This window comes from Hirundo rustica, chromosome 8 (genome assembly GCF_015227805.2).
Source record: "Hirundo rustica isolate bHirRus1 chromosome 8, bHirRus1.pri.v3, whole genome shotgun sequence".
Lineage (NCBI taxonomy): Eukaryota > Metazoa > Chordata > Aves > Passeriformes > Hirundinidae > Hirundo > Hirundo rustica.
The window spans coordinates 18,498,871-18,570,959 of NC_053457.1; the positions used below are offsets into that span (position 1 = coordinate 18,498,871).

General features: G+C 39.9%; 2 protein-coding genes across 3 annotated transcripts; both read right to left on the bottom strand.

Annotated features, from left to right (window-relative positions):
* Positions 1 to 7,360: 7,360 nt before the first annotated feature.
* LOC120755816 (bone morphogenetic protein 2-like) lies at positions 7,361 to 12,371 on the bottom strand. The gene is made up of 5 exons (XM_040071302.1): positions 11,882 to 12,371; positions 11,658 to 11,797; positions 10,818 to 10,934; positions 9,466 to 9,667; positions 7,361 to 7,809 (listed from the first exon to the last, which is right to left on the bottom strand). Exons 1-5 carry the CDS (start codon positions 12,369 to 12,371, stop codon positions 7,361 to 7,363), a joined length of 1,398 nt encoding a protein of 465 aa, XP_039927236.1.
* Positions 12,372 to 18,192: 5,821 nt separating this feature from the next.
* Positions 18,193 to 58,328, bottom strand: ERCC6 (ERCC excision repair 6, chromatin remodeling factor). Of its 2 annotated transcripts, none has more exons than XM_040071496.2 (21): positions 58,184 to 58,328; positions 56,978 to 57,411; positions 55,407 to 55,527; positions 53,363 to 53,471; positions 51,062 to 51,788; positions 43,837 to 43,962; positions 39,931 to 40,089; positions 35,875 to 36,010; positions 29,796 to 29,966; positions 29,186 to 29,362; positions 28,743 to 28,859; positions 27,245 to 27,340; positions 26,223 to 26,441; positions 25,457 to 25,567; positions 24,906 to 25,025; positions 24,305 to 24,399; positions 22,401 to 22,546; positions 21,627 to 22,316; positions 20,821 to 21,022; positions 20,413 to 20,491; positions 18,193 to 19,986 (listed from the first exon to the last, which is right to left on the bottom strand). In XM_040071496.2, the coding sequence occupies exons 2-21, from the start codon at positions 57,406 to 57,408 to the stop codon at positions 19,558 to 19,560; spliced, it is 4,461 nt and encodes a 1,486-aa protein (XP_039927430.1). In that variant the 5' UTR covers positions 57,409 to 57,411; positions 58,184 to 58,328; the 3' UTR covers positions 18,193 to 19,557. The 2 variants fall into 2 exon arrangements, with proteins under 2 accessions (XP_039927430.1, XP_039927429.1); XM_040071495.2 differs by having other exon boundaries at positions 56,978 to 57,490.
* Positions 58,329 to 72,089: the final 13,761 nt, after the last annotated feature.

The following is a 72,089-nucleotide window of genomic DNA, read 5'->3' on the forward strand; positions in this document are numbered from 1 at the left end:
TTTTACATGACCACGCAAGATCAAAGACCAATGCTCTGAATCTGACTGCACTCAATAAAATAGCAGCACAAGCTTTAGGTCAAGTAACCTTAAAAAGAAGGCCATAAGCCAGAGGTGCTGCCTGGGTCTTTCCTGTCAGTCTCTCCCTCTTGAGCTTTAAAATCCACACAGGGCCAGTACTGCAGGATGCCTTTTCACAGAGACAGATGTGCCTTTTCCTTTTTCTCTGACATCGGGAAGAGATGAGTGAGATAGTGTTTTATCATAAGAACTCCTAATAAAATAGTAATAACTTCATTATGGCGCTCTCAGGCCTTGCTCTAGTCAGGGGGCTGCATTGTTTTTTTTTGGCTCCAGGACTTACTTTCCCCAGCAGTTTGAAGCCTGCAAGTTCAGCGTATTACAGGAGGGGGAGAAGGCGGAATGGAGCGCGGGGAAGTGCTCCAAGTCGCTGCTTTTTAAATAGAAGCAGAAGAACCCTGAGCCGGTCGAGACTCAACTTTCTCCCAAGGACCGGCAGCTGCAAAACACGGAGATAACCAAGCAATATATAATCCCCCACCCCTCTCCAGCTCGATGTCTGTTTAATTTTAATGCTCGAAACGCGGGGCTGACGTAATTAAAAGTTGGCTCTGGGAGTCCTGGGCGCTGCTCTCGGGCGGACGGAGCCCCGGGGTTCAGCACCACGGAGAGCGCCCGCAGCTCCGCGCCCCGGCCCCGCTCGGCTCGGCCCCGCTCCGCCCGCCGCTCCCCGGGGAAACGCTGCCGAAAGCCGCTCCTGCGCCCGCCGGGGCCCCCTGCTGCAGAGATTCCTGCCAGTCTGGGACCGCAGTGGGAAAAACATGCAGTAAGTTGTTTGGGATCATGTCTAGTATTTCTCTGGTAGTTCCTCTGATCCAGCTACCAAAGGCAAGCACTGAAAACAAGAATGAAATAACGTAGAGAGCTACATTATTTCAGGAAAAAAAATTACCTTTTTATGTAAAGTCCTTAAAGCCACTGTCATAAGCTTAATTTTTATACTATTATTATTACCGTTATTATTACTATGACTATTGTGACATCAATATTAGTTACTAGGTGTGCAAGACAAAGTCCAAATAAGTATAATTCTGGATAGACTCTTTGCTGATGGTGTCTGTCTTAGAGCAGAACTGTTCCTGTGCTGCACACACAAACACACCTCTTCTTTCTCCCATGAAAACAAAACCTAGAACTGCTGAGCAAAATCACTGAATGCATGTTTTCCTTGGAAGCACTGAACTTTGAGGGGATCGTTTGTAAAAGCCAAGGAACAGCTCAGTTTGATAAAATGGCTCTCTTGCCTTTCCATGTCCAAATGCTTCCTTTCCCGTGATTCTCAATACCTGACCACAGAAAAAGGCTAGCAGCTAAAAGGTTATTTTACCCTAATTCATGTGCAGTAAAATGTATTTTCCAATTAACCAAATTTGCCGATTTGTCCCGCTTGGACACTCTTATAATTTATAATGTAAAAATGTTCTTTCTTTATCTAAAGACCAAGGTGACTGCTTTTAATTTTCTGTAACCTCTTTACACTTGATGTTCACCAGACTCATAATGTTAATTGGCTTCATATACGGATCATCAGTTTAATGAAGGAATAAATCCTATGTTGCTTTATGTCCCTCTGTTTTAACAATGATTGCTTTAATGAAGAATGTGACGTGTTTGAAATCAAAGCTGCAGGAGACATTAGAGGTTCTGGGTTTTTTTTAAATGGTGACTGAAATGCTTATTTAAAGCTAAAACCATGAGATTTTCGTATTTCAAAAGCTTTTCTTGAAATATTTTTCCATGGAAAATACCAACACATTCTTCACCAGAGAACTCTTTCTTTGCAATTATGGGTGAAGACTAAGAATAGCACGGTCCTGTAATATAAACACCCCAATTAGGTTATGAAATTATCTCTAAGCTGATTTTATATCACTGCAGTTTTCATTCAGAGTTTAAGTAAAACTCCCAGTGAGCTGTAAGTAGTTATACCTGCCTAATAAGGAGTATTTGGGGGTAACTAATAAACCTATTTGTCAACCTACTGTATTTTCACTGTTCATAGGCAGATGAGGAAATTTACAGGGGAGAAAGAATTGCCAGTTCATACACAAAAGCTCTAGATTGCTGTAGTCTATTTTTCCCCATGAGAATTTTAGGTTTTCAAAAGGAAGGGTAAAATGTAATGAAACATGGGCTCATAGAGGTAAGGTGACTGCAGATCAGAGCATCAATTAGATCAAGCTGGAAAGCAGCAATTAGACCCAACTGCATGTGCTGGTTACGGTAGCTACAACAGGTTTAAAATGTGCAAAGCAAATGCATTCTGGTAATTGAACTTTTATGTTCCTGGTCCCATTTATAATGAAAGTAAACCTTCCTTCTCTTTCTTCCCTCTGCCTTTAATGGAGACTTCATATACTGGTATGAACATACTGGTATATATTTTCTTCTCATTTGACAGCTGTTGTTGACAGAAATTACATGACCCTTAGATAAAGGAACATGCAACATTAGAGAAAAGTCTCTAATCAGAGCCTGGGGAAGGGCTAAGCAACAAATTGAATTGGATAGAAATTTCACAACATGGCAAAAAAAGTGCATGAGACAGAAAGTGATATTAACTTAAATTATATACCACTGAGAAGTCATTCAGTATGCCAGGCCTGATCCTATGATCTCTTGTCTCATTTATGTCCCTGTTAGCGTCATACTCATTCAATCCAGGTTGCAGAATCTTCATGTAGGTGCACACAGACCTTCACCACTGTCCTCCATATAGTTCTCTTAGACACAGTGTGCATGTTTTCTTTCAGAGCTGGCCCCAGGACCCTGTGAACACCCTATGAACAGCCCATAAATCACTCTTGCCTTCCCTCTCAACGGAAAACAAGAAGGTACCTTGTGGCACACAAGATTAGTCTGCCAGGAGCCTTCCTCAGTGTCTGCCGCTCTCTGCCAGGAGCTGTGCCTTTACCAAACCTGTGCTTAGCATTTCAAGTGACTCGGAGCCAGGATGAGGCAAAACAACACTGGCTTTCCGGGGGATTGTCGGAGTTTTTAGTGAAGATATCACACAAAGGTGCTTCTTCCCAGATAAAACAAGTCTGCTAACCAAAAGCTGTGAACAGGAATTTCCAAGCGAAGACCTTTCAGTCTATGGCTTTTGAGGACACTGTTGCTAAGCCACAAACATTGGCTCAGCACATTCAGCAGATTTGACACAGATGAAGAGTCGATTACCATGTGGATCACAGCAGAAAGTCTATACAGATTTTTAAATACATACACCAGTTTTGTGATGCCTGACAATTCCAGGTAATCTGATGGTTAACTAATCAAGGTTTCTGTGAGCAGATCTGAACCAGTGTACCGGGATTTATGCCGTAGTGCCGCTTTGTGTCACAAGGCCTGAATTTACAGCATCACCAAATCATGGTTTCAGTTAGTCGCTTCTCAGTATCAGGTCATTTTGTCAGGGAAAATCTGCAGCTTTTGTTTTCCACAATAAGGCAGGCCATGATCTAGCTCTGAATAATGTCAGTTAGTATATGCATGAATCTAAAGCTGCACACATCCTGTGCCAACAGAAAGTTAGCAGTCCTCCTTATTTCTGTGAATAGCTTCTAGCAATAAAACCCAATAGGAAGAAATGAAACATTTTATTATCTGCTTTAGTGCACAATTGTCTCATTCACCAAAGGCAAGGCAAATTCACACCTACTAACTACTCTCCGTGGAGGTGAACTGCACTCCAGGCTGGGAAAGAAGCGGACTAGGTGTGACATACTTTTGCACAAAGCCATTGAAATGCACCCTCTGGATGTGGCAATGTTCTCCCATTAGCCCGAGCACTCCATCTCAGTTGCCGGTAAGTTGCACCATCCTTTGGGATGAACCAGAGGGAAGCTGCCTCTGAACATGAATGCACGTACACATGGGTGCACATAAGAATGAACCCAAGTGTATACATGCATTTGCCTGTGCAATCTCAAAGGGGCTGGTGATAGTCTGGAGGGTTTGGTGTCTGTGGAAAAGCCCTGGAATTTACCATAGGCGCCCAGCCACTCCTCTTTCCCGGAAACAAGCTCCAGGACTATGAATAAATACTATCCTCCATGGGTTTTTCAAATAATAGACCCATTTCCTATGGGAAGAACAGGAACCATAATTAACCTTGGCAGTCTGGAAGAAACACCGAGCATTCCTAGATGATTGCCACATACCAGACAACATTTTCAAGCCTGCGGAGAGAAGAGTGCTTACAGCACTGCCGTGCTCCAGCTTCCTCAGAGCACACACAGAAGTTTTCTCTTCCTCCCCAGCACTTCCCCCCCCCCACTCCTCCACCCCACGCCCGAAAAAGGAAACCATCTCAGATCAATTTCCCCAAACCCATCCCTTCTGACTTACCTGTTCCAGGACACCCCCAGCAAATATTTTCCCCTGCTTCAGTGTCAAGAAGCATCTTCCCATCATCTATACCTTGTGTAAGGAGCACCACAGAAATCCCTTAAAACAAACATTTCTACAAAGAGGAGGCCACTCTTGTGAATTTGTGCTCTTTATCATTGGCACTCCCCAACAGCATGCTCAGACCCCACTGCCGTGTTGTCAGGACAAGGCTTAGTGCTGTCCCCACCTTAAGGAGCAGAGTGTGACTGCACATACCTCACATGCCCGGACCATTTTAGTTTCAAACTTGGACCAAATGTTTTGTCATGGGGCTGAACGTAACCCTTCAGTTTTACTGTGAGTAGGATTTTCTTCTTATTTTGGAATTGTTACATGTTTCAGTTAATGAATAAGAAGAAAATTCACCTTTATTCTAAAGCAAAGCAAAGCAAAACAAAACAAAAAAACCAAACCAACAAACAAAAAAAAAACAAACAAAAACACAAACAAACAAACAAACAAAATACCAGACAATAAAATAAAGAGCCTGCTTGTGCTTAATTGTTATTCTAATTACAAGTTGTGGTGTAGTGTAAATTTTTTCCCTTGGCATTATTATGAACCTCATTTCCTCACAAAGTCCAGGATAAACAATTCCAATATATTTTGTTTTAATTATCAGGGTTTAATGGGGCATAATAAGACTAAGTTGAGTGGTGCAGAAAAAAAAATAATTTAATGTGCACAAAACTACCTAGTGCTCCCAGCTTGCCTGTGCATATTTCACCTATTGTCGGGCAGCACTATGTTATCTAACAGTCACTGTGCCCATCATTCATTTATTAATCATACTTGCTTTTCAGTACAAAATTTCCTCTTTTTTTTTTTTATTTTTTTCCCCCTGGCATCTGAAACAAGAAGAAACACATTAAGATATCCTAGAAAAACAATGGGCAGTTCCCTGGGTTGAGCAGTCAAGGATGAAGCTGATAAAGAGCTGATGATGCTGGAAGCATTTGTCATGCATGGACAGAAGATGCGATGTTGGACACAGAACCTGCCTCTGCCAATCCACTCCAAATGCTGCCAGTAAAAACTTCTGGCTTCAGTTCTTAGGGCCTAAAGAAGCAGAGATACAACATCAGCTGGAGTCACCATTCGGAAACGACCTCGTCCGGACTCTCACTGTCGATGCATCCTGCCTCTCCCTAGGTGTGGTTCCTATAGAGTTAAAACACCACAGGTACTTCTGCAGTGAAAAGGGAAAAGTGCAAAAGAGCAGCCTGGGAAATAAAACAGTATAAGAAGATCCTTTATGGCCCTCTATGCTTCCCAAGGGCCCTTTGACAATGGAACTGAATCCCATGGCTGGGTGTGGCTGATGTAGCAGTTAGAACCACCCAGCTACCAGATTTACATTCCACTTTACCAGGGCAACCATACACAAAGATCAAAACACTTTCACCTGAGGAATAACTACTGGATCCTCTCTGAAGAGAAACATGTCTCTCCTCCTTATCTGTTATATACTCCTTTACACAGAGGACTTGATACAGCACCCACTGAAGCCATTGGCAATGTCCTCTCTTCTGGAAAATTATTTGACTCTAGGAAAGAGGTTCAAATACAACGTATGAGCCATACCAATGTTACATTACATTTATTTAAAAATCAGCATTTTATAGTACAGATTAATTTAATATACCCTAAGTGTTTGGGTTTAAAATAAAATAAATTTATTATAGACATCAGTATTTACAGCAAGAAAGACGCTACATATTTTTTTCTCTTTTTACATCTCATTGGAGTAAAAAAACTCTCCATGAAGATTCTGCCCATGGGAGATGCCACATTCTGTGAGAGGTCAGCCTCCTTCAAGGGCTAAATGGAGACAAGGAACCTACCCAGTCTTAAGATACAACTCAATGAATTGACTGAGGAACAGCAATGGACTGGTTGCCTGAATGAAATTGTAGCAAGACTGAAAGATCTCAAGGGGCCCCATCCAAGGCCATGTCCTCCTATTCTTCAAAGAAGGGAAGGGAATCAGCAAGTACATTCTACCAAACTTGCCTCAGACTCCAGACTGGGCCAGTATCTAGCATATTCACATGGACCTCCAGAGCTCCATGGTTCTTTCTTCTTGCTAAGCCATGAGCATTCTGAACCAAGCTTAGGATCCCACAGTAGAGCAAATACACAGAGGCAATCTCTGGTGCTACACACCTAAGCCATCACAGAGACAGGCACTGGCCTCTCCATACAGAGTTGCAGCTGTGAGTTAGAAGCTAAGTATGTTGATTCCCAGACAAATACTGACCTATGGGCTCCTTCAGACTGGCTAGCAAGTCCCATGGGGACTTATGAGGAGACCTCTGCATTTGGCAGAGCTGCATAAAGCTCAGGGGAAGAAGTCCATTTCCTGGTAATACAGAATCTGCAAGTGGTAGAGACCTCTGAAATTAGCTCTGGGCAAATACTTACCCTGAAAGCTCAAAGTAGGACTGCACATCCCCACTGGACAATGCAGCCAAAACTGATTAAGGCTGTGCAACTAACACACCTGCATCCCATCCTGGATTGAGACAGGATGCCATGCCTGTTAAATCACTGGAAATTCTGAGCTTTGGTGTACAGAACAAGACCTTAATTTGAACAGTCAGTTTCAGGTCTTTCAACTCCTCCACATAGCAAGTTCCTGATTTTAATAGTTTCCTTGGTGTACAGGCACTCAAAGAACTCTCCATGGAGGTCTTGCAGTCCACAGCTCTTCACAAGCCAGCCACCTTTCCACGCAGCCATGGTGAGAGGAGAAGGATTTAAAGCACAGATGAGTTTCTGTCTCTCCTGCCCTGTAAACTGAAGTGCCATCTCCTTTGGTATCTTCAGTGGCAAATGGGGAACCGCATCCAGGTACACATCAAATGCAGAGGAAAAAAATGTCTTGCTAATGACAGCCACACCTTGTTGCCACCATGTCTTTATAATTTTTAAGGACGACATTCTGTTTGTCATCAAAGTAGAGAAGATTGAGGGACTTCAATTCGTCTGGCACACAGCAGGGCATGCTGACTTCTTGAGACAGTTTCAGTGTATAAACAATGGACTGAACTGTAGCATGATTTGTTGCATTTAGACTTTCCCCTAAAGGGAAGATGCAGGATCCCCTGCAGTAAAATGCATTGTATCCACTTGGGTGAATAATCCATCCTGACCAGCCAATAGCATGGAAGTCTACATAGAGCTCCCTTCGGTGACATGCTGTTAATGGGCCTCTGGCAGCAGCGGCTGCGGCAGCTCGGGGTCTCCTGCTCCTGCTGGCACTGCTGCTTTCCACCACATCAGTGTCATGAGAAACATGTGGAGCATCAGATTTGGCAGGGTTTGTTTCTGATTCTGAAAGGAAGCCGTATGTTAATATTTCACAAACAAGTTCATTTACTAAGTACAGTATTCTGCAGGAAAGCCTATTAAATAAATCTACATCAAAGTCTTCAGAGCAGATTTTAAAACGGCACCTAACCTGTGAATGTGCCAGAAGGGGTGTGTATTCAACTGCCATTTCAGACATACTTCCAAATCTGTCAAATCTCTGTTTCACTTTGTGTCCTGGAAAAGCCACAGTTCAGCAGAAATAGAAAAGAAAAACACAATGATCTACCAAATATTCTGTGAACTCCACAGTCCCTCTTCAGGGCTGAATCTGGTCAGAATGGTATTAACTGTCTTCATACAGCCACTCCTACAACACACATTATTCTGGGCAGTGTTAACAGAGGGTGGAGATCACAGCCTTTTTCTCTCCAGTATTCTCCCAGGAACTCTACCTATACCAGGAATTCTACCCATACCCCATACATACATTCTGCCAAGCAGAATGTGCAGTAACCCCATAATGTGTAAAGTAACATTCTAAAAAATATATTTTTCAAATTTTTGATCCTACAAAAAGCCACCACCAGGTTTTCAGAACACTGCTAAAGAATGAAGTGTACTGACAATATGATGCTTTCCTAAAGTATCTTCTGAGAAGCCCTGAGGTCCATGGAGATCCATGTACACGAGCTGAAACTCACCGATAGGTAGAACAATCTGTGTCATCACTCTCCACTAACAACGGGCAGTTCTAGAGAGTTTCTTTGTTAAGAAATTTCTCAGCCCTGACATTATCCTGCAGTATCCCATGCAGAGCTTGATACTCATTTAAGTGGATCTAGCATTTCACTATTAATTTTTATTTGGAAAACAAAAATAAACAGGACATCCTCATGTTTTAAATTTATTTTAATCACTTTTATCACCTATTTCTTAATATTGTCCTACCTAGCTTCTTTCTGATATGCAAATACAACCGTTTACCAGAAAACCTGGAAAGTCAAAGCAGCATGGGTTTTGTCCCTCCTTCAAGCTTTTGCTCTTAGTGGTTATCAGGCCCTAAAATCCAGCCTTAGCTGATTTTACACCAAGGCCAGTAGGAGAGGTTTTGTATTTTGAGGCACGAGGGCGTTGTCTTTGATGAAAGCAGCCTTTAGTCACAATGCTAATTAGTCATTGAAGTTAAATAGGTGCTTAAAAACCAAGCCAAGAACAGAGAAGTCCAAAGTTCTTATTTAACAACCTCTTTCACTTTTAAAATCACACTTAATGACTCTACTTACAGATACTTTACCAGAATTTCGACAAAGTATTCCAGGTCAGTGAATTTTTTTCAGTCCAAACCTAACATACAATTTTCATGCAAATTTCACCGCATAAAAATAATATAAGCGGTACTTTAAAAATAGAACTCCCGCACCTTTACAAACTAAATAAACCAGATTTCCATTAAGATTAATGAATATTTCTGGCACACGCAGTTTTTATGAGGGGAGGGGCAACTTGGGACGCTGGTGACCTACTAGCAGGGACTATCAAATCAAATTTTGATCAGTGACAAAGCTGAACTTCAAACCTGTTCGATACTGCAAGGAAATAACTGAGGTTAGGTCTACATGAGGTAGCAGGAGGTAACAGAAAATGAACAGGCAATTCACATTCTAAAAGTGCACTTACTTGTAGCAGAGGGTACAAAGCTGTGAGACCTCCGTTTGTTACTGTTCGTGAAGAGGACAAGGAGAGCATTTCTACTCTCCTGCAAAGCGCCCTGGCTCTTGGCAAACTTAACCACGTCGTGTTCCATTCCATTGCTGGAAACATATGTCGTAGTTATCCAAAAGCCATGGTTGGAGCTGTTGTTTCCAACCCACTTGGAAACCTGGTGAAGACAGGGAAAAGAAAAAAATATTGTTTCGATATTCTAATTACAGCATTATTATTAAGCAATCTTTATATTAGGAAGAGAATAGGCAACAAGCTATGAGAGCATAAGGACATATAGCAGAAGTGAGATAACTGTATAGCTGAGACTCCATTGAGTTTAATATTTAAACCAGTAATTCAACACTTAAAAATACAAAATAGCATATGCATTCCCCAAAGCTACATTTACAGAAAGTTAATTAATTTCAGAGAATTTACCAGTGAACACTTGAGTGCAGAAGTTAATATTAAAATAAGCTCTCTCTGACTTTCAGCAGAAATTTATTTTTCATAGAAATCTCAACACTGTAATATGAACTCTCCTGACTTTTCATACCGTTAAGACCTATGTAAATCTAAAAGCCATGTCATTTGAAGAAATTCACAATCAAGCAAATTTATTTATCTAATTGTTCTAATTACACACTGATCGATCAGGCCAGGCCATTCTCTAGCAGGAATATAATACCTTAAGACAGAACTCAACTAATCATCCAAGCATGTTGTACAGTCTGATTATAAAGCTTAGGCAATAAAAAACACAGTCCCAGAGCACAGCTTTAAACCGCGTGTGTGTTCTTTTGCTAGGGAATAGCATTCACCTTCTGTTACTATTTATGGATATCTACAAAACAAATCTTGAAGCTCACAAATACACAACTCTGTGGGGGAAGTTGAATGACCGGCAATCCAACCATGATAAGCTCCAGAAACACAACGTTGAAGCACACTGCTCTACAGAAGTGCTACCAGAATAAAAAGGAGGAATGAAAATCTACTCTTAGTACACAACTAATGCCAAATGCTTTGGCAGTCTAAGGACTAACACAAGGTTTTAATCACAACGACATACTTGGCCTCCTGTCCCTCCCTCCACTATGTTTGGGTTGCTCAATTCTCACTGTGCTCGTGCTCCTAGCAGCTCATAAACACTTCTTTATTCAGGTAGCACCAGGCCTACTTTTAAGAGTAGAGAGAAAGCATCTCCCTCTGCTGCTGTCATTCTGTTTGAATTGACCTCAAAACCCAGCCTAATGGCAATACTGGAGTTATAAGGTGTCACCTTAAGAGTTTTAGAAATAAAATTGTCAGATTTCTCTGCTTACTGTTTGTGTGACATTGAAGACTTCCCAGCCTTCTGTGTAGAGGGACAATAATCTTGATGCAATGAGATGTTTCTTCTGTGGCTTGTTTTCACTCTCCAGGAGCTCATACACTTCCACCTAAATAACAGCAATATACGGAAAAAAAAATAATTTGATCGTTCTTACAGCAAAATAGGAGGATGAAGATTATGCAGGTTTCTGCTACATCACAGTTGTAAAACTGCACCGTCATTCAAAAAGAGGTAAAAAGCAGATTTTCATCAGTTTAACAGAAAAACAGTTATCACATCTTACATCTACTTCCAGATGTGTTCAGATGCAGGATACTAGACTACAGATACTATTAAAAATTATCCTGACCATCCCTATCCTGTTTAAACACCTGATGCCATCTATGTCTTCTGTTCCTCCACATATTTGTCTTCAGGTCTGCAAAAAGTCCAATCCTGTCCTTTGCCAGAGGAATAGATACACTCAATTTCCTTATCCGCCGTTTTCCCGTGGATCCCTGGCTGCTATTAGCTATTTTTCGGAGCAGCTCCAGCAGATAAATTTCAATTCGAATTTCAAAACTTCTCAAACCCCAGAAAAGTACAGCTTGATCTGGGTTACATCTGACATTGGTATCTTCAGGGAAAGCTCACTGCAATGGCACAGAGGTCAGCGTAAAGCCAAAATCAAAGCTTCACATTACTCCTTTGCATGCCGGAGGCAAAGAAAAAGTGAGGATGACAAAACAAAAATAACAATAAAGCAGGTTTGCGCGATACGTAGTTGCACTCGTTATTTTCAGCATTAGTAACAAAGATAGCAGAAGTCTTAACCCATTTCTCCACTTACTTTGCAGAAGTGTTGCACGTCGGACCTTCTGGACCGACGCGTCCTCTTAAGCTTGAAGACCCTGAACTCGGCTTTCAGCATCTGCTCGCCCTTCTCCATCGCGCTGATGTCGAAGTAGAAGTGGTGGTGGTCCAAGTGAACTGGAAAAGACCCTTCTTTAGGAACACCGCCAGAGCCCGCCGCGGGGCTCCACCGCGGGCTCGGCCCCTCCGCCCCGGGCCCACCTCGGTCCTCGAAGCCGCGCACCACGTCTCCCTGCAGCAGCCCCGGGGCGCGGGTGATGCCGTTGGCGTCGGCCACCTTGTTGAACAGATCCACCATGAACTGGGGCGGCTTCTTGCGGGGCAGCACGTCGGGCGGCAGCTCCTCGATGTCGAAGACCTCCCGCAGGCGCTGCAGGGCCGCCGCCAGCACCTCGTCCCACGGGTCGGGGCGCAGGGGCAGGGCGTTCGCCGCCCGCAGGCTCAGCAGCCCGGCCAGGCACAGCCACAGGCACGGCGGGCGGGCGGCCATGGAGGGCGGCGCGGGCTCGGCCGGGCCGCCTCGGGGGCCCCGCGGCCGTGACCGCGCTGCGTGAGGGGGCAGCGGCCCTTCCGCGGGCCCGGCGCGGCCCGGCTGGGCGCGGCCAGGCGAGGGCGAGGAGCGCCGGGCAGGGAGCGCAGCCCTGAGGGCCAAAGGCCGCGGGCAGGGGCGGCCGCGCCGCGCCGGGGCCATCAGCGGCGCTTAAGGGCTCAATGGGGCATCGCCGTGCGCTCGTTGGCATCAGAGCGGCCGCCGGGCCGGCTCGGGGGCTCGGGGGCTCGGGGGCTCGGGCTGCCGGGGGAAGGGCCAGGTGGCGGCGAAGAGCATCGCACTTGCGAAACCCCTATCCTTTAAATAATCGACCGGTTTGGTGGGTTGTGTTTTTTTTTTTTTTTTTTTTTTTTTTTTTTTTTTTTTTTTTTTGTTTGTTTTTTTTTTTTGTTTTTTTTTTTTTTTTTTTTTTTTTTTTTTTAGCCGAAAAAGGCTATGATTTAGAGATTGCTGAGCCCAGGTGATGTTTTCTGTCGTTGCCGCAGCAATACAAAGTGTACTGGGACCTGGGCGGGAGCTTCTGTACTTCTCTGTCTCCGAAATGCTCAGGACCCGCAATACCTTCCCGTCTCACAGCCTGCCGAATGCCCGGGATCCCCGGGACCTTCCCGTCTCACAGCCTGAGGAATGCCCGGGATCCCCGGGACCTTCCCGTCTCACAGCCTGAGGAATGCCCGGGATCCCCGGGACCTTCCCATCTCACAGCCTGCCGAATGCCCGGGATCCCCGGGACCTCCCCGTCTCACAGCCTGAGGAATGCCCGGGATCCCCGGGACCTCCCCGTCTCACAGCCTGAGGAATGCCCGGGATCCCCGGGACCTCCCCGTCTCACAGCTTGCGGAATCGCCGCTGGGGCGGCCCCGGAGCCGCGGGCTTGGCCGGGCTGCGGGACGGAGGCTGCAGATCCCCAGGCTCAAACTCCGGCCCGACAGCTACCCGGGGGAAGGAGGCTTTAAGGACAGGGTCCGCGGTTCTGCTAGTGCAATGCAGCCAGAACAGCCAGCCATCGAAACATTCAGGGATTGGGGCAGGAAGAAACATTCTGACGATCTATTTTAAGACTTAACTATTTTCCAGAGTCAACAGGCTTTCAATAATTTGCCTTTTCCCCCGGGTACCCATTGGTTGATGAAGGGGATTCCATTGCCCCCAGCCCCAAAGAAATACTAAAACAGAAAATCAACCCAAACTAACACAGCCCAGCCCTAAGGGTCCTGCATAGTCGTCCTTTTCAAGGCAATCTGGCAATTTACAGGGGGACAAACCGACCTAATGGTTCGGCTTGTGCCACACTGTGCTATGTTCTCTTTCCACGCAGGAAAGTATTGGGAGGTTTTTTTTTGTGCGGCAGATAATGTCTACCGGCTCCTCTGTTTTAGCAACACGATGTTAGATAGGAGAACTTGCAATGAGCAACCAGGTGGACCTATAGGCGAAGAAGGTGGGGACAAAGAGGCCACAGACCCACACAATCCCAAATTTTTGCCCCATGAAGTGCAAAAGACTAGTGGGTTAAGCAGACCAGTGTAAAGAGCACTGTTGCTGCACATAAAGCTTTGGTCAGTTTTAATCTTCAAAATTCTCCAGTTGTATTCTAAGGGATGCAGGTATTTCAGCTCATTTCTAATGACAGTGTTGGATAAAATAATATCCATTCAGCTACCTGCCTGAGAGCTTGGAAAGAAACTAGTAAGGCAGAAAAAATCGTTGCTAGACTGTTTTTCAGTCAACCTAAAAAGCTTTGCTTCCACTCCACTGCTTCTTCACATGCTTATCCTCACAAACCCTACCCTGCCCTTGGGTCTCTTCATTTACTCCCAGTATCCTCCCTAGGCATATACCTTCGTTTTTTACTCTCATGGTGCTGCTTCCAGACATTAATGTCTGGGAACACATAGCTAGGGTTCCCAAAGAACCTTAACTCTGCCCCAGAGGCAAAGATTTATGAAAAAAATCCTCTCTGTTTAATATAAGCTGGGACCACAAACAACGAAATGCCTCTATCGTAGTGCAACTGCAGAAATTTCAGCCTACAGTTAGCCAAACGTAACCCACTGAGTGCTGTGTTCTTTTATTTTCATATTTCTGATTAGACAAACAACATAATGAAAGCCTCTCTCCGTATTCTTTTGTAAGGCTGCATGACTCACCACTTATGTAAGCCTTATGCAGGAGTTGGTCATAGCTCCTCTGACGATTCTAAGTCCTGGTTTGCAATTAGTGTAAGGCTTCAACCTCCCTGTTTTGTACAATAAAAAATAGGTTCTCTCAACTCATGTGTTCTGAGCAGTGTGGCTTTGGGAGCCCAGGAAAAGCTGGGAATTTGTAGGGAACTATGATAGATAGTCAACTTAAAATTGTACGTGGATTCTCGAGAGTTCAGCATTGGCATTGCTGTCCCTTCTCTCTCCGGTGACTGTATAAACAGCTTGTTGGGTCTGAAGGGTTCACAAACATCTGGCTTTCAGGTACAGCATATGGGTAAGAATGGAGGTGTTTATTATATGGCCTGCCACATCATCTTTGGTGCCAGTGTGGTGAATACAGGTTAGCAATATTGAAAAAGCATGGTTATTGCACGGTATCATTAGTGGGCAGAGCAAACTTGGGAGCCTTCATTGTGCATTTCAGAACTTTATCAAGTTAGGACTGAAAGGCAAGTCCAACCCTGCCATTCAGAAAGGGAGAGCTCAGGTCAGAACACACCCTCCCTTCTCTCATTTGTGTCACATTAGCATGAATAAGAGCCCCTGGGTAAAGCAGGCTGGAAGCTTCTTTCTTAACGCTGCCTGAGACTTCCTATATTTTCTGAGCCGGTTGTGTAGTTCCTAATTTAATGACTCACAACAGGTCTATTCTTTCTGGAGAAATGACTTTTCTGCACAGTGAATGAAACGATGACGCCCTGCAGTCTTCCCCAGGTTTTTCAGGCAGGGAGCAAGAACACAAGGTGTTTCAATCTGTTCCATAGCAGCTTAGGCCCATTTAAAAAAGAAAAGAGGAATGGCCCTTGCATGAAAGATGTCAGACTCCCCTTTACTTTTAGTGGCAGGAGGGGTAGCAAAACCACAACTACCAGAGCAAGTTAAGAATTACTAAGGAAAGTTTCATCTACTAAGTCTCAGCTGAAGGCACAGGACTGCACCACATCAGCAATACTGCGTGTAGTAGGAACGGTGACATCACCCCAGAGCCTAGAATAGCAATCCCGTGAGGGCTGGGTAGATGGAGAGAGCCACTGAGTTAGTAAGCATTTAGTATATTCAGCATTTAGCCTGAATGTTGGAACATGGACATTATAAATGGCCCTAAGTAGCAAAGTGTTTTTTACCATGTGTCTAATATATAAATACCTCTCCCAGAGGAGATAAACTCCCGAGTGCAGACTCGCCAGAACATCCTGACCCCTAGACATGTGCCCAATGCAAGCCCTTCAAAAACTGCAGTCTCAGCATTTTTCTATGATAGTTTTGTGTAAATTAGAGTTGCTGAATTAATGATCTAGACAATAAAATGCCATATTACCCCTTTTTCCAACCAGGACTTCTTTGTACTGTGCTATCATTTCTTGAAGCATTTTTGAAGGACCTGAAACATGTATTGCTTCCCTCTAAAAACTGTATCCATCAGATGGAGGAACTAGAGTGTTGCATCCAAAGTTACCCAGAGGTTTATAGCAGGAAATTCTAGACACCCCTGCTCCTAAAGGACCAAGCAGGTAGATTACCCCACATTTTAAATCATCTCAGTGACCATGTTACCCCAGGTAAAATGAGAGAAAAAATCAGAAAGAAATTTAGTAATTTCTTAGCCCATACATTGGAAATAAGCCAGATTTGGATAAAGTTGCTACATGATCTCTTCATATTTAATTTTTTTACCACCTTTATATGTCTTTTGAGAAGGCACAGCCACCAGCAGCACAAGAGACATTGCAACATTCTTCCTTGCTGAGGAAGAATCACTGAGATACAGCTGTTCCACTGTAACCCCTTCTCCCTTCAAGAGAGAAAACTGCTTAAACTGTAATGACTAGATTTTAGATAGGAAACACAGCAGTATGCAAGAAGAATTCAAGCTAGATATTATCCCACCAGCTTAATTATTCATCTAGCCAGTCCCTTATTTTAAAAATAAAATTATTTTAGAATAGGAGAAAAAGAAAATAATCAAGTATGTCCCTTTTGTTATAGCCAATTGAAAGGCAGAGAATTGCAGTAGTAGGAAACAGTAAAATTTAGCCAAGTTTAGCAATCTTAGAATCAAAAGCAAAACTGACTTTACGACTTGAGTACAACTGTCTATAAGTAACAGTCACCTGAAGCCAAAACTTGCAGATGTAAAACCCCACTTTACAGCTTTATTTGGGAAGATCGTATTTATTATCTGCAACAGACTCAATTCTCCACATGGTGCAGCCCTTTGAGAAGAGGCTGAGCCACAGACAGAAGTTAGACATTTAAATTTTTTTAATTTCTAATCAATCTATCCATTCAGCATCTTACATTTCTTTTGTGGTGGGTCATTATAGTCCAGAAAAGTCAAAGGCCTACAACCTTTAGCTAAGTCTTTTTTCTCTATGTCAAGATTTAGTTCTATACCAGAGATGTTTTAGTCGGCTATACATATTCAGCAAAAGGTTGATCACAGATGAGTAAGCACCTGGAATAATGTAAAAGGAGGATGGGAGGACAAGGGAAAACATTGTTATGAACAAGTATTTTTACCTCCCTTTTTACAAATATAGTTTGAAATCAGAAGGAACAATTATGTTTTAACTTCTGCTGTTAAAGTATCAATTCAGCACGTTTTACCTAAGCAGAGTACACACTTCCCACAACTGCATTTGTCTATTCAGCTGTGTGGATGGTACGTGCACCACAGTAGCATGGTGCTCAGCTTTTAGCACCTTCACAGGAAAGAAATTTTCAGTAGTTCCCTCTGGCATGCTTTATTTAATTTAGAATTTATAATCACTGTTCCATGCTAACATGTCGTTCCTTAGTAAGATTTAATTTTTTTTTTTTTTCCCCCAGCGTGATTCCTAAATTAACATCTGTATTTTGAATTTTCTTTATCCCCTCTTTTTACTGAGGTAAGAACATAAAATATAAGAACACACACATTCCACATGAGTGATTTTTGGAATCACACACAAATAAAGCAGCAACTACCAAATACAGCACTGAGTATTTGGAAACTGAGACAGCTAAAATACAAGATTTGTTTGACTATGCAACACTTTAATCACATATGCTTTTGAGATTAAATTTTTTGAGGCATTTAAGATGCCTCCCTACCCACTCTTCCCACAGCCCAATGACTTCTAGAACACACTTTCATTTTTCCTTTTTTAATAAGTCCATAAAAGCTAAGAATTTATAAAAAGTACATGCAAATCTATTTACATTAACAAAACAAGAAGCTGCAAACTCGCCTTAGTATACAGGAACCAAGTCTTTAAAACTGGGAGTACAAATAAAACAGGACACCAAAACTAAGAGATAAGGTGACAACAGCAGCTTTGCTGACTGCTGAATTCCTGGTTTGTTGCTGGGATAAGCAGAGATGCATGGGCACATGACACCCAAACCAATTCATATTCCCTACAGCTTTCAAGAAGACAGAAAAATTGTGTTTGTTTTTACTCTTTCTGGTCCATTTCAAGTCATATCAACAGCAGCTGCAGCCCAAGTTCCTTGTTTCACCTTTTTTCAAAAGAGAGAATGTAAGTGAATATAAATGGGAACAGAGAAACAGATCTTAGGAGAAGTCCCATCTCCAAATGCTATTAGGAAAACAAACATTCTTGAATTGTCTGCCCTGTCCAATTCCAGCCTCTGAAAAGCCAAGAAACACCACTTCTTGCAAATCTCTACAGACCCTTTATCATAGAGTAAAAACAAGAGGAAAAGCCATTGGAAGTCTCTTAAAAGCTTTTTTTACAAAAAGCAAGTTTGTATTCTTGCTTCACCATTCATCTTTGAATACCCGTACTTCCACTTAAAGTAAACAAGGTAATTTCACAGTGAACAAAAAAAGCTAAAAGTAACTCAGCTTTCCATAGCTTAGGGATAGGAAGGACATCAGGCATATTTAACTATTCCTAGTTTAAGCCATATAGTAATTCACTGTCGCTGCAATAATGTGGTTTTCTTCTCAAAATCTGTCCACATTTTCCACCTTAAAATTTCCTTGTGTAGCACACGAGTACCTTGGAGACAGAACCAATGTTGTACTTGGATTTGCTAAAAATAACTGGTATTAAAGTTTCTTGACAGCTGGGCAAGTTCTAAGTTTTCTCTACCTATAGAAGATGAATGACATGTAACTTCCATATATGCTCCAACTATGCCCAAAAATTATTACGGTGAGTAAAATACAGTGACACCCTTCCCCACCTGACCATCTAACACCCCAGTCTATGTCCACGTAAAAAAATTAAGTGCTAGGAGGTAACTGGATATAAATCACAGTGAAACATATGAACATTTAATGAGATTTCAATTATAAGTCCACAACCTGTGACAAATGTTAACAGTTATGTTACCTCAGTTTTAAGAAATACTTTAGAGCAAACTCTTGCCAGTGGTGTATGGGACTGTAACTGGATTGCTGATTATGGTGTTAATAGGTGTTCCGGAATTTATCAAGTTTTCCATAACTATCAGTTGTCAGTTAACTACTCAATATCCTGCCACACTTTTCTATTTTTGTGATTAAGCCTCCATGGCACTAGAATTATTTGCCAAGTTAGTTTAACATTACAACAAAATTCTCACTACTGATGGAAGTTACGTGAAATGATTCTGCTGCACTTGTGCAGTACAAGTGAATCTCTCATGCTAACTACTATCATCTGCCCCCAACCCCATTTTTTTTTCATCTTATTTTTTTTTTTTTTTTTTGATGGCACACTGTGTGCCCTATGATCATTCAAGTAATAAACAAGGAATCAAGGAAGCAGGTTTCTGGAATTTCACAGAAATCAAAGTCTTACAACCCACGGCAACATCCATGGTTCTTATTGTAATAAAAGGTCAGTATATGCTCTTTATCCCATTTATATTAAAATTTCTTTTGAAGGAAAGGTGCTGATATTTTGTAATGTTTCATCTGTGAGGTAGATGGCACTTTTATATAAATAATGTAAATCAGAAATTAAGTTAGCTTTAAGCCTGCAACAAGTCCTGCACCACTGACTGTTCAAGGCATTAATTAATTCAGGAATACAAAATACTCCAAAAATTTCAAAGTCACACAGTGTTCCTCCTTTGAGAGAAGAGCGGTGGTCAGCTGCACAGAGAGGCACCTTCACTGACAAGGGTCATCGGAATTCTGGCTTTAGCCTCCAGACCCCTTCCCCGTTTGGGCTCCTGTGGAAGGTGCAGATATTGCGCAGCAGTTCTCTAAAGACACAGGAGTGCTCTGCAGGCAGTTTGGACTCAAATTCCTGCAGCAGTTCCCGAGTGCTGGCCTCGCCGTCCACGCGGGCCTGGAACGCCAGGAAGTTCCGCAGATCCACAAGCAGCTCATCGTATTCTGTCGAACCCTGCACTGGGGCTGGTGCTGGCTGATGATTCTCATCACCCTCAGTGCTTGTCTGCTGTGGTAAAACAAGCTGATTTCTCGCCCTCATACGAGCTAATAAAGATGAAGAGTCCAGAGCACTGGATGATGATTCTCCAGATTTTCCACTGAAGTGCTCACTGGAACTACACTTCTTTATATTTTGTTTCTTTATTGTATCTCCATCCTGCAAATAAACATACAGACTATGGGGAAAGTTGCATTTTGAGACCCACAGAACCTACTAAACAAAATCTGCCTTTTGTTTAGACTTAAATAACAAAAAATACCACTCAGAATTTGGTCATCTGAAGTACACAATAAAGAGGTGATGTATTCTGGTCTCAACTTTAAAACTTAGGAAGCGAAAGAAAAGCACTGCTGGTCTTGAGACAATTAAGCAAACCATGGTGCACTTTGTGACTGCTGTATCTAACTAGACCTCATCAAAACAAAAAATCAAATTCACAGGTAACAAAAAATTCTAGAATTCTACATAATCATGCAAAAAATGTGTATGACGTCTACAGTGTAAGTCAGACTTATTGCATAAATCATCAATACTTCACATATATCAGCTATTAAACCAGAAATATTAGCTTGTGTTTCTTACCTTGTGCTTCTTTGCAGGTGATGCACAAGTGGCATGTGAAGAAAGCAGCATGGAGTTCCTTTTTTGACCAAACCGATTCCTAAAAACCCATGAAAGAATTAACTCCATGAAACATCCTTCTCAAAATGACTAGGACAGCTTTTCAAAGCCAGGCTGGGTTTGTGTTTTAGGATTCTCAAGAGCCCTCTGCTAAGCTCCCTCTTCTACTTGTGCAACAATAATGCTTTCTTTGTACTTCAGAACAGACTACCCACACTTGTAATATGCTTTCATGTCTATTATTACATATAAAACATGTGGCACACGACTTTGATGCATACTACTGCAAATACCAAGACAAAAAATGTAAATCCTTAACATTCTAAGCAACTCTTGTTTTTGGGAAAGCAGAGTGAGAAGTGAACTCACTTTACTCCTGATGGTGCACCTGAAAGACCACTCGTGCCTGTCCAGGTTGGCACACCAGAAGCAGCTCCTAAACATTGCTGACGAGAAAGTCTTAAGGCTCTCAAGGCGTCCTGGGCCACTCTGCTCGCTTCTGCTTCCTCCAGCACATGATCGGCACTGGAAGCGTCCATAATGGCATCGTGCTTCATAACACTGTGTACCCCTAAAATCAGAGGATACAAAAGGTGAAGGAGGACATCTCAACTTATGTGAAAATCAAACATTCACTTTTAAAGTGAATACCACAATTGCATTTTTCCTTCTTCAGGGTGATTATATTAAGCACATCAGTACAGCAATTTCTAATGAGAGAACCCCCTTCTTTATCAGTCAAGTAATCAATCTGACAGCAAATCACTTGTGGTGTGCTGATGAGGTCATTATTCACAACAGACCTGGCAATTATGTGGGCAAATTGATCATTTCCATTGTTATGGACAGGACAGACAGAAGTGAAACCCTTGTGTAAATGAAGGTTGATTACACCCTGGAAATATCCAGGAGAAACACTGCATATACTTCTATATCCAGAAGTGTGGATGTTTCTGAACAGTTTGTGCCGAGGTAATTAGCAAATTTGTAGCTGGAATTAAAGTTCACTGGAATTAAATTTAAATTAAATTAATTTTTAATTTTCACTAAAGTAACTGAACAAACATATTCTGTATTGTAGCTCTAATCGTCAGAATAACAGATCTGCACTTTCCGTCATTTGCACAGGTTTTATGTAACCTCTGTTTAGTCAGCAGCCAAACAACAATTGATACCTGATTTTTTGAAAAGTTTCTGCAAGACATAGTCATCATTCTTCTTTGAGTCTTGCTCTTCACTGTTCTCCCTTCTGTATTGCTTTTGTTTCACTAGATGAGGAATGCGCTTTCCTTCAAATTTAGCATCTTTGTGATGTTTCTTCTTAGACTTATCTTTGCGGCTCTCATGTGACAGCATATCCACTCTGTGCTTTGTTTTTGAGATACACTTATAATGATTATTATCAAATTGCCCATCTTCAGTTATAGCATCCTGCCTTTCCCCAGAGCCAGCTGCATCACAGGTAAGGCTGAGATCTGTCCTGACATCTGCATTATGTCCTTCACCAGCCACCATGGCAGTCAGACACTCGGCATTCTCTGAAGGCTCTGCACTGCATGGCATCGACTGGGACGTGCATTTGTCATCACTTTCTGAGCACTCCTCCTGGCTTTTATTGAATGAATTTATATCAGCAGCAGCTTGTGCATTATATTTTGTGTAGCTACTTTGGTCAAAGGCTTCCAAATTTCCCTTGGTTTCCTCACTTGTCTCTATTTCTTTAGAAGAAGAATCTTTCACGTGTGTGGTGGAATAGGAATTGGAGGACTTGATCTTCTTGTGTGAGCTGCTTTCTGCAAGATGGACATCACGTTTAGAAGTGCCATTATCAGATGGCTTTGGGACTTGAACATCTGAACCAGTTCCTGAGGGATGAATGAAATTAGTATCAATTTAACAAACAATTAAGACATTTCTTCTTCCAAACAAATAGAAAAAAAAGCATGTACCTGCAAAAATTGCACTTGTTTCTGTCCCCTGAGATACATCGGGGCTGTTCAGAGTAAATAGTTCATAAAGGTCATTAGATTTGAAGAAGCGATTCTGCTTAGGGTCTTTCAGCACTCTATTTGTTAAAAACTGTTTGAAGATTTGTCTAGAAAAGAAAAAAAAAAGTACTTTGTGTATGAAACAATGTCTAGCTATGTTTAAGTACTGAGTACAGTACTAAAACAAAACTATAAGCACAAACATTACTCTGCAGAACAATTAAGCAGTGGGAAGATGATGTTAGTTTCCAAAAGACTATCTTGAGTTAGTAACTTTCAAACAACCAAGCAGATTGTTAAACACAGGGATTTATTATTTTGCAACAAATCCATAACACAACAGGTAACCACCATCCTGAGATGTCCTATGAGGCATTCCTTAACTAAGCAATAAATAACTTCACAGCTAGAACTTTTTTGTCCATTAAAATTGAAAAGCTTGCATATGTAACAATAAAAACAATCAGAAAGCTCGTGAAAGAAAAACAAGAGCTTGTTAAAATGACAACATTTTATGGGTTCAATTGATTGGAGGAATCAAAAGCATCAGAGTAGCTCACTCTGATGGTGATCACTGGATGACAGCTACTGAAAAGGGAAATCAGACTTGTGGCTGAGAAGAGTCTACTTGCAGAGGAACCAAAAGGAACAAATCTGTAGGAGAACAAAGCTGCAAGGTATTTCTAGTATTGGTAAAACTGCTTCTTTGCCATATTTGTACTACATAGTGCCTAAGTGAAAGCTATTTTATTCTTCACAAAAAATACATCTCTAAATGAAACTGGCAATCAGTTCTCTTGGACAGTTTTTATCACACTTTTGGCTCTGCTGACATTAAGCAGGGGAACTGTTTTTAAATCCAGTGGTCAAAAAACTAAGTTTTCATTCGCACGCAAAAAACCACAGGAAAACAGAAAAGACAACTTTTTAAAGCACAAGGTCCACTGCACTGCTCTGGAAAGAAATGAATTTCTGATGGCTGTTCTGACTGTTAAGAGTCCAATTCCTTGAAGCAGTCAGTGTTGTTCAAACAGAAGTGTGCCAGAGGGATGCAAGCCAAACAACAGCGGATGCTTTGTGTCCATGTGGCAAAACAGACTAAAAAAAGGCATCCAGTAAGTGTAGGTATTTCCTTATTTAAAGCTTTTTGTTCATTTGAATTTTCCAAGAGGGTATTTCCATTCTAGACACAGGATTCCCATGTACATTCATCTGGAATTCAAGTGAGTGGAGCTAACTACTGAGAAAGCTGAATGGGAAAGCAAACCAAAAAGATTTCATTGATTTTGAAATACTTTAAAAGCACTTTGAAGGTTTTAGCTACATTTTGGAATAAATAACATGAATATGACTGGTAGTTATTGGGATTTAATTCTTTCACTCTGGAATGAATTGGGAATAAAATCAAATTGGGTTTGCACAGCAGTAAATAGATATATGTACCACATACATCTTGATATATCCCAAGGAGAATATAAAGAACTTGATGATTTGAATTTGCATTTCAGACTTGCTCTGTCTCATGTTCTGAATAAGGTGCTCACTGTTTTCTGTCTATGCCTCATACTCTATTTTACAGTGAATTCTGGATGTCTGCTGGAACAGACTGATAAGGTTTATTTAGCACATGGGTCTTGCAGCTAGGGATGGAGCAGTGCAGCCAAGAGTCTAGTCCGAGAAAAAGGTTCTCCACTTCTCAGAAGAAACTTCTTAAAAGTTTTCCATGATGTGCCCATCATGGCCAAGGCTGGGGATTACAAGCAATGTGTGCACATGCACAGGTATGTCACTGTTACACCACCTTGGATTTGCTACAAACATTTTCCTGAGCATGCAGCTGTATGCAAGAAATGGTTCTGACTGACCTGTGGTATATCTTCTCCTCAATAGTACCTGCAGTGAGCAGCCTATACACAGTCACCTCCTTCTTCTGGCCTATTCTCCAAGCACGTTCCCGAGCCTGGAACACAAAAGGTTTGGTTACCAGACATGAGCCTAGCAAACGTGTCTGACAGAGTGCTACATATCATTATCTAGTTAGAAAGCCAAATTGAGCAGCATCTGTTGTTCCTTTCTCACCCTGCACTGTCACCACCAACAGTCCTGTCTGTTCAAGAGCTTGCACAGCTGTACTTTCCCTTCAGAAACATCTGGTTTATTTATTTTAAAAACACAGGCCATTTGAACTGTTTGTCTGACTGCACTGTAGCCGACTACATGAATCAACATCACTGAAGAGTGGTAAGGTATAACAGCATATAGGGGATGTGGTGGGAACCACTTAAATTGGCTTTGCCACAAGAGGAATCATAATGTGGAGTTGCACCCTAAGTGACCATTGCTGGGAACAGCAACTTAGGAAAGAGCAACATAGTGATTTAACACTATTTGACGAGATAGATGTGATTTTGTCTTCAGTTTTATTTCAACTTAGCTGGTAAATGGAATGTAATAAATCAAACTCACCTGTGTGTCTACACTGGGATTCCAGTCAGGATCATAAATAATAACCCGGTCAGCACCAACCAAGTTAACTCCAATGCCACCAACACGAGTTGTTAGAAGAAAAAGAAATATAGATTTGTCCTGTGACACAAGAGAGAATTTACTAAAGCAAGAATTACCAAAATGTACCATTAAAAAAATAAAAAATTCCTAGATTATTTTATCAGCATTATAGGCAAAGATGCAAAGGAAGCCAAGAGAAGGAACACTTTCTTGTACTTGTTTCCTAGTATTTCTTTTGACAAATAAAAGTAGTTTGATCTAAATTTCATTTACTGTTACCCAATAAAATTGCTTTTCCCCCTTCTCAAATCTGTTTTTTTCCTTAGCAGAAAACGCAACTTAAGTGTGAAACTTTTTTCCCCCTTTCTCACAAAGACAGGGGTTTCATTTCACTGAACTCCCCAGCTTTGTGTCTCCAACCTGATGTAGTATATTTAAAAGGAGAACAAAAAGGAATGGAAGAATCACACTCATTAATATGTATTCATGTGTGGGATGGAACATCTCACCTCATTGTATTTTGTTACAAGAGGCTGTCTGGAAGCTACTGCTGTGGTGCCATCCATCCTGAGGTAGGAATAGTTTCTGTATCTCACAAAAACTTCAAGTATCTGCATCATCTGTAGTGATGGAAAAGATTTAATGAAATCCAGACATGAAGACTGAGCATCTGTGTGATGAAACTGTAAGAATTTCTGGTACTAACTGCAGTGTCAATCAAACAATGACAATGGAAAACTTGAAACAGTTTCTTAACTGACAGAAAACCAACTTGTGCCAATAGGGAAAAAAATATTTCACATCTGAATGCAGTGGAATATTTGTGCTTGGTTTGGAAAGTCCAGGGCCATAGCTTCAAGACAATTACACAGACTGGGTGCAGCATCCCAAGGAAATCCACAGAAGGAAGATAAAACCGTGAGTACATAGGGAAAACAAAGATGATTGCATGTGCCACTGCCCTGAAGAGACCGATTCTGAGGATCAGACACGCACAGGCACTACACAGAGCATGCAAACTGACCACCAGCTGTATCCTGAAACTGCACATCTGTGTGCCTGGTAGCACACAGGTACAACTGACACAGCTCTGACCCAGTATATTGAAACTGGGCCACTGCCACCCTGCTGTGTCATAAAGCTGAGTTTGGGAACTGGTCTCTGACTATTCCAAAGACATCAGTTATTTCAATAACTTTTTCAATAAGACGTTGATTTTATGAGAAAGACACTATAAAAGGTGGTTCAACTTACAAGTTTTTTAGCTCATCTTACCTGTCTTGACTGAGTAAAAAACAGCACTCTGTGACCTTGCTTGTGCCAGATTTTCAGCAAGGATTCTACCACTATCATTTTTCCAGAGCGTTTCCAATATCCGAACTGATTTGGATCCTCCGCTTCAGCATCTGGCACACTCTTCAGAATTCTGGGACTATCAGCAACAAAGTCAGGGTGATTGCAAATCTTTCTCAAAGTTGATAGTCCTAAGAGAATCTAAAGAACACATGAAGAAAATATTTATATTTTCCTGACAAATATTTGTATCTATATGGGTTGTGGACAAGAAAAATATACAAAAATAGAATAATCCACTCACCATCAATGTTTTTTTAAATAATGTTTTGATGCTAATATTTGCTTAAAGGAATGTTTTAGGAAAAATGCATAAAAATGTCAAACAAATCAGTTGTGTGCAAGGTAGGAGTCACAGGGAATAGCAGATTCTACACAGGCAGCAGCAGCCAACAAGTGAAACTGTACCCCAATTATGCCTTTCACTTGGCCACAGCAATTTCAACACTTACACTGTGATGATGGAGGCAGAAGGTGTTAAGAAGCGACTAGTAAGACAGTAACAAGGATGTTTGCTATTTTCTCTGCTTTCTGTTAATACTGTGAAATCATCAACTGTTGCACAACAAAGTTATCACACCTGAACTGTACTCTCAGGACTAGCTATACTTTTCCTTTGTTTCACTTGGGCAATTAGTTAAAAGCAGGCATATAGTTACCTACAACAAGTCACAACAAGGCATCCAAAAAGCCAGAATTTGTTCCCAAGATCACAAACTTATTGTGAAGCTCATTCCATTCCTGCTTTTATCTGGTCCTATCACTACATGCAGATCACTAACCCAAATATATCTAATCTAACCTTTCTGAGAAAAAAATAGACAACTACAAAAGCTGGACAGAGATCAGTGTGTTTGCATCCCTTACTGCTCAGAATCCAGCCAGAAGAATGCAAAGGCCAGTCCGTGATTTTATCCCTCAAACCCTGACTTATTAATGCCTACCTGCATGTCTCCATTGAGAATCTGGTAAACTTCTTTAGAGTTGATGTAATTTTGATAGATTTGACGCTGCTCCTCTGTCAAACGGCAAAAGAGGACCTACAAAACAAACCAACCACTCAAGCCCAATCTGTGTGAATTTTAGAATTTTACCATGTGCTGCAATGAAACTAACTTCATAGATGTCTGATACTAAGTTACTAAGTTAAATACTAAGTTAAAGGATACTACATAGAAATCACTAGAAAAAAGAAAAAAAAAATTAGAGAATGAACATGATCATCAAGATGAGTATAATAAGGCTTCATGTGCTCTTTCCCAGTAGTAAGGTTTTCCCCTCAAATTGCTTTAGTTTTGGAAGTGCTGCCATTTTCTAGTTTTAATGAGATAATTGCAACATCAGCGTTCTCTCAAAGCTATGTTTATAGTAAACTCTTTCCACTGTGTGTCTGTCACGTCCCTTACAACTTACAAATTCTTAGAACTTCAGCAGATGTGATCTGCACTGTCTTTAGAGCTTAAGCATGAAATATAGTGATCTCTCAGGTGTTCTGATGAGGCAAAATGGAACAAAATCACTTCCTTGCATCCTCAAGACACCTTACATTATGTTCTAAATCAAACTGATGTAGTGCCCTGTGACTGACAAGAGCAAAAATCAAATTTGCTTAAACTGTCTATGATCACATTCTTTAGATTAAGGAGCCTAGACTCTTTAATACCTAGACATTAAAAAGTTGGTTAAAAATAGTATATAGAAATTTAAAAATTGGTTAAAAAAAGATCATTAGACCACATATACACAGTATGGCCTCCTTCTTTATTATGTACCTTTCAGCACTGTCTTACAAAGACTAACACGTCTATTTCTCTTTCAGAGGGAGGAGACAGGAAAGGAGTCAGGACAGAACATGAAAGCCTGAAGCACTGAAACCTGAAGAAGAAGCTAATAATTACTACAAGTGAGTATTTGTAAGAATTTCAGTTAACTAATACTTTCAACCTCCTCTACTTTGAATGAAAATGTTTCCTAAAGAAACATACCACCTTGCAGTAAAGCAAGCAAGTTTCACACCGCAACACTAGTATTTTGAAAATTTATTATAACGTATAGGCCAGCTAGCCTGCAGTATGAACAACTGCCAGCAAGTATTTCTCCATTATTTGCTGCACAAATTAATCTTCCTACGACAGGAAACAGACAGACAACTCATTTCAATGCACTTGAGACCTAAGGGGACAGTATTAAGTACTCCTGACTATGCTATATATATATATACTTCATCTATCCTTTACTTTTTAGAGAAATGAACTCATACAGACCCTGCAAGACAGCAATGATTGAATACTCAGTACCATGGTGAAAGAATATGAACCTTGAAAGCTCTGCATCTTATCCAGCATTTTATCTGCTACTAGCAGAAATTACTTGCAAATTTTCATGAAAGACAGAGTTTTGGGAAGGGAGAGGAGTCGGATCTAGTAGTGAAAATGAGCAAACCTGTTCATTTTTATCTGGAAGTGAAAGGCTCATTTTTACATCAGCCTTCATTCTTCGCAGCAAGTAGGGGTTTATGGTGTCCCGTAACACACAGGCACACTTGTATGCAGTTTTTACCTGAAAAAAGGAAGAAAAAGCACAAGTTGTATTTTGATTCTTGATATTAATTTTAGCAACTAGCAAAATTACATAATTAACAATAGGAAACTCCTAATAAAATTAAATGGGTTATTTCACACGGATCTACAGTTACATGTTCAACACAACATGAATTGCAAAAAAATTCACGTTAGCAGTAACCTGCAGTAATACACAAACACAGCTCTTTTTTCAGTTAGTGTCTAGAACATACAGCATTAAGTACATTTAGAAGTCAGACTAGAAACAACAGAAACAGCTGGAACAGTTTCCTTCAAGCAAAATGATATTTTGGATGCATTTACCTGGACAGGAGAGGCATTGCAGTATCCTCCCATGGTTATTGGGACAGAAAACTGCTCCATGAAAACAGGTAGTGTCCCCAGTTTTCCTGGGAATATAAAGTCAAAGAGGGACCAGAGCTCCTTTAGGTTATTTTGCATAGGGGAGCCAGACAAGATGATTCGATGAGGTGTGCGGAACTATTAATAAAACCAAAAGAAAGTTATTTTCATGGTTCCTGGTGTATACTGCCTCCTGCCTGAGAGGATAGTCAACTTCAACATCAATAAATTCTCATGTCAAAATATCTGGCCTCACACTCATGAAAAAAGCCCCGATTTCTGCAATACACTGTTCATAAACTGCTAGCAGAAAATTGACACCAGCAACCTGACATTTATCGCTACTGCTAAATTACTATGCAATTTAAAATTTCTAATTTTTTCCCGACTACCATACTTGTGTAAATTTCCCCATGTAAATTCATTAAAAATGCTAAGTAAGCAGTTAAATACAGACCATTGTGATTTATGCTTTTATTCTTTATTAATGATCAAACATATATTTTTATGATAGGCTATTAGATATCGGAACCTCCCTCCAGAGCACTTAAATTTATTTTTTATAAAGTACCTGCTTGCATGCAAGTGTGACTGCAGCATTTGGATTTCGGATTTTGTGACCCTCATCCAGAATGACATAATGCCAGTCATAGGTGTGGATGTTGTCCTGCATCAGTCGAATGTACGAGTAAGACGTAATTAAAATTCCATGGCATGAAGCAATTTCATGAATTAGTTTCACCTAAAAAACAAAAGGTGCACGTTGTCACTGAGACAGAATCCTCAAATCTACACATACAGAGATCTGCTGTCCAAGGTACATATAAAAAGTATTATAAAAGCAGACCTGCAACTTACTTTACAAAGAAAGCAAGTATATGCAAGGTTTTGATTACATGATTCTTAGCTCATCTCTCAAAGAATGAAGCACTTGAATAGTGTGTTATAGCAAATCAGAATTTATCAAAAGCCTGGTCAGAAGGAAACAGTGTTTTTTATTATCAATTTTTTAAAGGCAGTATCTGAAAAAACTTTGGATTTGATTAAGGTAATGGGTTTCTTCAAGTTCTCCTATATTCGCTTCACAAACCCAGCTTTGTGCACTGCAAGCAAGATCAAGAAAGTTAGAGGAAAATTAAACAAGTGAAATACTGAAAAACAAATAGAATAATCTATTTGTTTATTCCTAAATTCTGCCAAAACCTTCATGTTATAGGATTAATAGAGTTGCTATCAGTCTTCAAATTTTGTGCTTCTCTTGTAAGCTTTAACCTTTCCCCAAGTTTTTACTAGCTTTTATAGCTGCAAATTATGTAGGGCAGGAACAGTCTATATCACTTTTGACAGTGTTCAGGAGTCATCTTTATTGCATTTATCCTCCATGTATAAATCTAGAAGACTTAAACAGCAGATGAGGAGAAGGGGGAAAACAGAAAGTACAACCACCACCAAAATTTGCTAAAGGGAAGACAAACCCCTTCTTACTAGGAAAGCCTTTAAGAACAACCCATAAAATCCCCACAAAAAAAAACCAAAAAAACAAAAACAAAACAAAACAAAAAAAAAAAAAAAAAAAAACCACCACAATTTAAAAAACCAAACAAAAGGAAAAAACTCATGTCAAAAACTCAGATGGTGCCAATATCCATGACCTTTTACTGTAAAATTACTTGCTCGTACACTCCCCAAGATTCAAAAAACCCTCAATTTTAACTGTTCAAGAACATCTGCTTTCTGATTATCATCTCCTGATAAAAACACAACACATTAAATACTGTTGATATCATGAGTCTCAAGAGAATATGTAATCTTTAGAATAATATGTATTACAGACAGAGTAGGGTTTCTCTGCAGGTGTGGACACCCAAAGCTGAATTCTACCTGGTACATTATCCATAGTTGCAACTTTTCTCGAGTCTCAGCAATGGTCTGTCATAGAATATTGTAGACATCTCTACCCAAACACTTAAGACAAATCATCTCGGGTGATTTAAAATTAAAAGCTTGTAAAATATGTAACCTCTCCTAATTTTTGCAATTAATAGGGTATGTCTGCAATTAGCCTGACTTACAGAATGCTACACTCTTGTCATTAAAAGATGTTTTGTGAAAGTGCTGCTGTTATTATGGAGGCTCAAGAGACCAATCCCTCCTAGAGGGCAAACAGTGGACTCGTAGAAAACAACAGCCATAAATCACGCTGTCAGGTAGCACAGAGAACAGAAGTGAAACACAGGCACATGAAGGCCATTCATTGTAAACACACCAAGGCAGAATCCTACTCAGGATTTACTGAACCTGTAATTAATTAAAGTTTCCTTCAAGCTAAATTTTTAATAAACAAGGATTTGTGCTGACAATGAAGAAATAGAACAACACAATTTTATCAACTTACACTGCAACACTTACTAAGTCTCATTTTACTGCATTGGGTACTTTTTCAAGGTTGCCTTCACTTCAGGTGCAGTTCTTGGAATCATTCTAAATATTTTAAAACATGGTGACAGAACTAATATTGGATACAAACTCTTGTGGGTGTGGTGTTTTATAATTTACGCTATTTTACAATGTATTCTTTAGTCCACAGTTCTTGTCTCATTAGATTAAGGCGTATCTATATTTTACTTTTTCTCTGGAAATACACTTCAATGAAATATTTTGGGTCATGCACCATTACATTAAATTAAAAAAAAAAAAAAGTGTGCTTGAGAGAAATAAATCCTACTAATGTCAGATTACACAGCAGTTACCTAATTTTGAAATTCTGCACTCTGGCCTTTATCTGATGCTAATGAATAGAGAAACATGTGAGTAGACTGAGTAATTATGAACCTGCATTTTTGTTCAGCACAGTACTTCAGGCCTTTACAATTCAGGGGCAGTATTTTCTCCCAACCTTGGGTGATAAATTGATGGTGTTGCCTTGTCTTCACTGGAGCACATGAGATGCACAAAGATTGGATGAATTTGGGGAAGCACCATTTCCTAAGGCTAAAAGGTTTATGAGTTATTCTAAGGACATATCTCTAAACAAATGCTTTTTTCCTATTGGTACCTCAATGTACCTACAAGTTTGTTTTTGAAGGTACAAAAACAGGACAATTTTTTTGACTGATGCTTACAGAAATGAGACTTTTTTTGATAGTATTTTAAAAATGTTTAAGAGGATCTGAAATCTGAACTCTTATCTGAACATTAAAAATGTTAATCATCTTAGACAGAAATGTGTATGTCAAGACTGAACTTAAAGACAGACTAGTGATAACTACAAAATTCACTAAACATTCAGATACCTCTGAGGCAAGCATGAAGTCAGAGATAGTATCTAGTCACTCATCTAAGCATATATCATTTGTAAATCAAAAGTGCATTCTTCAGCAGGCTTATCACTATCTCGTAACCAACCATTAGGCCTGGGGATCCATAAATTCAACATATAAAACCTCTTTATTATTTCCCTGCCCCAACAAAAAAAATCTAAATGGCACCATGAAGAGGCTTCAAAAGAACACATTATAATGTTTAATAATGTAAAAGTTGCAATAAAAAGAGCTAAAGCACTTAGTACATATTTAACAAGAATGCTACCTCTTGGAGCACAGTACTAATTTTATCTGAGTTTGGTCCTTAACTCAGAAAGAGAGCCTTTGGCTAAAATACAGGTTCCACATGCTCTCATGCCAATAACTGTAACCTCTGAAATTTATTTTCTTTACATGTAGATTATGTACTCAGCTGTGAGGCTAGAAGATCTGAAATGTTCCATGAGTAAAGTCATCTTCAAGTACATGGTTTCACAGCTGCAGGCATCATGAACTTGGCAATTACTTTCTAGGGTTGCATTGTGTGTCCTGCATTTGACCAGAATAAGGGAATGCAAAGCTACACGTTTACAAATGGTATGTGACTAACATCACACCAGAAGGAGGTCTTAACCTCAGTGAAACCCGTTCTAAAGATTAAGAAATTAGAAGTTCAGCCTTCCATTTTAAAAATACAGCCTCCTGCCACATGTGGTATGTGACAAGATAATCAAAGTTGGTGTTGCCTCTTACATTCTATGATTTATAAATGCTCAAGTGCCAACAGAAGTTTTAAAACAACAGGACAAGTGCTTTGCACAGAAGGCTTTTTTCCAACACAATTAAAGTTTTTTCTCCTTACCTTCTGTTCTATACCATAAATAAAAAAGCATTTGTGATACACTACATTAGATCTACCTCTTTTTTTTCCTCACATGATTAGAGGTCTCAGAGCACTTGATGTTTAAAGATCAGATTTGAGTTTAAACCATAGTAGGAGCTTAAGAGCCTAAAACAGCACCACAAGACATTTAGCCACAAGTGCTATACCTTGTTCAAACTGAAAGCTGACTTCACAGGGGAAGACTATAACTTAAATCTGGTTCCATCTACTGCTCCAACTTAAGCACATTTATCATCATAGAAGAGCTAAATAATCATCTGTAACCACAAATAATTTTTAAAAAGAGCAAGTTTTACATTTCATCTGAATGCCTTAAACAAACTCAAAAGTCTTGGAAATGCCTCTAACTTGCTACTGGGTCGTCCTTTCATCATCTTAAACACCCATCTGCCTTCCCTCATAGATAACTGAAGACCTTTAGTCATAATCCAAGGGTGAAATAGAAATTTACACTCCCCTCCTTTACTGTCAAAAATTTCCACCATTGTTATTTTAGAAGAAGAATGTAGTCTCTCTTTTGAAGCTTTGCATATGCTAAAAACTAAACAGACATTACAGCAGTGGGATGCCTCAATGACTGAGCTGAAACAGGCTCAGATTTGCAGACAATCTGATGCCCACAATCCTTTTATTTCACACTATTATTGTGAAAATCCTGTAACTGCTTGCAAAGAAAACCAAAACAGACCGGTAAAAAGGTAAAAATCAGAGAGCCTTTCACTTACCACATTGCTCAAAGTCCATTTGTAACACTAAGGAAGTGTCATTAACTGAACAGATGTGCAAAGTATTGCCTAGAATCAATTTATGATGAAACAATCAGAACAGATGTCTCCCTACTCTTCACTGTCAAGTGAAATACTTCTGTGGGCAACTCTGAAGAACTGGGAGACAGGCTCTTGCATCAATACTTGTGTATCTTTGAAGGTACACCAGAAAATGCCTATTCATAAAAGCATATGATTTCATCGATGTTGAAAGATTTATTATTTGCTAAGATTTCAGTATTCTTGACACTGTTACAGTAACAATTACATAGATCCATCTCACCTAAAACATCTGTCTTGCCTTATGGGACATCTGCAATTGCTTAATCCCCTTTCTCCAAAATTCTCACTCAGTCGTTTTACAATTAATCTTTGTTTCTCAGAAATCACCTGCCCCTTTTTCACAGACCTGCAGAGAACAAGCTGTATTTTACCACAACCTGCTGGCCAACCACTACAGGGTAAGGTAGCCCTCAAAATCCATTTAAGATCTTCACTGTCCGATGTCCAGTTAGTCTGGAGGACAATAATGTTCCTCAACACCTCAACTCAACACTTTTTAAAAGCACTCTTGCAGCTCTTAGAAGATGAGGCATTAGGTTCAGTTCTCTAAATCTGCTCAAAATTGCTTACATCTTTAATTTTAAGTTGTTGAATATGCATTTGAAGGACGACAAAGGGAAAACCTCACTATTCCTCAGACAGTCTGTCAAGTCCATTAATTAAGAAACTGCCCAAAATAAGCACACATGATTTAATTTAGGAAGACATGCAACCATGTTACTGAGGTCAACAGACTTTTAGGGCTTGAAAACACACCAAGTTAATTGAACAACAGGAAGCTCTTAGCACATTACAGTGTGCTACTCCTTTTTTTGCCACGTACTGTAACTGCATCAATTATTTCAGAATGCGTTTAATCAAGTGCAATTAAGCACCATATAATCTTAATGTCATTACAAGAAATTCAATAAATATTTAAAGAGAAATTTAAAAATGCTTTGCTGAATCCTGAAAATCCATTTAAATATCTGAAATATGAGGCTAGGAAAAAAAAAAAAAAATCTAAGTTTTCTTTGTTTTGTCCCTGCAAAGTACCAATGTTTGAAACTTCAGACAAGTCAAGCCTCCCAACTTAAGAAACAGATTAAGAAGATGGACATGAAGAGACTGACAAAGAAAACTGAAAGACAGAAAGGGCACTGCTTGAAACAATGAAAACTAACAGAGTAACTCTGTCATAAAAGAAAATGAGACTAAGTGATACCAATTGACAGCAACCAACTGAAGAGAAATTGCCCATGCATGCAAAACACATTAAATATCAGATCAATGACATAGTGATGCAAAGAAATTGAAGAAGAGAATTCATAAGTGCTACAAGCATTTATTTGGTGTACAAGCAGTCGAGTCATAAACTCCTAGTATGGACTACAGCACAAGGAAAACTCAAGCAAGAAACCCGTTACTATGTTTAATTTGTTCAGGCAAAACAAGTCTTTATCATAAAATACATGTATTCTGTGTCATCCCCCTTTTAGCCCAGTTTACTACCAAATCTACACAAGACAAAGTAATTTTTGTTTTTTAATACACTCAGAAAGGGCACAAGCTCTTTCCTACACAGAAGCATTAAGCAAAAGCCTTAGGAATTACAAAATGGATGTCATTCATTACCTTACTCTTTGTATAAGAACCAGTTTCATGGAGCACAGCAACTCTAAATGGAGGCCACCAAGTGTGGAATTCTTTTACCCACTGATGTAACACAGTAGCTGGACAAACAATCACTGTTGGACCCAAACCCTGGTACCTAAAATAGAGTATTCAAAGAAAAAAAAAAAACCCTTAATGTGAAATAAATAATCTGTATTAAGTGGCTTATTAAAATACACACATATTAAAACGACATACTTTACAGTTTAAGTGGAATATGAGAGCTATGGAAATTAATTGGCAATTTGCTTTCCTGGAAGTCAGTTTTTTTAAAGGAAGATGAAGAGGGTACTGCTAAAAGAACATACTCATTGAACAGTTAATGGATGCATCAAGATAAACAGGAATAGAAAAGCTCCAAACCATAAGACATAAGGGAACTTCCTTCTGTGATATTACAAATCAGGTTTTAGTGACTGCTGTTTCTATAAGCGAAAAGAAATCATTACAAGCAATTATTTTATTACTTCTCTTATACAGAATGTGTAGCTAGAGTCTCACAAATGGACTTATACACAGGTGTTCTGCTTCATGTTGGCAATATACTGTACTCTCATCATCACAGTTTATTGGCAAGACAAGGACTCTAAAGTGGCAGACTATCATCCATGGAAGTTGAGATCTGAGCTTGGCTCAAACTGTCTCATAAGCTTCTTATTTGTAATTATATTACTGTTTCTGAGAATTACTAAAGAGGTCTGAAACCAAGTGTTTCTATTTATGAAGTTCAGAGCTGCTCTTAAGGTTAAGAAGGGAAAAATCCCTTGCACAGCAGCCAAATGAAAAATACTACTGCCACAAATAAATATCAACAATCCTGTAAGAAATATATTAAGTAGTGGTTACTAACAGCTATTTTTCAAATATATTTCCTCTTTAAAAAATGAAACAAAATGACTTTGCAAATAAAGGCAATAGCTTTAGTTATCATACAGTGATTTGTGTCTATGTACTATCCAAGTGATAATAAACAATGCAAAACATCACAGTATACATTCAAGATCACACATTGATAGCAATAAAGGATTTCTCAGACATCAGCAACACCCTGCTTTAAAAAAACCCAAAACTCTTAATGTCTTCAGAAACTGTTGACATGAATAAATAATGATTTATTAAAAGCTTATACGTATGCAGAACAACAACCTGGACATTGGTTATTATGAACAAATACTATAACACAACCCTATGTGGTCTAACTAAAAAACTTCCTGCAATGCAAAGGGATGTAAAAGGGAACTTGGAGACGTGAAAAATAGCTTCAACTATGCTATGAATCCAAATAATCACTGCTACTGCTCTTAAAAATACCTACAGCAAAAAAGCCAACTTTCCCAGAACATACTAGTTTCTCACTCTTCATGGATAATAACAAAATACGTCTGTTTATTCCCCTGGTCTGTATCACACAAGCTCACATGTAAGGTTTATTCCAATTTTTTCTTCCCCCTCAGCTTACACAAAGAGTTCACACCTCCCTGGATCAATTTTCACAAACTCCACCCCCACCTCTACTTGCCTGTGTGAAAACTCTTCTGTGTCTAGTCTGACTCTAACCACTTTCCACTAGCCAACATTTTATTATTCTCTTGAGAGCTTTTATTTATTTATATAAAAGAGTCATCCAGCTTTTTCCAGTCTGAGCTGTTTCACAAAACCAAACAAATCATACACTTCTGTTCGCTGCACTTAGGAGGGCATCCCTCATTCTCCTAATCACTGCAACACTGCAAGATTTGCTCTGAGGCCCATCCAATTTATATATGCTTTCCTTGAACAAAGGTGACACTTCAAACATTCAAAATCAAAGTCTTACTAGTGTGCCTTGTACCAAGATAATAATATTGCCCTATTCCTATTCCAAATATATTGTCATATTGTATTCTGTCCCTTTTTCACAGCTGCACTGTACTAATAGCTTATTGTCAATATCATATATGGTACATATATCCAAATCTCTTTCTTCTTCTGTTGCTTCTGGTTTATAAAGCCCAAATTCACAAGTATGCTTTATTTGTTGTTATTTAATTGGATGCAATTAGAATTGCACATAAGTTCCTATTCCTGCAACTTACTACCAACAAAAAGGAAACTATTCATGTCGTATTTATAATCTTTAAACACTCAAAAAATTAGCACAGGAAAATATGTTTCATTATAACCAAATGTTGCCAAGGAATGGCAAATCAAGTGTTTTCAAGCTGAAATAATAACTAAACCCTACCGAAAATAAGAGAACCAGGAAGCAGGAGCAACAGATTTTTATTTACCTAAGCACCATGGAAATTAATCTCTGCCACACAAAGTCGAGATTGAGCTGTTTATGTCTCAGTATCCTGAAGAGTATAGATGGGTGAATAATCAGTGTAAAAACTTTCTGTCAGTTTCTCATTTGAAGTTTCAAATGAAGGAAGAGCAAGCCTGTAGCAAAAGGTTTTTGTTATACACCAAGGTGAGAGACCCAGGCTAGGCTAAAAGACACTGACAGCGCTGACAACACAACTTTGTCCCCTCCTAGTGCTGGCCTGGCAGTGAAGCTGCCCAGGGAGTCTCCTGCCTCTCAGACTACACTCCTTCAAGTACAAACAAGTTAACCAGTTCTACTGGTCACCAGTATTACTGTCTTCTCAGCCCAGGAGAGGAAATACTTGACTAGGAAATATGAAGTTGTTTAGACTGTCTGCCTTACAGCTCACAAGCAAAATCAGAACAAGCTTCAGCAATATATTAAACCTTGTTTCCTCCCATGGAATTACTATCATGATGGACTCAATGACATGCACCAGAAAAAACACGAAACACAACACTTTTATTACATGCAGACAGAACTCTGCAGCTTAGATACACAAATAGTTTTTGGCTTTTTCAAAGCTTTCCTGTAGTTTTGCACCATTTAGCAGTGTCAAGAGATGTCCCTGAGAGATTTCCATCAATTCAGTGGTCTCCCAAGTGGGATAGGGAATATAAAATAATCTGTAAGGTGGCATCCTTAACCAGGCAGCCATATTAAAGTAAATCAACTGGCCTGACTGAAGGACATATAGGTTTGGGGAGATTTTTTTAATATTAAGCCTATAGTATGAGGCAACCAGAGAGAAAACATGAATATTTTCTCTTTAAAGCATTATTTTACAATTCATGTAAAAACTGAACATAATTTAAACGTACCTCTACATAAAGGTTAATTAATTTTGTTTAGTACAGTAGTATGACATTTGCTAAATTTCGTGTAACTATTTACATCAGATAAACAGGGAAACCAAAGCAGAAAAATCAAGTACTATTCATGGATGCATTTGCAAATCTGAGGACACAAACAAGTATCTTGCCAGTAATTCCACCTATGAAGAAAAAATTTTAAAGCACTGTTCAGTAATAAAACCCCATAAAATATATTGTAACAAAGACCAGCCACCCTAGCATATATTTGGAAAAGCAGCAACAACAAAAAACCAAAAGCAGATGGAAATTCCTCTGTATAAGTTACTGGTTTTACTCTTACTACTAGTTTTTGGCATGGATAATTTGCTGCCCATCAGAAACTCTAACTTTCATTGCAAATCAGCTTGCTACCTTCCTGTAAAACATTTACCTGGTGGCTTGCCAGAACAAATATTTTAATGTAAAATTTAATAAATGGAACTAAAGGTATTACATCTAATTTAAAATTCCATATTGTGTAAACTATTGGTATTAATGTAATTGAGTTTGTAAACAATCCATTTGTGGAAGGTAACCTTAGACACTGTATTGACCCAAAATATCTAGGGTGGCTCATCTGCAAAATGAAGCATCAATGCCTGGAATTCATTAAAAGTGTTACATGTTTAATTTTTCCTGCCCTACAGCTCCATTGTCTCGTAAAATTTTTCCTTTGATGTCCCCCACTAAAAGAATTAAAGGAATATTGTAATTGAAATGTCATTAATAATTCACAGGACCCTCCTCCACCAGTAATACATCTGATGAAATATTAATTGAGCTCCACAGACTGACAGTCTGCAGAGAAGCACTTGCCTGTAATTTGAACCACGAGTCCTCATATTGCTGTAGCTCAGACCTGCCAAGAAGGCAATTATCTGAATGGTCTTGCCCAATCCCATCTCATCTCCCAGAATCCCTCCTGCCTGCTGGCAGTGCAATTCCCAAAGCCACCTAACACCTGTCTGCTGGTACCTAAAACAAGGAAAAAGAAGATGGCAAATGTTTGATAATACAGATCATAACAGAAAGTACTCATTAATTAATCATTTGGCAAGGTTCTCATACCAGTTACTGTAACATGCTGGATGTGTGTTTTACATGAGTGCTGTATTTACTAGGTCATACATTTTTGATGCACTCAGACATTACATGTGACTTTTGTTCTTTATGCAACACTAAAACATTTCTAATTAAACCAACAGTCATAGTAATTAGAGGATACTTTATTTCATATATATTTTAAGTGCTAAAAGCAGCTTGGAAAGTTACCCTTATGAAGCATTATCTTTTCAGAAAAGACAACATGCAAAGGTCTAGTAAATAATATTATTTGGAACATATTCCTGAACTGAAGGAAAAGGCTGACTTGTAAGGTGTACAGACTTCATACAACACTACAAAAACTGATCACATCTGCCAAACCACACTTTTTTAAACATAAATTTATTAAATAACATTTAGTCTCTTTCAGGGAAGAAAAAAACCAAGGCTAAGCAATACAAACTATTGCAGTGCATGGGATACAGCAAAGCATTATGTGAGAACATCAGGGCAGTTTTTACTCCCAGTCCCTCACTGGAAATTATACAAGCAACAAGGTAAAATACATTCCACTTAAAAGAAGTGGACTAGAAAGCAAGATTTATGACAACCAGTCAAAAAGGTGAAGATAAGATGCTGGGCTGAGAATCACTTTAGGACATACCTTTTTATAATGATATGAAATAGTGAGACCAGGAGGAATAACAAACCATGTGTGGGGTTTAAATTGAAAACAAAAGAAATAAATGAAAAACCCTATCTTTGAATCACATAAGAAAAAAAAATAAACATGTTTCAGCACCTCAGTGCATTGCAACTTACAGGAAAAAAGGTTCCTGATAATTATCTTGACAGCACACATTTCTGGAGTGCACAGCACAGCAAAGAAGAAAACACTTTTTTTTAAAATAGGAGTTGTTCATTTTAGGTGACTTCTTGTGTGCATTTCAAAATCCTGCTTCCATCCTTGAGCAAATAATATTTAGGACTACTGACAGCTAACGACACTAGTGTCTACAAAGTACTATTAAAAATCAATTTGTGATGAGTTTGGTATGGATTTAGAGAATGCTAAATGGAGACAAACAAATGGCTTGAGTAGTTAAAAAAAGATGATCAAAGAACACATCTAATGGTTCAGACATCACACTATCTGCTGGTGTCTCAAAAGCATTATGCCACGAAGCCCTTAAGAAACCCTTTTATTAGAAATTAATTCACCTTAAAATGCAGCAATCTATAAAACAACTACGAAATGGCTTGCAGGATTAGCTATAATTGGATTAAGATGCTATCATTACTACATTTTATGAAGACAAAAAAGCTTCTGACAAACATTAAAGAATTTAAGATAACCTTAATTCCAGTCAGAAGGTGGTCCCCCAGACCAGTGTTCAGCATGTCTCTGCCGAAGACAACCATTCAAAAACTTCCTAATATAAATTTGTATTATTTTTTAGGATTACATACAGAGCTTTAAAATTAGATTAATTTATAAGCATATTTCTCCCTCTCCTTCCTTCTCCTGAGAAAGTTTCACAGTAGATAATTAAGCCTGTGAAAAATTCTGCTCCATGGTTATATAAAATCATGCAAGATGCAGGTGCTTTCTCTGTATAACCATATAAACACACAATAACTGTAACTATTCAAAAGTTAAAGGAACACATTCTCCTCCATTTTTGTGGTTATATGGAAAGAAAATTAATTCTTTTCAACCTTACGTTTTTATTGCACCAATTTTTATGGTGGTTTTTTATTTTTTAATTCCAAAAATATTCTAGAAGTAAATAAAAGTGCTGCTGGTCTTCCAAAATAGTTACATTGTACTGTATTTCACATGAGCAATCATGCTGTGATGCATCCTTCATAATTCACCACAACAGATACCAGAGTTCAGCTGCATTGCTGAGGAAATAAAATTGTGTTTCAGATTTATCAGGAAAATCACACACTGGAAGCAAAGAGTGATGAAGGCTGTTTTCTTTTTCATACAGAGAGCAAGCATTCTCTCAGGCTTAGTGCAGACAGAATAAGGCAATGTTTGCAGGTCTGCTCAGTTTTGTTCCACAGCAGCATCAGTGTTATTCCTGCTCAATGTTTAGCAAAGTAGACAAGTGTGCTCGAAGGAAAAAGACTGTCCACTTTAACAGGTTTACCAAAGAACAAACCTGAGGGTCTCCTGTTTCCAGCATGAGCTAACTTCTTTGGAATTTAACTGTGCAGAAAGATTACTTCACGTACATGCTATACATGCTCTTGGGTCAATATACTTCCATGTTTCGTACTAAACTTGCTCAGAACTCAACAGTTTAATGCCTATTGACTATGGGCTTTCCTACACTGGAGATTGCAGCATTTAAGTTACAAGTCAGACAAATCATTCAACTCAATTGATCTTTCTAACCACTTAGGAAGTTTTGCCAACTGACTCATGCTTGCAGGGATACCCTTCATTAGTGAGGCTTGCATCTTCCAGATTAATTTTTAGTGACTGCTCTATTTCATTTCCCTTTGGGTTGCTCAGACCACACATCCGTCCTCAGGATGAATACTTGCGCAGGACCTTCGCATAAACAACTGGAGACCGCATATTGGCTCTGTATGGTCCCAGCAACCAAGTCATTAATTCAATCCCATTTCAGAGCTAGTGCTTTCCTTCTGAGGACTACAGGACAACAGTGGTAATTTCTTTGAGGTCAAGACTAAGTGGTTCTCTTGGAAAGGATACCACACACACCCATTATAAACCAGGGCTTTCTACTACTGTATGATTTCAAGAGAGTTTGCTTTTGAGAGAGATGTTTTTCCTGCTGTGTGGAATGTTACCAACAAAACTGAATTCAAGCCCATTATGCATGAATATTAAGGGAGAGATTTTGGATAAAATTAACTGGTCAGCTGCTAACTTGTATTTTTTTTTTTTTTTTGAGATGAACTTGAAAGCATCACTGGGCACTATATTTTAAAAAACTGAAACAGTAAACAGTTATGTCAAAATCTGTAATTAAGCATTAAATAACTAAAGACTGAGTCGTAGAATGTTTTCCATCTATCAAAGGAATTAAGGATTCACTCTCCATATTTTAAAAATTTACCTGGCAAAATACTCAAGACTATTTTATAACATGAATTACAAATAGTTACTTTGAAAAGACTTTCAGTAGTTACTTAAAGAAAAAGTTCTCCATATTTTTTACTGGCAGAAAATTTCGCTCCAATTAGAGAAACACCATGTTTCTTGTTTTCTTTTATCACATCTTACCAATATCTTATGTTTAAAAGTAAAATTATTCTACCACTCCCCACCTGAATTAGGAGCAAGCATGTATCAATAAAAGAAAGCATTTATAAAAAGAAACAAGAAGAGTTTCTTAATTCATAGTTTAGCTAATACACATTTACAATATTCACATCAGCCAGTTATCATATAATTTTCATATGTATTTTCATATAATTGCATTTTGTGCTCACATTAAATTAATTTAATTGAAGTTTAATCCTGAAATCTTTTTTAAAGAAAGAATCCTACTGAAACAATTGAAATAAAAGCTGAGGCATCATTCACTGAAGTAACAGTTATAGCAAAGGGCATCTAGAACTCACCATGACTATTGCTACTAATATTATTAAAAGCATACAGAGGCATAATATTGAAATGAAGTACACAATACATACTTAAAAAGCTTTTTGAAGAGAAATCCTGGTACTTTGAAACCCTCTTCAAATTCAACATCACTTTCTTCAGAAAGTTCCTCAGCTGTTTGACGTTCTTTGTTCTCCAAACGTTCTTTTTGCCACTTCCTGGAGTGACACAAAGAATCGACATTCAATTATAGCAAGGAAAAGATACCGTACGAAAATGACACTGACTTTTGATCAGGTAAAAAAACCAACAAAAACACATGCTCTGTCATGATTTAAAATAGTAATCCTTCAGAGGAGAGAAATATGCTAGTAAATGCTTGAAATATCTGATATATTAACATATATTATAAAAGCTACATGTTTTATATCTAGTTACAATTTTCTAGAAAAAAAAATTAATAGAATGGAATCAACAGTTAACAGCACCAAAAAAACTGGCAACTTTAAACTCCTAAATATCACCCCTTACCCCCTGCCCTCCTGTCAAAATATTGATAAAGTTTAGGTATTCCAAAGCTTTTTTATTAATTTAACCAAATACTTAAATTTAAATTCCTTCCTGTAGAGAAATGTGAAGCAGTGTATAATGTTACACAGAAGACTCAGTTGGAAACATCACCATATTCAGGGTGACATGCTCCAAATCTGTAAAGCAGTCATTATTAAGAGAATGAGTTTTACGAGGTTTTGAAATTAGTGTGATTTGTGGTTTGCAGCCTCCTTTTGTTTGGACTCCAGGCATCTTAGAGAATGACCTTCCTGTCCCATCATTCCCCCACTGCTAAAAACGTACCAAAGCATCTTCAACATTCCAACAAAATGATGAACTTGTGTTTCAGTAACCCAAACCCATCTGCCTCTATGGTAAAGTGTACTTCAGCTGGCTATGTACTACTCAAGCAACAGCACTTCACTGACAACTTGGGTTTTGCTGGAATTCTCTCCTGAAAGTGCCACTTACTGCAGGCACACTGAATGTGGTGGATAAACTGACAAAATCCCTACAGAAAATGGCAAGGTGCACAACAGATTAAAAACAACCATATACTACTGTTTTGGATGCAGTGCAAAAGTCAACTTCCACTTAATGGTCTCTGCATATCTGGAAAAATTGTTTAAAAACACTTGCGTTAGGAACAAGAGAGCAGGGAAGAAGTTCAACACTTCACACACAAGCAACAAAATCATATTCTTTCTCAGGAAAGAAAGCTAACTATGTGAGGTTTCTAGATGGACTTTTCAGCAGTACCTTTTGAGAAAATACTTCAAGTCTTTATGGAACTAGTCACTAACTTGGTATTGTTCTATTAACTCAAAATAAACACCACCATCTCCAAATACACACAAGTTACAATCACTGCCAAGAATGAAAGCGTTGAAAAACTAAGACAACACAATGCTGGTCAGGTTTAGAGAGCCAGTTTCACTGAAGCACATTTTGATGTCTTAAGTCAAGATGCCTTCAAAAGCAAAAATAATGATGGAGAGAAGAAAAGAGCATATATGGGGAAAAAATAGATGAACAAAGACAGCCTTCAGTTTGCTGTTTAAAACTGATGATTTGTTAATGTTGATATCAGATTCTTCTTATTTCACTACATGAAACCATGAACCCAGCTAAATAGTAAAAAAGAACTTACTAAAAATACATGAAGTGCCAATATTTTCCTTTTTTATGAACCTATCTTAACAGGAATGGAAATCTCTTTCTTTGACTAGCAGTCTGCTAAATGTTTGACTTAGAAAAATTATACTTAAAATGACACATGGTTTGGAGTCCAGCAGGCAGATACGATACATTCTAGAGTAACAGCATAAAAATGCATTTACATTTCTTCAGTACTACAGTGTTAAGCTATCAGGCAGAGGGATTCTTACTTTTCTGAGTTCCAGAGAAAGGAATTCAAATCGACAAATGCTGGTAGCCATTGCTTCAGACTGCGTCACTACTGGAACTGAGGACATGCTAGAACTTCATTATTTCATCTGACTGGGTTAGGACAGGACTCGAACCAAGGAAGGAAATTTCTACTTAACACACTAAAATCAAAACAACTGCAGATTACAAAGCTTCCAAAGAGACATCTAGATAAACAATCCATACTAAATCAAATCAGGGCAATCATTTGTACAAGAGTTAGCTATTAATTTTGTACTCCAACACGAATCACCACCAGCCAGCACGGGAGCAGCAGCCTCCCCTGGGAAGGAGCAGATTGCCCTCTAGTGTGCGTCGGGAAAAGTGATCCAGAAACAACCAAGACCAAGCTCCGAGGTTAACTCGAGGCTGACCAGGAATTTAGGGACTTCACCTCCATATAACCGCTACATTTTCTTCAAGAACTGTGATTGATATTGGGATTTCTCCTAAAATTATACATGGAAAATATATACATTTAGAATTTGAACTAATAAACCCTGTACTTAATTTTCCTAAAAAATTTCCTTTTTACATGCTCTGTTACTTCATTGAAGTACTACATCTTTTTCAAATGTCTAGAGGTTTTTACCATCAACTACTAGTTTAAAGACATAGCAGCAACTTGTTACCACAAACAACTTTCACAGTTTGAATTAAGCTATGCAGTTTCTGAAAGGCTGTGAACTTAATGTAACACACGCCATTAAGATACTCTACACTGAAACTTCATTATTTTATTTAGAAAAGTGGGAACATCCAAGTGGCTGAAGCCATGGGAGGACAAACACTATTTCCAAGAGCAGATCAGTCTGTTGGTTAGTCTAGTCTTGTACCTTTCCCTGAAGTCAGACTTTGGAGGGAGAAACAGTAGTCATCATCTTTGATTTAAATACACAGTAACTTACTGTCCATTTGGTCAATACATTCCTTACACATATTAGTTAAACATCATTAGTATGCCTAAAAAAATCAGAAAATACAGGCTTTACTATATTACCAAAGTCTCTTTAAACAGAAGCATGACCTTTGAGAAATGTTTTATATTGTCCATTGTCACTGACAAATGTAACTTTAAACCTGAAAGTGAAGTATGAAAGCCATATATCATACAATTAAATTTCTTCTTAATATAAGAATGTATTCAGATACTAAGCCCATTACCCACTTACTGCAATACCCTAGAAAGAAATTCTGCACCCAAAACAGTAATGAGCACAATTTGACTTTTTTTTTTAAAAAAAAAAAAAAAAATCAGTCAGGAACCAAGCTGAGTATTTAATATAGTTTGCATTTGTGAAGCACAATATGTTTTGTATTTTATACAGCTAAGAATCCCTTACAGATTATTCTAATTTGCTAAATTGACGCATTCAGTATTGCTTTTCTGATCTAACTTTGTATGGTCTATATGGGTGGATTTAATTGGTATGTCCTAACAGATGAAATACATGCAGTTAGTACCACAAGCCTCCGTAAGTAAATTAAGACTGATGTAGACAATTACACACTTGAGTTTAAAATGAAAGGTGTACTTGGTGAGTGGGAGAAAATATATCTTCATTTGTGTCCAGGCTTTGTCACTTTAAAGAGCAGTAAGAATGCTTTAAGAAAGTATCTTTCAGGAAAGGTAGTGTTTAATCCTTTTTTAATTTATACCTTTGAAACATGGAGAGATTCAGTAACTCAGATACATCAAAGAACGCTAGCACAAGAAAACTGATCTATGAAAACCAATTTAACTTAACACGATTTTTTTCTTTATGAATCAATTGCTTTGTACACCGACAGTCAAAACCTCAACTGCCTGGGTATCACTTGAGACAAGAAAAGAAGCTGCTTTCCCAGCCTTGCCTCTGTGCACCTGACAGCAATAGAAGCCAAACAACTGTACTCCACAAACTACACAGAATACACAAGAAAACACAGATATGGTACTGATCTCCCATATTATGACATGTAATCCCTTCCTTGAGGCAGCAGGCAGGTACATACTGACAACTGGTATGGGCAGAGTGTACTTAAGACTGAGAAGGTTTATTCTGACTCCAGGCTATTACCTTATACTGACACCATAATGCAACATATTAACTACATATAAGCAGAAAAAATTCAATTTTATACTTATGCTTGGCATTTTAGTACATGTAAAGGAAGAGTTTTAATAATATAAACAAAATCTTGATACTTTGCGGTTTCCATATCTGCAAAGCTTGAGAATAATACAAACAAACAAACAAAGCAGTTTTCTTGTTGAGGAAAAAAGAAAAAAAAAATATTTCCTACACATTTTATAGGCACTCAAGGTTACTGATGTTTTATGCTTGTAGGTAAAAGAAGTTGAAAAACAGGTTAATTTTCATCTTTTCCACAGTCTTCAAAAAAACTGTGCCATAACCTAATGTGCTGATTTTGGGTGAAGTAGAGTTCATTTTCTTCCCAGTGGCTGGTATGGGGCTGTGTTTTGGATTTGTGCTGAGCACAGGGCTGATAACACAGATGATGTTGTCATTGCTGAGCAGGGCTCACACACAGCCAAGGCCCCCTCGTGCTGTCAGGCTGGTGAGGAGGCTGGGGGGAGACACAGCCAGGACAGGTCACCCCAGGGACCAAAGGGACGTTCCAGACCAGCGGGCAGCATGCTCAGGACATAAAGCGGGGGAACAAGGAGGAAGGGGGGAACAAGGAGGAAGGGGGGAACATCTGCAGTGATGGAGTTTGTCTTCCCAAGTTGCTTATCCAAGAAGGGGCTCTGCTCTCCTGGGGATGGCTGAACACCTGCCTCCCCATAGGAAGGAGTGAATTAATTCCTTGCTCTGCTTTGCCTGCATGTGTGGTTTTCGCCTTCTCTATTAAACTGCCTTTATCACAGCCCAGCTTTTTACCCTTTTGATTCTCCCCTGGTGGGAGACTGAGTGAGTGGCTGTGTGGAGCCTGGCTGGGGAAAACCACAACACCTGTGTATTCCACTGGGCAGGAGGGAAGAGGTTTTGATCCCACCAGCTCTGATTCTGAACACTTCTGGATGAAGACAGTCACTACTGAGTATGACAGACACTAATAATACACCTGTTGATGGGGATCAAGTCTCAGACATTCCAGAACCATCCTAGAGCCTGATTACCTAAGTCTCTGGGTTCAGCTGATAACAGCCAGTATGATGGACAGCTGGGAATGACAATACATTAATTTTCAGTGAATATTTGAATTACCTATAGGTGCATGACAGTATCCTATATACCTTACTCCTCATAACCCTGATGTTCCCTGGTATTGTCCACTATTCTAGCAAGCTATGAACTCACCTTAGGCATTGACCTTTCAGAACAGAAGATTTTGTTCCTCTGCATGTGTACACAACATGGCTCCAGAAACAGTAATTAGAGAAAGGCAAGACCCACACAAGAGAAAAAAACTGAAATTCCTGATATCCTAAGCTGATTCTGCATAGCTAAATTTTACTTCCTCATGTTCCATTGCTCACACCTTGCTTTGAGTGACTAAACAAACCTCTGGAAGTAGGAGGACAGGGAATAGTTGGCTGCTCTCCTGCCTGACATTTCCGAAAGACAACAGCTCCTGTTCTGACAGCAATCTCTTGTTCTAGAGATGCTCTGCAGTCATGCAGTTAGCTAATTATCATGCTTTAACAACATCAGTGTAGTTTCCCCTTGACACAGACCAATCTCTTGAAACCCCATCTTCAAAAAGTTTTAATGTTAAGGAAACTCATTTTCAGTCTCTAAGAGTGTAGGACTGAATTCATTGCCAAGCACAAGACTAGATGTTCAGAAGCATAAAGTAATCCTAAAGGACTTTCCTCTGCCTCTCTCGCGGGTAAAATATACCATAATCTCACCCATTCGTTTGCATTCAAAAGTAAAACTGACACGAAACAAGATATAAATGTAAGCAAATGACAGCATTTCTATAGCATTCTTAATATGTTTCTTAATTCACTACATTTTATTTTCTCATGGCATTTCCCATAATGAAGATTACCTGGGGGTGTCAGCATAAAAACATCAATGTGGACAGCTGCAGCTTAACAGCCACAATAACTGTAGCTATGAAATTTTTAAGAGATGTAGTGTTTTGGTAGCAATTACAGTTATTGATATTTCTAAAATTCATTTAGGCTTTTATTGTAACTTCAGTAACCAAAAGAAATGTAGTCTATGATATGACTTTGCTAAGGATAAATTGTCACAATCTTAACGTTATTAAAAAACGCTTTTAAAAAAACGTTTTTGAATGAATTTAAACTGTGAGTCATATTAAAACTTTCAATCAAAATAAATTACTCTTGATGAAAACACTGAATTAAAAATGATTTAATATTGGTCTACTTTACATGTGAAGAATACAGTTTTACTCAATAAAACAGTAAATATTTTACTGATTAAGAACAATTAATTTTTGTTAATGCATCCAATAGAAAATGTACTTCTTTTTGACCCTTTGGACATTGTTCAGATTAGCCTCTTGCTGAAATTTCTATTCAAGAGCAATAAACTATGCTTTAATTTTGAAAAGCAACATCCTGGGATTGCAAACCTATTGCCTTATGTCAGTTCCTGATCTGCCTTTGTAACCTGGATGTGAAAGTGAAGTTGGGCTCTTCCTATATGAGTTTTTCTACAACCGAGAGCACTTCTGCTACCAGAAGATACCTCTTCCTCCACAGCAACTCATGCTCTCACCACAGGAGAGATGGTATTTATACCTCTAGTTCCTGATTCTTTCTCTGACACAGCATCCTTTAAATCCATAAGATTTTATATTTCCATACAAGTGCAAAATTGGAGCTTCCCAAGCATTAACCAAGTTCCTGTGCTAGGGTTTATCACTATCATCAATCACCCTTCACTGACAGTTCTAATATATGTTCTTCCTTTCACTCTAGAGAAGCTGTTTTCAAGTTCCACGATTTTCTAGAGGACTATGTAACTACCTGAAGCATATTGAGTAAAGGTAACTAGTTAAAAGCACACATACGATCAACAAACTGAAGTTTACCACGTGAAGCTCAACCCCTATACTAGAAAAGAGATAACATGCCTGTGACCACCAACACATAGGTTATACAAATTTCATAAATCACAGATTAGTGTAAGTGATCCACAAATAAGAACCTGTAACAAGAAAAATTCAACAGCAAAGTTCTTGTAATTAAGCTCCATGTCTGAATCCTTCTGGAAGGCTATCTGTGATGCTTCTGACTACTTCATTTCCCTTTCTTCAACACACTCCCTAGCAGTCTATAACAGACATTGTCCTTTGCATGTTTAACATACTAATTTATTCATATTACTAATAAAAATGTCTAGGACTAACCTTAGTCTCTGTTTATAATAGTCCACATCTCCATCATCTCTCCATCGTCTCACTTTGTGCTTCCCTGGTGTATGCTCTTCTTCCTCAGAGCTTGGAACGAAGTCAGCATCATTTTCAGCATCTTTAAAACCCTTCCTCACCAAATGTTTTCTTTTTCTTGATAAACTCTTAAGTTCATAATCAGAATCATTCTCAGCAAGAGAAGATGCCTGTTCTTCTTCCTCTTCTGCTGCTTCTGGATCAAAGAGCTCCTCATCAGGTACATACTCAGATTCCCCACTATCATCCTCTTGTCCATGCCTGAACTTCTTGGCCTCAAGATATTTCTTTTCCTTTGGAATCCTGGCCTTTGAATGAATCTGAAGGGCATGCTTCTGAAGCTCTCTCAAGTGTTTTTTTAAGCGTTTATCTGTTTTTGAGAGGGCTTTACCATGTTTTTCCTTTGTGGCAGCTGCAGGAGCCACACACTGAACATTTTTGGCTTGTGCTTTCTTCTTTGCTCCTTTGCGACGGGTTAACTTCCTTCTTTCAGATGACAGTTTAGCTTGGTCTGCTAAGTACTTCTCAAAATCAGATGCTTCGTTTAGTCTTAACTGTCGTGCCTTCCTCTCTGGCTTCTGAGGTATTTTAGTTCCAAACGGAGTCATCTGACCAGTTCGAATGAGCTCTGCCCACTCTGTTTCCTGAGCAGGCATAAGCATACTGCCAAGGGATGACGGGCCAGGTTCTAAACAAAAGTGAGAACATACAGCGTGCCTTTAACACCTTCTCTATAATCAAAACACAGGAACAAGGGTGTTACACTTCCCAATGATACATGAAGTCTAATGTATCACCTATGCAGTCAATTCCACCCATGTCACCATGTTCAGTACAAGAAACCACTGTGTTCCCATCTGCAGCAACATTGCATATTTCAATTTTATTATTTTTCAGTCCTACTCATAAGCTCAAAATTTAACATATTGATCACCACACCAGAACAGACAAAAATCTCACAAAACATGGACTGTCCCACCATATGCTTCAAACCTTCCCCCCCCACCCAAAAAACCCCCCAAAAAACAGTAAAACAAAGCCAAAAAACTTAAAACCTGTCCTACTAGCCTACAATACTAACATGGAGATGATGGTTTTTAAAGTCAGATTGGCTGCACAGAACTCTGCCATAAAAGAGCACTTTAAGGTGCACTTACAGTTACTATACACAAACTGTAACTGGTGTTTGAACCCAAAGAGAAAGAAAAGCTCCTGAATTCAGCAAGCTGAAGGGGAATTCTGGCCTGAAATCTATTATTAGGGCCCAGAATTTCAATCTAAGTCTATCAGAATTGCTAGCACAATGTCCCATTTTAAAGCACTTATCCATCATATGTTTAGTGAGTAACGACAGTGCATCAGGCATGAAAACCCTTCCATCTCCACCCCTTCCTACTGGAACTGCTCCACTTCTGTTGAGCTCCACTCACTTCTTAGTTACATTTCAACACACTGGGTGCCTGATTTTTGCTGCATGAGCTCTCCAAAGAAAATAGGATTTGAGATGCTTTTCTACTGAGGAAAGTTAACTGAGGCTTTGACTCCTTTAAGTGTTGTTCATTGGGAGAGAAGCATGAGCTCTGCAAGATGGGAACCTATTCCAGCCCCACATGCAAGAATCAAAGAGCACAAAGTTTTTCACCTCTGCAAATAACAATATAACCCAAAGGTGATGCACAGACACCAGTGGGACCCAAACTTGCCCAGCAGAATATTGCAGGTTACTGACTGTGGCCAAGCTTAGGTTGCAGACAGCAGAGAGAAAGAACACCTCATAAAACACTGAGGCAACATATACTCTGGAAGAAACCTTATCTTTAATTTTAAAAATCACACTGCAGCCTGAAAAGAAGCACTTCCCTTTTTCTAGTGATACTTCCCAACAGTAAGAAAAACCAATTTTGTTAATGCTGATTGATAGCATCCAGCATATGAAATGTAATTCAATCATGATGTTAGTCATCTTTATCAAATTAGCTGTGAAAAAAATGTTAGGATTTCCAATTTATTAAGCCAAATACTCTAATGTGCCTCAGCCATCCCTACACAGCTGAACATAGATTAACATCAATTTTTTAAAACTTCCCACATGAATATGCCAAGATTTGCAAATCTGCAGGTGTACGGAATAAGTGTTCTTAACTCTTTGAAAGCCGACCACTTAAATTTATTGCCTTACCTGCAAAAATCTTACAAAATAGCTTCAAACAAAAAAAAAGGTACTGCAAAGTAGAACAGAACTTTCAGCCTTCTTATACATACCTTCCTCTTCCTCATATTCAATCTCATTTGCTTCATCAGCAAACTCTGTTAAACCAAGTATTCCTTGAAGACGTTTTTGTTTTGCTTTAATCTTCTTCAGCTGTTGCTCCTTCAACAAGAATTATGTAAGCAATTTTATTTTTTATCTGCTCTATAAATTTGCTAACCTTTTAAGCAACACTTAAATCAATATATTTGCAGTACTTTCAAACAGAATCTCATATTCAAATATTTACAGTATCACACAAGGAAAGAAAAAAGTGCAAAACAAGTGTCACCACAATACCTGTAGGGCTCCAACCCACAGGAGACACAATTTTGTGGGTATGATTCTTTCACCCCATGTGTAAGATCAGGCTGTTCACACACACAAAATTCATGTGTACACTGCATTTTTATGTACATTTCTTAAGGCTATTTTATGCGTTGATTCTAGTGAAGGAAACCCATCAAAGCAGACTGCAGAGATACAGAGAACACCAAGAGATTTGCTCATGACTGCAAGACTGGGTTCACGATTACTAAGCCACAAATAACAGCTGTAAGATTTACTAAGATTTATTCATCATCCCAGAAGTTTTGGAATGTTTTGTTACAAAGGAACTGAAATTGTAAATCAGTCCAACATCCTGATAGGTGTTTGTCCACGGCTAGTTCAGGAGTGGTCACAGCTAATTTAACAGCAAAAAATAAAAAGTGAAATAACTTCAAAAGATCAATGTAAAAAAGATTATGTAAGAAGTATAGTTTATTACTGCTATGAAATTCATTCTTAGTTAATAATTCCTCTGCTACACCTTTTTTCTGACTGTAATATCCTCAGCAGTATATCTAATTGTGATGGCATGATTCCTTGACTTTGCTAACTTTGATTTGTGAAACAAAACATTACAATCAGTAAAACAAAGTCACAAGCAATGTAACCCTCACATTTGTAACTCTATGCTTTGAAAGTACTTCCTTACTCAGAAAGGCATACACTTCAGTAAAAAAACAAATCCATTGCAAAATTCAGGTTATTAGGACCATTTTTTATGGCTTATGATTTTCAGAAGATTTTTTTCTTTCATTCAAAGATGCTTAACAACAAACTTGCAGGTAAGTCTGAACTTCCCCTGAACTAACATGTGTGTAAGCAGTATGAAAACATGCAGAATAGTGATCATTCTTTAATAGCTAGTCTGGTTTAACACACTTCTTCCTACTACTTCCAGCTACTTTTATCTAGTCCTTTGCCACCGCTCTGTACAGTCTCCATCACTCTCTTAATCGGCTACATTATGAGCACAGTATTATCTGGGCTGCTGAAATTAGCAAGGTTAAAAAACAAATGAATGAGTCAGTGGCAAATGACCTAAGACTGGCCTTCTGAGGGCAAAGGACAGTAAGTTTCACAGTCACGTTTATCATTAGAGAAAGTATTAGGGTCAATTTCCAGCAGACAGTGAGCTGATCAAGGTGCTACATTCCTGAGTAGCAGAAGTTTCTCTTTTCTCAAATCTCTTTCCTACTCACAGCTGTAAAGGTCTGTTGCCTACATTACCCTAATGCCAGCTGGATTGCTCTAAAGCTCCCTCAACTCACTGCTCTGGCAGAAAAAAGCTGCAGCAGTTTCTGACAAATCAATGAGCTAAAGAGGCTCACTAAAGAGAGAAACTGCATACTGACAAGATACAGATAATGAAAGAGGCTTAAGAAAAGGAACACAGGGAAGGAATAACCATGAGACCTGAGATTTAGTTAAACTACTGAATCATGCCCCAACAAGGCTTTGTCAATTCTCCAAATACTACTGTGAGGGCTTTAATTAAGCTAATGCAAATCAATCTGAACAGGTCCTGGAACTTCAGTTTTTTATCTTGTTCCAAAACTTAAAATAAAAAAATTCAGCACTCTAAATTAGTATGAAACCATTTTAAAGGAAAGGAACAGACATTCTAGACTGACTCTGAACAATATAATTAAGAATTATATCACAAAAACCAAACTTTAAGACAAATACAAACTAAGTATTGTAAACAGGAAATTACTGTAATCCAATTACCTTGTTATATTTTTGCCGTTTTACAGAATCTAGTTTTCTGTTAATATTTTTGTTGTCAGCAGCTTGAGGTGAAAGTTCCTCAATAATTTTATTTATATGTCTCAGAGATGTTGTACATGATCTGAAAAAATAGTAAAGTTGCAATAAACTGGTAAATTCTAGAAAGAAAAACAGCACATTCTCGATTCAGACTATTTGAAAATTCCAGGAGATTTAATGTAAGACTTAGAAAGGTCTCAAGGTAAGGTTCCGAATAAGCATAATATATTTAAACAACACTGTAAATACTAAACACTTTTAAAAAGTTGTACATCATAAAACATTTTTAAACTAAATTTTGCTAAGAGTAGAATTCTAGAACATAAATTTAACAACCACTGTAATATTTAGTACTCAAGAGTTACAAGTCTGATGATGACAAGAAAGAGTGGTTGTTTTCATTATTCAAGGTAAACAAAACAAACTAAAAATCTAAATGGGAAGCACCGCGTTTTCATTTTCTAAAATGGTTTTAATGATCTGATGCAATTATATAAGGAAATTCACTTGAAAGGAAGAAGGAACTGCCCCACCATCAAAAGCAACAAATCTAGGTTCGTTAATTCATGTATCAGAATACTTCATAAGGATACATAAATTAAAATCTCAAAGCATCATGAAAAAAGTCAAAGACAACTGTTCACAAGACCTGCAAAGCAGATCTATTATTATTCCCTCTGCGTGCAAAAAAAAGCACTAAGGAAGCCTCAACTGTTGCCAGGGAGGAAATCTTTGGGCCACGTTTACTTCCAGCTCTAATCTGAATTCTACCACTGTTATCCTTCCTAGGAGATATATTCTACCAGCTCCCCAGCAATCACTGCCATCCTCACTTCCCCGTTCTCTTTTAACATTTAAAAAAACCACCATTAATACAAGACAATGAAACATACACAGGTAGAATAATTTACTTACACTAGTGAACTACAGTAACTCTACAATGAGACTAGAAACAGAAAGGGAGATCAAAATCTGAAAGGTTACTGGCTCCTATTCCTCAAAGTCTTCTCCTATCAATAGTATCAATATTAAGCATTTGATTCTTTTAAGGTGTCATTAAGCACTTCTTACAAACACTTGTGATGAGGCTGTTTTGGTTGTAGGACATTTAGGAGATGGAGTAATCCAAGTAACAGAAGGAACATAACTCAAAGTGGATGACCACACGAAACATACAGAATTGAGGAAGTGTGTTTTTCTGACTGTATCTTTGAATAACAGAGTATAACGCCATTCTCCACTGCCCAGAAAACAGCTGCATCTTGGTGAGGTAGGAGACAAAGCAGAAAAAGGAGATGCACTCTACTCTGCTGCCTTGATGCATAACTACATTAATCAAATAAGAGCAGTGAAGCATTGTCTGATGTGAAAAATATTTTCTTCATTTTTAAAAGGTGAGTGGCTCCAAAGAGCACATGTGATCAAGTACTTTCAAAACATCTTATCCTCTTTAAGATTTTAAAAACATGAGATACCAAGTCTCACTAGACTGTCAGTAGCAGAAAGCAACAGTAAGAAAAAACACAATTTACCTTAAATCCTCCAGTACTGATTCATATTCTTTTGATGCATTAGCTATTTTTGCTGCTTTATTTGCTTCGTTAATTGCATTATCCACTTGCTGAAGAACTCCTTGCTCCAGCACGTCCTGGTCATAGACATCAACTCCTAAATCTTTGAGCTCAGCAGCATGCGCACTACATGAGACAGACTGAATCTGCTGCCTGTCGATCTGTAAAAGGGGATGTCCTCTTCTGGCCACCTCCAGAGGAACAGCCATGGAAGTGGAAGCCTGGCAGTCAGAGCTGGGAATTCCGGTACTATTACCCACTCCATTGTCACAAATGCCATTTTCCTGTTCAGTTCCCAAGTCCTTGTCATTATGCAGGCAATCACTGCTTGAAGTAGTGGCAGACTCTTGTTCTTGGACACTGTCCGGCAGGTGAGCCTTGTGTGTCAGCATCCTCTGCTCGAAGGCAACAAAGGAGAAACACATTATCATAAGGACATCCACACATACAAAGCTCCTCATGAAGACTGTGCCCCTGAAAAAAGTAAGCAAACCAATAAGCATGTTTATAAAATCTTGTTTCAAAACACCTGGTAGACTACTTCACCATCAGTCCTCTTGCAGAGGCATCTCCACACCAACTTCCACAATCAAAAGAGTGGCCAAGACCTCTCAGAGACAACTACGTCTAACCCTCCCAGAAAACGCTGATATAAAGACAAATAAGACAACACATAAAAATTACTCTCCTTGCCAGACAGTGAACTCAGTCTTGTGTGTAAATGGTCATGCTCCAGAAGACTGTGACATAAGAAAAACATATGCAACTTAACATACCCAAACCCCAAAAATACAACTTTTGGAAACAAGTTAAGACTTGCCTTTGAAAGCACTAATGAGTGTAGTTGGCCGTAAGCTTTAGTTTGACAATTCAGCTTCAAAGCGGAGCATAAACCACCTCAGTTCTCAGGAAATGAATGCTGACTTACTTACAAAGGCAAGCCTGGAGTTGGTATGTTCACCAGCCTCTCCCAGCACGGCAGCCCATGGATCTCAGTCCCATCTCACGCATTTCTCCCACCCGCTCGGAACATGCCTGCATGGGGCTTGGTCCTGCATTCAAGCAACAGGTACCACACCACACCCGACCCGCCCCTCCAAGGAACCCCGGGGCCCTCCGCTCCGCCCGCACCGAGCGGTGCTCGGGCAGAACTGGAGCTTCACCCACCTCTGTGTGAGAGCGAGCGCTGGGCTGCTAAGGGGCCGCCGGGCGAAGGTTGTCTCCGCTGCGGCAGGAGGCAAAGCGCGGCTGGGACGGGACACGCGGGGCTCCGGCTCCCACCGGGGAGTGCCCGAGCTGCGGCCCCGCAGAGCAGCAGGAGCGGCACCGCCGGGCTGGGCCGGGCCGGGCCGCACTGCTGCCACCGGGCAGTGCCCGAGCCGCGGCCCCGCAGAGCAGCGGGAGCGGCACCGCCGGGCTGGGCCGGGCCGCACTGCTCCCACCGGGCAGTGCCCGAACTGCGGCCCCGCAGAGCAGCCGGAGCGGCACCGCCGGGCCGGGCCGGGCCGCACTGCTGCCACCGGGCAGTGCCCGAGCCGCGGCCCCGCAGAGCAGCGGGAGCGGCACCGCCGGGCCGGGCCGGGCCGGGCCGCACTGCTGCCACCGGCACGGCTCCGGCAGTGCGCCTGCACGGCACACGCCGCGCCCCGCGTCACTTCCGCAGCGGCGGGGCAGCGCGGCGCCTGCGCGGAGGGGCCGGTGCTGTCAGGGCCTGCCCGGGGCTGCGCTGGTGGCAGGAGCAGGTGTGACATCTGTCCCGGGGGTCCTGCCGCTTACTCTGCATGTTTGCCCCATCCTTCTGACTCCCGATTTCAGCGTCGTGAAACTCCCGCATCCAGCTCCCCCTCCTTTGTGCTGCAGAACTGAGTTTACTTGCTGGCAGCATTGGTCAAGCTGTGAGAGGATAAATAACGGCAGAACACATAGATATTAATGAATAATTCCCAAAAATGTTAATGGCTTTTTCCCCCGGCTTTATTCTGAACTACAATTTCAGGTCCTTGACTGAAGATGTTCTTTCTTTTCCATTACCTTATTCCTGTCTTGTAATGTCTATGAGTCTCAGGGAAACACAGAATGGGTTCTCTAAAACCAAGAGACATGGAAAGGTCATCAAGCAAATAAAGCAGTGCTATGTTGATAAACTCTTGTTTGTTTCCTTTGCTCTGAAAGACATTATTACTGCAAGCACCCTTTAGTGATTACAATGAGGAAGCTTTTTAAAATCTTTGTTGCTGTGTTCTAAGTAGAAGGAATGATGTTTTGTAACTGCTGAAACAATTTAAAATGTGAAGTGCAAAGTCTTACAGCAGACTGAGAAAAGCAGCAACCAGGGATATTTAAGGACAGAGCAATGTCAAGCTGCTGTCAAAACTAAACTCTGGCATGAATGGGTAGGTTCAGTTTTCCAGAGTGATTGGTGATGGTCAAAAGATAAGTTGTCCTGGAAGCAGAAAAAAGGGCTTTGTATTATTAGGTAGGAGAGAAGTTTTCAAATGACAGGCTGCTTCTTTCCTAAGCACAGGAGAAGAATGAAGATTTCCCTACATGTTAGCAGGCTTCTATGGGTTGAGCGATCACTAATGTCAGAGATGGTCACTACTAAGATCAGAAGAAGGCCTATAGTCAAACATTAAATATTTTTGTGTCAAAGCAGGTATTTGCAAAACAGGATAAACACATCACAGGGATGCACCCAGAATAACCAGCAACAACCTACCAACAACCTGAGTGCTGGTTCTTAGCAGGAGATGATCCTCTCAAACCCCTTGTGCTTGACAGCCTGGTTGTGCTGTAAAAGGTGTGACCTGCTGGCAGCTGGCCAAATCTTCATTCTTGCTTTCAAGCAGGCCTATCCTCCACAGATTTTAGTATGTGTTTTGCCAAACTGCAGGCTAAGGAAGGACTTTGTGACAGAATATATTTATGGATTTTGTTCTGAGGAAATACTGTATGTGGACTATGACTAATCACAATGGAGCAACCACACAGAAAGGCTTGGACTGACTGTCTAAGAAAAAACTAATCAAAACCACTACATTTTCAGAGTTAAGTGACCATGGGTTTTGAGCATCTTCGAGCTCTCATGACACCAGTGTTTACATGACCTGAGATGGCTGAGCCTCAGGTGTGTGACTCCCACTTTTCTTAGTGGAGCAATCCCAGGGGATGCAGTGCTTTGCTAAATAATTAATGATGTTCCTTTGTCCCAAAGTGCTTAGGTCTAAGAGTTTCATTTATTCATAGAACTTAAGCCCAGATTGGACCATTAGATCATTCTTTCTGACCTCCTGTGTGACACTAAAAATACTCACTCAGTAACTTCTACATCAGGCCTGAGTCTTGGAGATGAGGTGGCACAGATGGCTTGGCAGGATATCACATTTTGATTTATATACACTGAGCAGTAGAAAATCCACGACATGACTTGGTAGATTGTTCCAGTGGCTGATTCTTCTAGCTATCTTTCATGTAGCCTGAAACACACTACCTTTTAAAAAAATGTCATGCACTTAGAAGAGAGACTGATCTGTTAAACACAGAGGAAGGAAATACTTCAGAATTTTAGAATAAGCCACCACTTTGTAAAATCGTGAGGCTGGATTTCAGTAGAATAAACTTTCCCTTACCTGCTTAGACTTCTGAAATGGGATGGACACCAGAGGTTTCACCTAAAACTTCCCTAAGAGGTCATGTGCTTTCCTGTGCTATGGCTGTTCCTAGAAATACTGCTTTTGTGGCTGAACTGATCAGCTGGCTATGCTTGTCCTGCCTGAGGCCAACGTAGAAGCCGAAAATCCCAACATTATTCTAGAGGGGTCAGTTAGTCAGGTATGGAGTATCCTAGTGCCCACAGGCAGTACTGTTCTGCTAAAAAACAGATGGCAGTAGCAGATTTTAATGCATACAGTTTCGCTTCTCTATTTTTCAATCCTTTCCTGATGAAGTATCAACTGTGGGTCTGAGCCAACACCCTAGGAGATTTCTGTGCTGGTGGTGAAAATGCTATACACTGAGGCACACAGATACTTAAAAAAAAATGCCAAAACTGTGAAGTTGTGATGAGAATAGATAATAAATGATTTAAGGGCTGCATTACTTCTCAGGAGGGCACAGAATTGCCGGCAGCATTGGCAGAAATGGGAATTCCATCCACAGTAATAAAGCATCTGTATCTCTTTGTACCAACGAGTTGAGTGGCAAGTATCTCTCAGAGCCGTGGCAGTGTAATAAAGCTAATATATCAACCTAAGAGAGATGCTAAGCTCTTTGAAAATAATTGTGTAGTTGGCAAGCAATAACTGTTACTCTTTATATTGCAGAGAAATAAATTTTTTTTCCTTCCCTCACTCTCCCTGCTGTGGTGCATTTAAGAAATTAAATGCAGAAATCTACTCCTAATGCCCTACTAGGTTGGAAAACTAATGACTGCAAATGGGAGCAAATTCCAGAAGTGAAGGTTTCTCCCACGGCTTCTCTGTGGTTAGATTGCTCACCTTTTGTATTTCCCACAAATATTGCTAGACAACAGCTCACATGTAAGGAAATTCTTGATAATACAATTTTTTTTTTCGGAAAGTTCTGTGACTGTGGTTATTTGGGCTGTATTTTTCTCCAAAGGAATTAAAAAATGACTTTCCAGGTGAATCTCCTGCAGCTCATTAAGGCCTTTTTCTGAGCTTGCAGCCTGATCGTTGCTTCACGTGTGTCTTTGCTACATATCTTTCGTAGGTGTGTGTGTGCAATGTTTTAAGCCCTGCGTAAAAAGGACAAAACAATTATAGACATTTTAAGAACTCAGTAAGCATGTAATAAGCTGTTGGCATCAATCTCCTGCAGGCAAAGAGCGAAGACAAACCGGGGCGTTTACTATCTTTTCAAAGCAGCCTTTCACATTTTGTATACTTGTATATATATATTGTATATTTGTATACTTGTATATATATAGTTGTTCTCTGAAAAGCTTAGGACAAGGCTGTGGCTCTTGCATCCCAGAACCAGGATCTTCCTCTGCTGTCATACGCAGGTAGCCAAAGGCTGCTGCTTTTCACCGGCTGTCGACTTGTGTAGGTCTCCTTGCAATGACTACTAGCCCCTGTGAGGATCCCTAGAGCTCGCTGGCAGAATCTTGCCCGGACCGTGTTTGAACTGTCGATGGTGCCAGGAAGAGAAGCATAATAAATATTTGAGTACTTGAAAATCTTTCGCCTCCTCAAGGACTGGGCTGTCAGAAACCCGGTGGTGGCCGTCTGCCGGCTTTAACACTAGAGGGAGGCATCGCCTAAAAGAAATCGCAAGTGCTTCCAAAATAGCACAATTTAAAACGATTTATACGTCTTGGAAGGGAACAAACCACTGATTTCTTTTTAAAGCCTCTGTTTTTATTGGAATACATTATGGGAGGCCTCGTTTGTTGCTGGGGACGCTCTTGGGCAGAGTGAAATCCAACCCTCCTGATGAGGCGGGCAGATTGAGCCCGCGCTGCTCCGCTTTGTCTTAGCGGGGCTCTCCTGGGACAGCGCTTTGCTCCAGGCCTGGAGGTAGTGCAGCCTCTATAAATAGCCCGCTGCTGAGCTCTTGTGGGACCAGATTTGGAAGGGTGTGCCAAAGGATAAAGAATTGTGTTGTTTTAGTTCAGACTGACGCACCCAAACCGATTTTGCTGTCTGGCCTCAGGGCAGAGGTCAGGAAGATGAAATGTCAGCGCTTCACTCTGTATTCACTTCTCCCTAATTTCAAGCCCATAAGCAAAGTGATAGGGATAGTAATGGTGGTGGCTGTGTGGGAATGATTGCTGTCCCTGAAGAGGTTTTCCCTCTCCCTCTTTACTCCCTTAGCTTGTCCCATTGCAGCATGGCTCCTGTGCCATAAAAAGGGAGGCAGTACGCAGCTCTCTGGTTCATGGCACACTTCAATGCCTGTAAACTGCATTTTTCTACATTGCACAAAAAGACCGTAGAAGAATGGGAATAGTTATCTGTGGGCTCCGCAGCAGTTGGCAGTAACTCAGAGTTGTACAAAGCATATATTGTACTGAGCTGAGAAGGAAAGTAGGGTAAAAGAAAGGACCCAGGAGCTCTGGGTATCCTCCCCAAATCTTTCAATGAGTCCTGTTCACTGGAGATGCCTGTTTACTCTCTAGAGTTTTATCTGCCTTGACTCAGTTGGTGAACAGAACTGCAGCTCACAGGCAAAGGTGGAAAAAGTGGTCTGAGGTAGTCTTTTCCAATCAGGCAGAAGGGAATGAAACACTGCTGAAGGAGCAAGAGAGGCAGAGCTGAAATGTGCAGGTGGGGAGAGAAACAAATGTGAGAAGGAAATATGTAGATGGGGACCAGAGGAAAAACAATGGATGTGAAGGGTGAGGTAAGGCCTGTTTTGAAATCTGGGGACCAGAATTAATTGCTGAGCAGAACACTGTACAGATATAGGGGTGGCTGCTTTGAGTGAACTTAAATCTTTGCATTTTGAGGTGTAGCACACATGCTGATGAATTCAGGTACTCAAAGATCACCGAGATGGAGGTCTTGAGACACAGGTATATTGTCAGAAATTGCAAGCTACAGACACTTCAAATGGATGACAGGAATTAAAAAGAATAATAAAATGTGTAAATTACAGCTGTAAAGACTCTGTTTAGAGTCAATTAAGCTGTTCCATTAATTTATCCTTTAACAAGTTCCAGGCAGTGCCTCTCATCCTTTTGGCAACACTAAATGTCCTGAGTCTCTGCTAGAGTAGGACTCGGTACTCTGTTCCTTTTGCATCATGCTGCTCCATCTCAGCCTTCAACTGCTTCTAATAAAGGAACTTTCACAGTGTCTGCAGTTTCATTCTGTTGAATCCCTTGGATACCTCATCATCTGTGTTTCTCACCAAAGGCCTTGAGATATGGTTTGTTGAACAGCTAAAAGAAAATTGCATTGCAAAAGCCGCTGATGTAGTTCTTTTTGCCTTTCAGAACATAATCCAGCAGATTTGTAGTTATTATAGCAGATCCCTGTTTAGAGCAAGGAAGATTTCTCAAGGTGCTGTTTAAAACTTCCTGGTTTGTGCTGCAAATTGTTAATCAGTCCGTGACAGCATAAATAAAATTAGAGGGTTTAATTAAAACTAATGAATGAGTGAATGGAGAATTCACAGCATGTTTCACTTGTAGTGCACTGGTGCTGTGAATAATTAAAATGTCACAGAGTAGGAGATGTCTTAGTAAAACTGTTAGAGCTGCAAAAATAGAGGCCCCCAGATTTTGGAGGTTTCTGAAGATTTTCCTCTTTAAATTGTTAAAATACATTTATATAAATCAGGGGAAAATAAAAAAATTATATACAACTCTGATTTTTATTAGGATGGAGTCAAAGTTGGAAGCTTGGTGCCAAACAAATCCTACTGCATTTTGGATAGATTTGCATGTCTCTGAAGATCAAGCTATATTCATACCATATTAATCCTACAACCATATTACCCAGGGGATTATTTTCCTCTTTTGACTCATCTGTGACTCTATTCTTGCAAAGTAAACTTATTATTATAGGCTGTTAAATTGTTGTTACTTGTTAATGTTCCATCTACTGAAATCACAAACGTTCTTTTGATTTAAGCCCAAACCTGAACCACAGGCTGAACTGGATTTGCCTCTGGCTCTGATTTGGTTTATATGACGTGGTCAGATACCAGGCCAAGAAAATAATTTTAACTGGACTGTTTTAAATAGATCCAGAGGATATGAGGTGAGAATTAGGAAGATGAGATGAAAGAGCTGATCAGACTGTTGTAAAGCTTGGGATTACATACTAGACCCAGAGTATAAATTCTCAGAATAATATGAAAACATCTTTCATCTTTCTGCTTTACAGTGTTTGCTGTTGCCTGTGGTACAATGTGCTTTACCAGCCCTCTGTGACTTATTCTGAGGTTGGTGTTCTCCTTTGCATCTCTGGATCTTACCCAGATCTATTCTGCTGACCCTATGACATCTTCTGAGGCAAGGAGCCTGTTACACCATGAGATAGGCTCTGGATAAATGTTCTGGCTGCTGACTTTGCCGATGCAACAGTAATGCCCCCACAGCCTGCTTTCTGTGTCAGAATGACCCAGGGTGAGCATCAGTGAGGGACATTACTCAGTGTAGGAGTTTAACTGTGTGTGTTGGGAGGTTCAAAAGGTACCGTACCTCCATCAAATGCCTCTAGAGGCTGTGATCTAATGATAGGCACTACAGGATGCAAGTTAGGGGTGAAAAGATGAAAATCATCCAGGAGGTGTCTATGCTGTTGTATAGTCCTAGCTCTGTATAATGAAATTTCTTATGATGGCTGAATAAATATAGAGCATTTCCATCACTTAAGCCTGGTAGGTCAAGATGAGAGAACAGTGTAAGCTTCCAAGTGGCACTATGGAGTCTTCCATGTCCAGACTGGGTATACAATGCCTCACTGCTAACAATATACACAGTATACTCCCTCTCAATGCTTGGCTGCCTATTTAGCAGAACATCAGGCCAGATTATGACAATGGTTTCCCTGAGCCTTAAACATTTATAAAGGAAGAAGTAGACTTTGCCAGGAACTCAAATGATTTCCTAATGTTATATGAAATACCATTTAAAAGTATGGCACGATTCTAACCTGTTCATCATTGGCTTAATGCTTTGGCATGAAGAGTCATATGGAAAAAGGAGCCTCAAAAATCAAAAGAAAAGATCTTGAAGAATATGGTGGGGTTTTTACTTAAAGATTGCTTTTCCTGTATATGTTTTTGGGCTATTTTGTTCCAAAATTCAAATATTTTGGAAGCAGAACATTGAGAGACTAACTAAGAAAGAACTTATTTCTCCCTGCATATTACTATGAATGTGTTTGAGTTGAGGGAAATTATGCTAAAGAAAATGTGGGCCTTTCAATTATGCTTCAAATCCCAAATATCTGTACATTGTCAAAACAGAGCAGGTTGGTGGTTGTGGTTTTTTTTTTTGTTTTGTTTTTTTTTTTTTTTTTTTTTTGTGTTTTTTTTTTTTTTTTGTGTGTGTGTGTGTGTGTGTGTGTGTGTGTGTTTTTAATGGCTCAGACTATAGCATTAAGAGCCTTGGTTACTTGGTTTAAAAAAATAAAAATTAATAACCAACAATCTGAGTTAATTAGGTATGCTCAATTCCTCTCATAAATTATACTGATTTATGTGAGTTCTTCAACTTTAAAGGTTACATTAATAACTCACTACAATTTAACAGTAATCACAAGTGCAGTTGAGAAAATATCTTCCCACTGTTACTTTAAAATTCAGTTTCAATTAAAGTGTTTGGTACTATTTTTCAATCAACCAGGGCTTGGATCCTGCTCCTTGTGACATCACTGTAAATCTGGGGTGAGGTTTTTATGAAGTTAATGGCGTTACTCCAGATTTGCATAGATCTTGCCAAAAGCAAAATAGAGTCCATCAACTAAAGCATTCCTTTATCTTCAAAGGGAATTGGTTTCATCTGTAATAAAATATGTCAGGGCAGCCTAGGCTAAGCCTCATTATTTGACTTCACTGAGCTGCTTTGTGTGAATGTACTTTTTTAGATTTGAGCCTAAAAGGTTGAAATCCATAAGTAACCTTCCTAGACTACGCTAGAGCAGATCCAGGCTCTATAGAGCCTCTGTTAAGATTCTTTTCATTATGGCAGTATGAAGTTAAGGCTGCAAAAAGTTTGTTGGGCTTTTCATAAGAACACATGTAAAAACTTGTATTTCCTAAATTCCAGAGGCAGACAAATATGATCAGAATGTAGCTAGCAACAGGCGGGCATGAGGTGTTTGGGACCCTGTCCATGCTGGTCTGTTTATGCAAGGGATAGTTCTAATTGGCTATATTCTCTTGCTCTATATATCAAACAATTTTTTTCCCCAAATACAGATCAATCATTTTCCTTACTAGTTTATTTTCTTAGTTAGTTTTCAAGTGCTCAAGAGGTGGAACTTAAGATAAAGATTCCTCAATGAATAGTCCCATGTTTTTAACTTCAGTTTGTTGAGTTTAATGCTTGCTACAGTGTAGAATATATACAGTGTATACTTTTAGAATGTAGGAGCTCTGGCTTGTATTTTGCCACGTGGTTGGGCAGCAATACCTTTGGGTATCTACAAAAGGTACTGCTATGCTTTCCTTCAGGACACAGTAGGAACTGTGAGCCAATAAGTCCTGCAGTAAAATATTTGTCCTTGCTCCATCCATTCAGGATGTTGGCACACTTCTTCCCATTCTTATATCTTGCTGCATGAATAAGACAAAGAGTGGATCAAGAATTGGTTCACAGAGCCCAAGGATTTTTCTAGTGGAAGCTTTGCATCCTTTCCTTGTATTGGAATGTTGGCATGGTTCAGCTTTTCCCTCACGGGCAGGTAGGGTGTGTGATAGTCCTGGAAATGTCTGCGTATCAGTATCACTGTAGGGAGCGTGGTCCTCCCAGAGCTGCTGGGCGAGGGTAGATGGCTGTGCCATGCACCGCACCACCAGGCTGGAGAAAAGATGCCTAGGGGTAGGCTGCTGACACAGTACAACCTTGTCAGCATTCAGCGTGTTTCCAGATGAGCAGGCTGAGCTAGCAGATCTAGGAACTCATACCTCCTGCATCAGAAGGAAGCTTGCAAGAATTTTTTCAACATTAACAACCATAGAAGGAACAGGAGAGGATTCCTTTGATTGGGTGGGATTCGCCTATCACTGTTAGGGAAGGCTTCATGTTCTCTGAATGTTTTGGATAAAGATGTGCTCTTTTACAGTCCTTGTCTCTGTAAAGTTGCTGGAGACAATATTAATTTATAACTGGAAGTATTATGACAATGTCAAACCCCAAAATTTAAACTAAATATCGAAGTACTTAATGACAGCTAAGTTTATTACGGTTGAGTCAGCCTAAAGAAACATCAGAAGGCCTCTAGCATGGGTTACATACAACCATGACATACCCAAACCTAAGAGAATAACGTGTGAGAAATAATCTTAGATTCTTACATCTATCTGAAAGATAAAGAACAATAAAGAAAGTAAAACACTGGGGCAGAGGTCCAGAGAAGTTCAGGTATCTCCATCCTTAGTATGTAATTGGAATTGCCCTTGTTGCACCTTGTGTATAGCTGCTCATAGTATTCATCTGATTTTAGACTGTTTATGCCAGCAGGCCATGGAGTCATGCAGCTGTGAATCAACTCCAATAACCAGAGTAGGATCAATACCTAATTCTATAAAGAAATCCTCTTAAAAAGGGCAGGAGACCAAAGCTGGGATTAATAGAGTCTTCCAGTGTACACCTCCAATTGCACATCAGAGAGTTGTCTGTATCCCTGATACAATTTACACTGCCTCAAAAACACAAACCTCAGCAAGTACAGAAAGTGAAAGCAGTTTTGGAATGATCTGTGCTAGCATGATTCCCTCCACAATAGGCCTAAGCTAACCCAAACTGATGCTTTTTGTACAAATGATTATAAATAGAAGCCAAAATTTTGTCAGACCAATAGTGCAAACTTAACATATTGGCCCCTTGGTGTCATTTGAAGAAAATTAATGCAGGGGGCCAAAGAGACAGAGTCTGCAATATGTAATGCTCCAGAGACATAGCTGAGATTTTGTTCCTAGTGTAGCAGAAATAAATGCTCTTGCCAAGTCATAGGGGAGAAATAAGACATGCATAAGTAAGATTAATCAGTAAAGCCAGTATCTATCTCATGAGTCATATCTGACATCAAAAATGCCAAGGTTGTTGCATGTTAAATTTTGCTACTACAGGAAAGGAAAATAACAAAGAATCTCTTGTGCAATTTGTGCCGTAGATTCGGGTAACTGGGAAGCACTAGAAAGGAGGGGGGTGGGGGAAGGAGTGGGGGCTCTTCTTTCCTCTTTCAATGGAAAACTAAGTGTGAAATCCTGGCCAGGTCAAGTCACTGACAGTGCTGCTGTGGCTTTTAGCAGGGTCAGGTCCTGCACATGGTTTGTACATACGGGGTTACAGTGTAAGGGCAGAATTTCTCAGCCTTTTCTTAGGTAAACTCTCAGAGAACTAAGAAGGAATGACAACAGGCCAAAGAGTCTTTCTCTGCTGAAAATACTAGATCTGTTAAATCAGAGGCAAGAGAATTTTTGCTCAGTGAAGGTCAAATAGGCTGTTGTGAGCCACTGTTTTGTGACTCAGTAATGAGGGGCTGGGGAGAAAGAAGCAGAGTGTGTCTGAGTGTGCAGTTGTGGCCCCCAGGCTGCAGGTTCCCAGCTCACCTCCCCTTCCTGTAGTCTGTGCAGAAGTGACCTGATGCAGGAGTGCCTCTTTTCGTGCGCACTGAGCAGTGATGGCTCAGTGTGTGCTGCTTTGCCTCCCCTTGCAACAAACCACTCTGCTTGCTGTCTGCCCTTTCTGCAAGGGCAGGGAGGTGTGAGGACAGAAAAGGGGTTTCTGAAGCATTGTTATCTGTTTCACTCCTAGGTTTCCTGGCACAGTCTGACTTTGTGATGGACTGGACATGTTTTTGCTCTGCATCAAGGACAACTCTTGACCAGGTCCAGAAGAAAACACATCAGCAGAATCAAAAGGCGTTCTTTCAGCACATGAGACAGAGATGCCTAATCTGGCTTTTTTAAAAGATTATGTTGAATGGGACAGATCCAAGGTCTTTATCTGTTTACTGCTTTTTTTCCCACTGGTCTCTTCCCCCTCAGTTTTCTTACTTTCTGAGCTTAGGGAAATTGTCAGGCACAAGGCACCCTCACTGGTAATCAGAAAGGGGGCAATGCTTTCAGCATAGAAGAGATGACTGTCAGTCAATGGAAGGACTGCACTTCCTCCTGGAGAATCACATTTCAAGCTTCTGCTTGGATCCTGCAGCTCAGTGGTGCTCCCACGTGGGCCCAAGCCTTCAAGGTGCAATGTGGCTCTGCTGGATTTGTGGCAGCAGTTGTCTAGGCAGATTCCTCCAGGACTGAAATGAGAGACCTCCTGTGCTGAAAACACTTGGGTTTGTCCAGATTGAGCTAAAGTGGGCTCTGCAATTAAGGTTTGTAATGGCTTATATCCTTGGGGAAATGACTGCAGGGTTCAGGATGTGGATCTACAAAGGCTGGCCAAGCAGTTGAAGTGGCCACACGGGTGTGAAGTGTTGAGAATGCTGGGCACCAGGGCAGGAGGGTGGGGGGATAGGGGTCCCCATTTCATTTTTATGATATGTAAAGCACTGTGGCAGAACATTTTTTGCTGCAGTATCAAGAACAAGCTGTTAAGATGGAGTTTTGTCTTGCTCTTTGTGATTCTAATGCCGATCTGCTCCTCTTTGGCAGAGGGAAGTCTAACACTTCAAGACATTTTCCCGTTTTGTTCAAATACATTTTTCACTTGTCAGTTTCCCCAGAACAGAAAAACAAAGTGGTACCCTAATACAGTTTAGAGATCAACGACTGCACAGGCAAAACAGGACTCAGTGGAATAAAATCAGAAGGGGAAAACGTACCCCACTTGCACCATAAACTCGTTGTGTAAAGCATTTCAAAAGGGTTTCGGATACTGATGCCAGTAAGGAAGAAACCATCACCCACGTGGTCCTACAAGATGGGGAAGAGCCGAAAGGTGCAGCAGGGCTGGCAGATGAGCCAGTGGCAGTGCCAGCAGGCTGAGCAGCCCCAGCCAGCTGGCCACCCTGAGCCTAGGGGACTGCTCATGTTTTGGCTGTGAGAGAGTGCCAGGCTCGCTCCCCGCGTGTGCAGTTACCAGGCACCTGAGCCCAGTTTATCTGGATACAAGGGGATCCTTTGTGAGCACTGCACCCAAACTGGCATGCAGATAGAGAGCTCTATAAAAGCAGCAAGCCTTAAGGCGAGCTCTTGTGTGTGTGGGAGCTGTTGGTGTAGGAATGTGCTAGCTGTTTGCTGCTCACTCATTCATATTAAATATTTCAAACAGAAAATGCAGACAAGAGGGGCTGGCTGCCAAATGCATTGCTACATAAAAGATGTAGAGATGGAGTTAAAGGTGAGGTTGTGTATCAGTTATATGAAGGTTAAAATCATGCTGTAATTGGCTATGCAGTTCCAGGAAGTTCTGAATACACATTATATTGGCAAGAAAACCTGTCATGTTAAGAACATGCAATTAAAGGGTTTTTGTCTTCTAGTAATGAGGATGAAAACATGATAAATATGGTAGGTCTGGATTGAAAAATCACCATCTCCCAGCCCTGCCCTGCCAAGCTGTGAGAAGAAAGTCCCACTCACATGGTTAACACATGGATTTGTGCAGTGAAGGGACCTGTTAGATACCCTGAAGTTTATTTCTTAGTCTTTGTAAAGCCACTCTGTGCTCCTTGGAGGGAACAAATGGATGAGTCTAAGTGCTGGTAACTTTCCTGCTCCCGGAGTCCCTGCATAGTGCAAGTGCCTTGGGATGGAGTACTTGCCCTGGGTTAGAAAGTTCAGTGACTTTTGCCTCCCTGTTTTCTGGTCTAGCTTTGTGTTGTCTCATATCAGAGACATCCTCTGCTCTGCAGCTGTCATAACACTTGCAAACCACCCACTCTTCACAGGAGCAATTACATGTAACCCAACCCCTTGCCGTGTGTGCAAGCTGATCTCTCCCTCTGCCCTAACTCAGGCTCCAGGATCCCTTTGTTTTGCAGCGCTGTCACCTCCACAGCAATCGCAGCGGACCAGCTTCATTATTTTCCAATTTGTGCTTCGAGCTCTGAGACCTCAGACCTGCTAGCCTTCTCCCAGTGGAATTCCACTCCAGCAGCTCAGACAGGGTGCTTTTTGCTGGACATTCCTTTGCCTGCCTCTTTTGGAGTGACTCACAGGCTGATTTATTTTTCTCCTAATTGTGTCAAGTTATTTGCAGCCATAATTTTGCTTCTGATTGAATTGTCTCCTCTCTACCCCAGGAGAAGAAATTTGCCATACAGTTTACCTCATTTGTGCTGATTTATTTTAACACTTGTTGCAATTTACCGTGGGTTGCCTTTCCATTTCTGCACTGCCACATTCCCTACAGGAAGGGCCCTGACAAAAGAGGACCCCTCTCTCTCCTATGAAATCCAGTTAGTTTTGTACTGTTTCC

What these genes read in the sequence shown, in the direction of transcription:
- LOC120755816 (XM_040071302.1), bottom strand. Translation starts at nt 12,371, where the DNA reads ATGGCCCCGGCGCGGCGCGGCCGCCCCTGCCCGCGGCCTTTGGCCCTC. An exon ending in ACGTGCAACACTTCTGCAAA is followed by an intron (nt 10,935 to 11,657) that starts GTAAGTGGAGAA and finishes GCTGTTATTTAG; the next exon opens with GTGGAAGTGTATGAGCTCCT. An exon ending in CTTTGTACCCTCTGCTACAA is followed by an intron (nt 7,810 to 9,465) that starts GTAAGTGCACTT and finishes GCTTCCTTTCAG; the next exon opens with AATCAGAAACAAACCCTGCC.
- ERCC6 (XM_040071495.2), bottom strand. Translation starts at nt 57,477, where the DNA reads ATGAGGAGCTTTGTATGTGTGGATGTCCTTATGATAATGTGTTTCTCC. An exon ending in CTCTTCAAAAAGCTTTTTAA is followed by an intron (nt 40,090 to 43,836) that starts GTATGTATTGTG and finishes TCCTTGTTTTAG; the next exon opens with GTACCAGCAGACAGGTGTTA. An exon ending in TTCCAGATAAAAATGAACAG is followed by an intron (nt 27,341 to 28,742) that starts GTTTGCTCATTT and finishes TTTGTTTTGTAG; the next exon opens with GTCCTCTTTTGCCGTTTGAC.